The 71,860-nt window shown below is 49.0% G+C and overlaps 1 protein-coding gene and 1 long non-coding RNA gene across 4 annotated transcripts; both read left to right on the top strand.

The window, feature by feature from the left end:
- Nucleotides 1-48,349: 48,349 nt before the first annotated feature.
- LOC144177800 (SAM pointed domain-containing Ets transcription factor-like) lies at nt 48,350-69,629 on the top strand. Of its 3 annotated transcripts, none has more exons than XM_077705372.1 (5): nt 48,350-48,433; nt 49,622-50,279; nt 53,443-53,640; nt 56,602-56,814; nt 66,285-69,629. In XM_077705372.1, the coding sequence occupies exons 1-5, from the start codon at nt 48,389-48,391 to the stop codon at nt 66,671-66,673; spliced, it is 1,503 nt and encodes a 500-aa protein (XP_077561498.1). In that variant the 5' UTR covers nt 48,350-48,388; the 3' UTR covers nt 66,674-69,629. The 3 variants fall into 3 exon arrangements, with proteins under 3 accessions (XP_077561498.1, XP_077561500.1, XP_077561499.1); XM_077705373.1 differs by lacking the exon at nt 48,350-48,433 and adding an exon at nt 48,497-49,467; XM_077705374.1 differs by lacking the exon at nt 56,602-56,814.
- On the top strand, nt 61,415-63,611 carry LOC144177801 (uncharacterized). The gene is made up of 2 exons (XR_013323859.1): nt 61,415-61,727; nt 62,161-63,611. It is a non-coding gene; the product is annotated as an uncharacterized LOC144177801 (long non-coding RNA).
- Nucleotides 69,630-71,860: the final 2,231 nt, after the last annotated feature.

Below are 71,860 nucleotides of genomic sequence, written 5' to 3'. Positions count from 1 at the left end.
AAAATTCTTGCGGGAGGAGATTGCTAATACATTGTATTATTTGGTTACATGTACATCCATGCATCGGCGGAAGGTATTTCAGGACCCCTTTAATAAAAATGTCCCAGTCCTCCATATTTTGATACCACACGGTTGCCGCGGTTGCCCAGTGGCGAAGGCGTTGGCCTGTTGAGCCCGAGGACGCGGCTTCGATTCCCGGCCGCGGCGGCCACTTTTCTGATGGAGGCGAAAAGCAAAAATTCCCGTGTGTACGAAATTTCGGCGCACGTTAAAGATACCCAGGTGGTCAAAATCAATCCGGAGCACTCCACTACGGCGCGCCTCATCGCCTGCGTTGCGTCGGCGCGTCAAACCCTACAATCAATCAGCCCTTAAGCGATGTCTTCTCAGCAATAAATTTATGCATAGAGGTGAAGACTTCTTTAATTGGCCTTTAATTGTAAGTTGTTTTTTTTTTACATTGTATGGTGTACAGTGAAGCAAATCCGTCTACGGAGGGAATATGATTATAGAAAACGGCTATAACTCCTGTTTCATTGAAACTATTCCAAACTCAATCATATGACAATTAGCCGCTGAGCTACGGCTCTACCATTACGCGAAATATTTACGTGTCAATATACATACTTCACAGGCAGTTGTAAATTTTAGAAAGTTCCCGTCCGCTGTGAATAGATGGGCTTCTACGGGAGGGAAACGGACAGCCCACGTTTTTCCGCTGAAATAAAAGTCTAGTCCGTCCAAGTTTTCCTTCAGGTAATTAACTAGGAAGTATGCTCAATCGCAAATTGCTAATAAACGTGTATGGTGTCCACTCCTTTGACTGCACCCCGGTTAGAGCATATTGTCGCTCACGTTGAGGCTCGGCACCTCAGCTTCGTTGGTAATCCTTCTTCACGGAGCGGAAAGACACTGAATTTCTTTCAAAACGAACACTTTTTTATTGTGGCCGATGGCACCCTGTCAAAAATCTAATGCATTTCCTCAGAGACTGCTTGGCAGACCGAAAAGGTCTAATGAAAAATTAAAAAAAAAATGGCCGCGTACCTGCTCCTTTCGTTGCAAATGTCGTCACAAGACGATAGTTGACTGGCGCCGCTGGCAAGTGAATGCGTCCCTTCTCTTTCCCGCTCACCTCTCATGCTGTTCCTCTCCCGTCTCGTTCCTCCCAAAACAACACGCTAGAGGTCTGCTCAAGACAATTTAAAATTACCGCGTTCCCCTGCTCCAAGGCCTCGATGCCAGCGCTGCCGTATGGCGGAGACGCGCGTGAATCGAGGCGCCCTACAACGTTTATAGAACCACGTTGCCCTACTCCACGAGCGTTCGAAGCGTAACGCGAAACCTATCTAGTGGAACCTTTTGTTGCTGTTGCCATTTGATTTTTTAGAATTCCGCCAGGTGGCGCGGGCAACAGCAGGCGACGGTTTTCTGCAGTTGATGTAGCATTTTATTTGCTATCAAAAAAAAAAAGCAAGCGTCCGTCAATTTTGAATAAAGGAACACTCAAAATATCACTCATGTATTGATATTCCGCCTTATATTTGCGTAATCTCCTGTTCTTGTTCAACAGTGTTGACAAGTATGAACATAAACACCGCACTTAGACATTTAGATTTTGCTGTGAGTATATAATGCTATTGCGCAGCATATGTTTCACTTCGGCCGTCTAGCTGAATCGAGTGACAGACAGACAGACAGACAGACAGACACACAGACGCAGACCAAAATTTTCCCGTTCAAGTAACCCAAGAAAGACTATCGTTTTTTAAAAAGGTCCCAGGGCCTTCATATTTTGATATAAGACGCCGGCCTCAATTGCTCCTAAAAATGTCTTTCTAGCAATGCACTTGTGTTTAGAGGGGAATCCAACTTTCAAAATATCGATAAGCGTGGTTATTGTAAGGCAAGCTGGCTTTCCCACATTGCCCGTTCTGCAGAGAAGCATGGCCATCTGCGAAGAAATTATGATTACAGAAAACGGCTCTAACATTCCTGTTATCAAAAGTATCACGAAACAAATTACATGCCAATTACCCACATAGACGACTGACTTTACACGCGTGGTACGGAGCTTCTATTGTTGTAAAACGGTCAGTTGAAAATCGCAAAAAAAGGAACGGTTCTCAGTAAGACAATACATGCATCGATCATGAAGGAGGAGTATAATAGTATATATCTCATAAATCACGTATCGGTGTACGTCTAGATTGTTCGTAAATGCGTTGTTTAATGCGTAAAAAAGTTTCGCTTTCGGGCTTTTCTCAACTTTCGTTAGAAAAGGATGCTAGATGTGTTATAATTACCGTTTTGCGATTGATTATTTTCGTTTCTTTAGGAAGAGGTGTAATCGCAGAACAAAATTGTGTTTGACAGTTCATTCACGCTAGCTGTGTATTTGGGTCACTGAAACCTGCAAAGGGGTCGGCGAATCAATGCACCAGCCAGAATTAGGTTCTCATGCATGACGCCGCCTAAAATCCATTCAGGTCACAGATCATACACATTACAAGCAGATAATACAGCTTAAAATTGACAAACGAAAAGAGGCTTGCCTGTAAAAAGAAAGGTTAGTTGTATTAACCGAAATGGCAGACAACTTTCGTTATTCATAAAGAAGCTAGCGCGCACTAGCGAAGCCCAAATAATGTCTGATTGACTGTCTGATTTTTAACCTTCTGATGGCGGTCTAATCTTAAGCCTTCGCAAGCAACCAACCAGTGCTAGAGGTACGAATACGACGGGCATTAAAGGCAAACAAGTAGTGGTATAGCTACTCTAAATAGCAGGAGCAGATCTCCGTATTTAAAGGGCCGATAAAGCGCCCGTTCTTTCTTTCTTTTTTTTTTTTTTCGTGGAATACGCCAGTAAAATAATGGATTTTTTGACAGTATCGCGTACGGGCGCGTCTTGTAATTGGTTGAATATGCTGCACAGAGGACCAAACAGACAAGGAAACATCGGCGAAATGCGGAAGTAAGGGTCTTAGTACCACAGAACTAAAACAGCAGGTGCGCTAGCTCCAGGTAGACACCTCAGGTAACACATTGCAGAAGGACACAGTCTCAGCGGTAAACTTGATGACAGTGCAGTGGGGGCATCTTTTGGCTTTCACATACGAAATGCACATACAGTAACCCCTCGTTAACTCAATGTCGTAAAGTTCGCTGAAAATTTCGAGATAAGCGGATTGTCAAGTTAAGCGGAATGCCGAAAATTTGTGGATAGGTCAAGGAAGTAAGACCCACTGCTGGTAGGAAATGCTGAACTCCACAGGGCAGCTTTCGTGATCAAGGCAAAACAATTCGCAGGAAAAGCGAACTTTATTATTGTGGAAGAAAGAACTGCGTGATTCTCGACAGATTGGTGTTTGTATTTCGCACAGAAAGGCGTTCACAAGCTTCTCAACGTATCGCATCAATTGTAGGTTGCCACCACTGCATTCTAATTTGTTGCGAAGTAGGCGCAGCATGCTTCTTGTTTCTGCCATTGTAAACACTTCTCGGGGCTCCTCATCGCCCGCATTATCAGCTCGTCGTCCGCAGCATTCCGTTAACGAGGGCATCAGCCTCGTACAGGGCGTACTGCGCGTAAATTTGCCGTCCAGAGACCGCTTTCGGCGCGTAGTGGAAGCTAGGGGTTCGAACAGAGACCTTATCAGCTGCCTGCAGCGAACTTTGCCTTGTGTCCTCTCTGCCAACATTTCTAGATATCCGTGGTCACCCCAAAAAGCGTTCGAGATTAAGGGGGACAAATATACATATCACCTATGGGAGGGGTAAATGCGCGGCGAAAAACAGTTTTGACTTAACCGATATTTCGAGATAACCGAGTTCGAATTACCGAGGGATTACTGCATGTTATTTTTATAATCATGAATGTATTCGGTGCTGTATAAAACTGTCTCGGCTGTGGCCTGGGGTTGGCGCACCACTTTTACAACACACATGGGCAAAACTGTAGCGGGGAGAAATGATTACTGTCAACGTGAGCACAGCCTCCTCAAGTATTGTTCTATAGACCGTGTGAAGTTTTTCAGGATAGATAAGGTTAGTTAGCCTAATGCAAAAATTAGGCCTTATCTTGTACTTTAATGCGAATTATTCTGTCTCTTCTGCTTCTCCTTCAAACGTGCAACACGCACGAGTAATTTAAGCATTTCTGTCTTTAAAAAAAACAAACGACCGCAGCGATGGCTCACAGGTACAGCATTCGCCTCGTATGCGGTAGGTACCGGGTTCGATACCGCATACCACCGGGCCCCCACCGGTTTCTTTAATGGGTACAGGCGTCCCTGGTCGAGTGCGGGCCCTATTTGCGTGGTTCTAACGCGGCCCTAATTGTACCCTAGGCAATAGCTTGCTTGGCGGGACTCAAAAACGGTGTATCGCAAAAACCCTGAGAAGACGTTCAAAACTTTGGAGTGGTCACTACGCGCGGTCGGGGCAGCATGATCGGTTCACTGTCCACTCTAGAACAAAAGCCTTCCAACGTCCCCTCTACCACGCCTCGTTAGTATTCTCCTTGCTCTTGCCGCACCCGCCTTCTCCCTCTACAATAAAAGCAATTCTTACAATCAATCCTGATTAATTGCGCCTCGACGACAGGGGCCAGGACTTCGGGAAAAAAGGTTCGGGTCTTCCATAACAAGCTGAAGGTTAGAACAAGGGCAGAATGGCCACCCACACCAAAGTTATAGACCCTTGAAGACTCAGTGAACGCGTGCTCGATCTTGGTTCAAAAGCCCCGCATCCACGTGCGGCAAGCATGCACAGCGCTCGCGTCTCACATCTCGCGGGGAGTATGGAAACCTTCTGACACGGACCACGGCCCCCTTTGGTGGTGGACCAAGCGCGGCGTCAGCTGGTTGCTGAAGAGACTCCAGAGGACACAAGACTCTCCCCGGTCGCCGGAGAAGCGCGCTTCACTCGTGGCGATCAACGACGCGTCATGCTCCCATTCTCGGCCGAGCGAAATCAACGCACGCGCGTGCGCGAGTGGTTGACGCACGCTATTCAGCTTTCGCCCGTGCCGTCGCATGGTTTGCTGCGTCCCCCCTCCAGTCGTATTTATCTACTCTCGCCTCTATCACTCGGTTTCGATGTTCACGCGCCGATTCTTTCTTTCTTTCGGTCGCAGCGAAGATTTTGAATGTGGCGCGACACAGCCCGACCCACTCGGTTTCTTACTCCGAAGTGAGAGGGCGCTTGAGGAGAAAGCCGCTTTTGTGTGCCGTGCGCCACTGCTGCGGTGTTGTTGCGCCGCAGAGATGCGCTTGGGCTGGCCGCGTTCTTCTATCTGGCGTTCCATTCATGCCTCCACTTCGCGGCATCTCTATCTTGCTTCATGTCTCGCGTTGTTTTCGCCGGTGTCATTGCGCGGGCCTCTTTGTGCGTCTCTCTTGTTTGCTTCCACCTTTGATGGAATGCCTCGAAGGTCGCATCGCTACGCCGGGGAAGGCTGTTATTTGGGGCGAAACTCCCCTGTCACAGTGCGCGCTGGGCTAAGCACGCGTGCCGAGTAATGCACGACCGCGGGGACATTGCTCTTCTTGCTGCTGCGTGCACGGCACGAAATGCCGACTGAGAAAGTGTGCGGGACCCATTGGAGCTGCAGCGTTCGACGCATCCTGGAGGAGGGCGCTGAATGGGAGACAAAGTGCACACTTTGTATGGTTTTTTTTAAAAATGGCAGCGTCACTGGTACAGCTAATTGTGTCTTGGACAAGTGTTTCATAGAATTGTGCCGCGCACAATTGACAGCGGAACAATGCTCCGTAAGCGTAGACCATGATTACTGAACAGCAGAGCGTCGTAAAAAAATTGGCCGCGTATCTGCTCCTTTCGTTGCAAATGTCGTCAAAAGACGATAGTCTTTATCGACTTTTGCCAAGTAAATGCCTCCCTTCGCTTTCCCGCTCACCTCTCATGTTGTTCCTCTTACGTCGCGCTCCTCCCAAGGTAAAGACGCCACAGGTTTTTTTTTAAATCATTTTAAATTTCCCGCGTTCCACTGCTCCAAACCGGGTGTCTCGATGCCAACGCTGCCGTACGGTGAAGACGCGCGTGGATCGAGGCGGCCTACTTCAACGTTTATAGAACCGCGTTTCACTACTCCACGTGCGTTGCAAGCAGAACGTGGAACCTATCTAGTGGAACCTTTCGTAACTGTTGCCGGTTGATTTCTTAAAATGGCGCCAGAAGCTATAGTGGCTCGGGCGACAGCAGGCGACCGCGGATGGAATTTTTTTTCTGCAGTTGATGAAGTATTTAATTTCGCAAAAGCCAAGAATGTATGATTTTTTATAAAGGAGCACTGCAAATATCACTTCTGTATTAATTTGTTGTCTTATATTTGCGTAATGTCTTGTTCTTCTTCGACAATGTTGACAAGTATGAACATTACACCGGACTTAGACGGGTAGATTTAGCTGTGACTATGTAAGACTATTGCGCAGGCATTGTTTTACTTTGGCCGGGTGGCTGAATCGAGTCACAGACAGACAGACGGACAGACATACATACAGACAGACAGACAGACAGACATACAGACAGACCAACATTTCTGGGTTTAAGTAGCCCAAGAAAGACTATCGTCTTTAAAATTCCCCTGGGCGTGTAAGTCTGCTTACGGGCTTTGCAGCCTGGCGATACTATTAAAGAGACCCTGAAAAACTTTCGGTAAACGTTTTCACTATTTTGTTCGCGTTTGGAAGCACTGCGAAAGCTACAGTTATCGCCAGCATGGAGCGGCACTGCGTGATTTGCTCGTCGCACCTTCCGTTTCTGCTTTGTTTTTGTGGCTTTATTTTTAACGTTGCTATCGAAAAGCGTTCATTGTTGCAAGTGAAGGAAAACCGGCCAACGGCCGCTACATGCCCTTAGTGACGTAATTAGGGCCGTCGAAGAACGGCAAAACCAGGAAAGAGAAATTTTTTTTGATCGAGTTCTTAAGCTATCTGATGGGCATAGAGCACTCATTTTTGGCTGAGGTAATTTGCGACCTCCTAATCTAAGTACTGGGTGTGCTAGGTGACTACGTTCTGCTAGCATTTCAGATCAAAAAAAAAATCTGAAAAAGTTTTGCAGGTCCCTTTAACAACTTTTTTGCGTATTTGCGTCTCCGTCATCGATGTCGTTTCTTTGTTTTTGGCGCGAATCACTTCGACCGACTTCTTTTCCGTTACACCACGTTTGCGCTCATTCTTCAATTTTATTTCTTTGTCTTACGGTGCAAATTACGTCAGCAAGCAGAGGGGCACGTGCCACAGCTTCCTTAAAACCACGGTTCCGCGTGGTTGTTGCACACCTGTTCTACTCACGGGTCATTACGTTCACGTGTGAGGCAGGCGGCACACACTGTTCTTCTACTTTTCCATACCGAAATCATACTTGCGAACTTCGTGAAACCGCAACATTAGCCGCTCAGAGCTGCTGCTGCTGCATATTTCTGGCCAGTCCGCCAATGGGCCACGACGAAAGGAACAACACGACACCAACTCTTGCTCTGCCGCTAGCAGCGGGCAGATATAGCACAATAGTAGTGAATCGGGCTGGTGCTGGGGAGACAAGGTTTAAAATCCCATCGAAATGATGATCGAATTACACAAGGGTTCTTCTAAGGCGGAAGCTTTCTTAGTTGGACCGATGGCGCCCTGTCACAAAATGTATGCGTTTCCCCATGGACCGGTTGGTCGACCTAAAAGCTCTGATAAGATCTCTGTTCACACGGGGCGTGCGTGAAACTGGGTTTCCATTGTGTGAAAGCGGTTGCTTGAAAATCGCGAAAAAGGAACGGTTCCAGATCTGAAACACACGCATCGATCATGAAGAAGAAGTACAATAGTATACCTTCATCTCATAAACCACGTATCGGTATACATTTAGATCGTTCGTAGATGCGTTTACTTGGTGCGCGAAAAATCATCGCATGGGGTCGTTCTTCGCTTACGATTTGGGTCTTTGAAGTTTGACGATCGATTGAGGTCCCTTTCACCGAAAGCTGGGCACACAATTAGCCAATGTTTTGAAGCCTTTTTGACGCAGTTTTGATGTGAGTAAGCCTTCGGGCTTCTCCCAACTTTCATTAGGATGGAATGGTAAAGTTATTTTTATTTATGGTTCAAAACGGCGGCCATTTCCTTGACCGGACAACAACAACACTGCTGGCCAGTGACTGCTGCGAAGACCAGATCGGTCTGATTCAGCGGGCACGCAAAGCAGCAGAGGCCGTTGAAGCCCTAGACCAAGTGTACCACCCCTGTTCACCCAGTCGTGAACTGTAGCACGGAGCACAAGACGCCGGTGAAGTGTCGCCGAACCACTAACAAAAGACAAATAAACGTTTTCCCGGTCCAGTCCAGCCGCAGAATGCTGACTTATGGCTGTCACCTTAGAAGGTTGAGAACATTTTACCATTCCAGTGTTGCGGGTTTTTACGGCATCTTGCTGCTGACCTGGTGACTGAGGAATTACATATGCCTCTAAACGTTTCCACTGGCCTGCTAGTGCTCCTCAAATCACTCAAATGAATCACTCGCTATGTTTTCTCACTTCCGCTTTTTTGGAGCTACTTCTAACAGCTCAGTACAAGAGCCGCTCACATGAACAAATCACTCGTATCGCTTGTAAATTTTGGGTTTACTCACCCACTTAAAGATCTATTATCTCCATCTATGAGCCCCTCCTTGTATATTTAACCGTTATTTGCAGCACTAGTTCTTGGATCCCTTCAGACCTTTCCCATTTCTTGCAGTGATGTCGCGGCACTATCGCTCGCTGAAAACTACTAGTGAAGCGTTCGCGCGTTACGTGGTTGTAGAATAAAAAGGCACGGTGATATAATTTGGGTTGCTGATGTCGAATGAAAGATATCGATACTGAACTGGCTGCGCCTTGGTCTAGCAATATGAAGAAGCATATGAAGCATTTTACAAAAACTTACTCCCGTATTCAAATCCCTTGGACAACGTTGAAAACACGATCTTAACGAACTGTGTGAGAAAGCCTCGTAAAAAATCTCTCATGCCAACTACCGCATGAGTGCAGATAATCATGCGTACGGGGGAAGATGCAACACTATAAAACAACTTAGCACGCCACTTTTCCAGTGTGCCGTGAGCCACAAAATTCCTAGCAATAAATACCAAGCCCCCTGACGTCTGTTTGGGAGACGATGCTGTCCTAGGACGTTCGCGGAGCCTGCGCACCTAAAGAACGGTAAAAGCCGCCTTTTTCTAAATTGTCAGACATTGAGCACTATCATAAACTATGTGTGCTGGAGAGTGTAATAAATCGTGACAAGCCTTGCTCTAATTGACCTTTTACCAGTAGCGCTATTCGCATGCGCTACTCTCGCTCCCAGTGACCGATACACCATTATGGGGGCCAAATGTAAACAAAACGGTGCCACATTGAATTATCCAGTTGCTAGCGCCGAGCCAGCCAAATGCTGCTCCGTTTTCCGGACTGTGCTACCTATCTATATTTCTACCTTTCCCTGTTTTCATCATTTTCATAATTCTTTTTACCTAGGAGTTTTCGGTTTAACGTTGTTCGCTTTCGTCTTTGTAGCTGTCGTTTATTTTGTGCTTTCGCTTGCATCTTTTATGGTGCAGTTTATTGCGTACTGGTTTATCGCGGTGTCATTGTCGAGAGGATACGCACGTGCGTAGCGTTTCCGAAGGGGCGCCTGCTGCGGGATGTCCGAGTTACTCTTGTGCGGCAGTAGACTGCGCGAATCGCTTGAGCTGCGGTTGTGGTTTGATATTTTTGAGAAAGTTTCACCCCCGCCGCATCTGCTGCTGGCATGAAGAACCAGCTTCCGTGGGGTCGTAATGACGCTCCAACTGCCCAGCGGCGATGGCTGGTAGACCTTTAAAGTCGGTGTGCCGCTCTCACTTAGCTTAAAACACCCGAAACGGCCAACAGGTGGGCGCTATGGCTACCATCGAGAAATTTCTCTGCCACCGAAACCATGCGTGGCGCCTGTCGGACGGCTCCCTCAACTTCGCCGGGCACGCGGAAAACAAAGGGGGTGCGTTCTTCATAATCCCCTAAGTAAGCTTCGGGCGGCCCCCGCTAGGCGGCTACGCTACTGAAAAAAGGTTCATTGGAGCGTCGGGAATTTCGAGTGTTGCAGAAAACAAAAACGAAAACGAGAAACAATATTCCGTGAGTAATTTTGAGTGTTACAGAAAGAAACGAACAAGAAACAATGGGCGCCGACCACAAAAAAGATCTGTCGTTATTCGGATGTAGTCGTTATCATATCCGTTCCATTCTGTTGTCTTCGCTCCTATGAGCTGCGGCTCGCAAGCAGCTCGTTAAGGTATATACTTATTAAGCTAGGCTCGGGACACAACAAGGTCCCTCTACGTACAATGTGTAGTCGGTACTTACTCTATGGTTTGTAGCTGCTATAGGCTTGTCTGGCAAGAGAAGTTGCACTATACCAATGATAAGTCGATGAATGCCTCACTCCTCTGACGCCTTTACATCGGTGCCTGTAGCGGGACTTCTCCAAGAATTCGTGGTCCTCATTTGTACAAAGACAATCCGTAAAGGCTTTTCAGTATACTCTAGATCAGGCGACTGTGACATTGCAAGTCCCCACCAATCTCCGGTCGAGTTCATCTCACCACCAATCTCCGGTCGCCACAAAACATCATCATCATCACCATCACCATCACCATTATCGCCGTCGTCATCATCATCATCATCATCATCGTCGTCGTCGTCGTCACAAATTATAAACCATCTATCACTATCCCGGAAACGGCCTTCATTTCATCATCCACGAGACTGAAATCCTGCTCCAAACGACAGACTGCGCCTGATGAGGGGGCGGTAAAGTGAATTGACAAGTCCCTCGTTAGGAGAGGATCCCTGTCCTGCGGAGGGACAGGTCATCCAGTGTTGTAATGGTCCTACTTAGTGGCCTGTCATCCGCTGGATGTTGCACGTACAAAAATGTTTAATTGTTGGTGACGGTCGGCCAGCACAAGGCAGGAGTCACGCAGTGGGAAGGCAGAGCGAAGCAACTTCTGAGGTTGCAGCGAGCTGTCAGAATCTGACTCTCACTCGCTGCACGCTGAGTACTGCCATATCGTCCTCTTCACCATAAGCTTCTTTCGCCGCATACGTGCGCGGGTGTATTGCGGCATTCACCATAGGTACACATCCACGCGGCGCGTAGCGGGTCCTCTCCTGCAACATACTCGTATGGGGGTCATGCAGCGGCTGCCTGTGCGAACATTTCACCCTGAAAATGGTACATGACACCACTCCACTAGACAATTTCACTACAATTTCACTAGAGGGCAATTTCACTAGACGACAATTTCACTAGAGGAGGGTCCGCGTTTGCTTGTGAGCCACTTGCCATCGTAGTCTGTGTGCTTAAGAATTGTTTCGTAATAGATTGCCCTGAGCTTTCTGTGTGTCCTGACCAGCATGTTCAGGGGTATCTTTACGTTGAAACTTGAAACAACTTTTATAGATCGGTATCCACGAACCTATTTCTTCTTTAGTTAGTTTCGTAGAAAAAAGAAACAGACTGGAATCTTACCCACCGTGGTGGCTCAGTGGCTAAGGCGTTGCGCTGCTGAGCACGAGGTCGCGGGTTCAATTCCCGGCCGCGGCGGCCGCTTGTCTGATGGAGGCGAAAAGCAAAATCGCCCGTGTGAACGAGATTTCGGTGCACGGTAAGATTTCCAGGTGGTCAAAATTAATCCGGAGCCCTACTACGCCGCGCCTCATCGCCTGCGTTGCGTCGGCGCGTTAAACCCTACAAACAACAAAGGCTGGAATCTTGCAAGATTCGCTGCGATGGCTCAGTGACTAAGGTGTTGGCGTGTATGCATGCGGCTGAGCCTGCCCAAGGATGCTGGTTCGATCCCTCCGCGGCCACTTTTTTTTTCTGGTAGAGGGGAGATACCAGAACTCCCGTTTGTGGAGATTCGGCGCAGGAAGATACGCACGTGGTCTTCATTATTCGCAGCCCTCCCCGAGGTCGCGCAACATAACCATTTGCCTCCTGAAACTCGAAGAGATCTAAGCATGGTACTTTTGCCTGCAAACAGAGATTAGCGGTGTATGCAAACATTAGCATTTGTATTCAAACGTAGTATAGAGAACAGCGGCACTTGAATAATGCTTGTTAAAGGCTTCCGAATGACGGGCCTGAGGACTTATTTTCCGTGGTAAACATCGCGTCTACTCCATAGAGAAGAAGGAAATGAGAGAGCTCCCATTTGCCGTAATGGCAGCGAGGAACTCAGAGCGAACACACGGCAGGCACTATTTTTTCCAAGGTTGCTCGGAGCCCTAACATCAACAAAACAATTGCCAAGACAACGCACGCCGAAGACAACTGCAACCGTCGACTGGTAATTTCAGACGCCATTGGGCGCTATCTAAGCCATTATACGTCTGCGACGTTTATTGCTGGCCCCGTTGGCGCCCATGCGGCATGAATGCGCTGCGACGGTTGTAAAACGACGGTGGCCTAAGGTAAAGAACTTGCTTACACACTATTAACACTTCCTGTGAGAATGTTCCAGGCAATCTCGCAGCGCCGTTCGGAGCGTGCGTCGCTGACGTGTTGATGTTGTGGGAAGGTACGTACGTACACTCTTAGAAGCCCCCATTTTGTCGTATTCACCACAATGCTCCATATTACCAATTGAAGTGGCCTATAGCGGGCCAATTCGACGAATGACGTGGCGGAGCATTCAATTCGATTGAAAGCGGGCTTGTGCGCTGGTATCATCATCATCATCATCATTTAGTCAACCCTTAAAGGAGCCATGAAGAGAAAATGCAAGTTGGTTTTATTCGAAAGATTTCGTGTTTTATAGTGCCCCCAGCGCTTGTCCGGATACAAACAGTGCTTTATTCACTGAGAAATTAAACAATTTAGGTTAAAATTTTGATTTTCCCGCTCAATCGTGCGTTTTCGTGGTCCCAAGTGACATCACTGAAACCGACCGCTCTGCAGACTAGAGTACCTTCATTCACGCATCCGCCGTACAGGGTAGAGACACGTATACGCTGGCGCCGCCATTTTCGGTTGCTCGCTCGCCGCCGAAGCAAGTCATTGTGTCAAAACCGCGCTAAAATTATCGCCGCAACGCGGTTTACTGAAGAAGTTTGAATCATATTGTCTGTTTCGCGTTGCTAGGTCTCGTGGGAAACGAAAAGAATAACGCGTTGAGCCCGTTGGCCCAATTGCGGCGGCACGGGACCGTTCAAAGGTTGTCTCCACCCTGTACAGCGGTGTTGGTTGTGTTGGTTTGTTACCGCGTTTCTTTACGTTCCGTAACCTAGATGGCGCCACCATACCGTGGTAAGCGTTTGGTTTGTTTTTGCCCGCATTTAAACCTGGCTTGTTTTTGTTCTGGGAGAAAATATTCGTTCTCTGAAACAGTGCTCGCTCGACAAATAGGGTCACGTAAGACACCGTTGCTTGCGTCAATCGGCCAGTGTCGTCTGAGACAACCCCAAGCCCCGTAGTGCTGTGCAGCGAAACCAAGCATGCTGTGCGCAGTACGAACAGCAGAACGCATCAGTACTTCTATGTTTACATGTGCTTTCGTAACTTCCACTGTTTGTCCCAGCATTCTTATTGCTTTGTAAAGAATGTACCCTAAATTTAAGCGCAACTCGCTCGTTCGTCTAGTTTGTAAGTTCTACCTAATTTGCGTCTGCTTCTGCCAGACTCCGCCAATCGCAGAGCTTAGCTCATGTGACGACATAGGTTCTGTTGCGGGAAATGAGCTGGTGGGTCGCATGACCATTCCCGTTTTTCCTAATTATGTAGCTTATTTGAGCGAAGTTTACGTTAAAAGTGGTGTCAGTATGATTCTAACGAGACAATCTTTTGAATGAACCAAACTTGTGTTTTCTCTTCATGGCTCCTTTAAGGGCCCCAATGGGGTATTACATAAGGTGGGGGGGGAGGGCTAGAATAGTCGTAGCACATAGTTCCACAAGAAGAAATACAGTTCTATACATGTACAGTTCATTAGAATTTTATACTACAAAATTAACAGAAAAACAGAGAAGGCAGCAGGGGGCAAATCGGGGCGATAATTTGAAATTAAAGGCTGATGTGAGTTAATAATTCTTTAAATATAGCCGGATTGCGTCCATAGACAACAGAATCTGGCAGCTTGTTCTATTGTGCAATGCAAAACGCATACCGTCTTATTGTGTAGGGCAAAACGACATTGACGCCTTGGGTGTTGTCCCTACGCACATGCACTTTTTTGGTCAAATTGTATGTTAGGCTTCGTCATTCGCCGAATTCGCACACTTAGCCTCGACATCCTCCTTCGTTTGGAGGAAGAAGTCTTGGCGCCTGCTACGCGTCCCTCTGCGAAGGCCATCTTAGCACTTGATTTAAAAGGCGCCTTCGGTAACGTTTTACATTCAGCTATTCTTTCCCGGCTCAACCAGACTGGATGTGGCCATCGCGCCTACTCCTACATTTCGGATTTCCTAACCGAACGCCTGGCTATCCTCAAACTTGGTGATCTTGTGTCGGATCCTATATATATAGTGCTTGGAGATCGAGACACGCCGCAAGGTTCCGTATTGTCCCCCCTTCTCTCCAATCTGGCCTTACTCGACTTGACCAAACAACTGGATGTCATCCCCAAGATACATCATGCTCTTTATACAGCGGACATCACCATATGGACAGATACTGACTCTATAAGAAATATTCAAGATGCTCTCCAAAAAGCCACGGACATCGTGCTCTCTTACTCATCGTCAGTGGGTCTTCAATGCGCACCTCAGAATTCAGAACTAATAATTGTGCGGAAAAAGCCACCAGCTCAAGATATAGAGTCCATCTGCTTACATTTGGGTGGCCAGGACATCAAGCACAGCTCTCCAATCAGAATTCTCGATCTCACTTTACAATCAAATACACGGAACGATCTGACCTTATCCAAACTATCCAAGACATTTATTCGAGTCACGCACATGCTCCGACGCACCTCTACCGCCATCGGGGCCTGAAAGAACAAGATATGATAAGACTGATCCGAGCAATTCTAATCTCTAGAGTAAAGTATAGATGTTTCTTTATACATCTGACTCACCAAAGGAGGGACTTCTTGCGTATGAGCGACTAACTCATGCGCAAGGCATTCAAACAAGAATTGGACCTACCTATGAACACCTAAACTCAGCGGCCTCTTCAACTTTGGCTTCATTACACAAAATCAGAATAATTGAAGACCACCTTGCCAGCCAACGTGTCCGGTTCACCCAAGCACCTGCTGGCATGGGTTTACTCAAACACCCACGACTCACGCACTGAGCATTTCCTGCTGTCCTTCTTGTACTCCCTGAGGTTTGAAGGTCTGCTATACGGGTTCACCCAAACCAGAGAACATGCATACTTATCTCCGTCCGCGGAGAACACAAGCGCAGAGTCAAGCCCACGAGAACATCCATGAAAACCCTTCGTAGCTCGTATCCAAGCCGGCAGCTTAAAGTTGCAACTGTCACCTCCAAATCAGCTCTTGTAACGTGCGCTTATCATCCACGCAAATTGCTGAGTAACTGGCGATTGCACTCGCACTCATTCACACCAAGAGCTCGGTCATCTTAACCGACTCCCAAGCTCCCTGTCGGAGCTTCTAGGGGGGAGGATGGCCCCAGCAACTTTCTGCCTCCTCACAACATCAGCCACAAAAAAACCTCGGCCAAGTCTGGACACTTGCCCACTGTACATTGACGGGCAATAATTTGCCCATCACCGAGCTTTTGCACTATCCTCCCATGCCCCAGAAGAACAAGCGGGCTCTACACCACTGGTCCCATTTCAAGACATAACACAGTACTATCGACTCGACAGACAATATTTTCCTCAACCTCACAGCAAACTGTCCAAGTCAGAAGAAACGACTCTTCGTCGTCGCATCCAAACGAATACCTTAGCCCATCCAATTCGCTTACGCCACATGTTACCCACTCAATTTCCCGCCCAATTCACTTTTTTACTGCCTGACACACTAGCCCAGATTTCACTATAGTGTGCACATAACCCCGACCTCCCACCCTTTGCTTCCCTCCTCCTCCTCCAAACCCGATTACCAGTGACCACGTCTATCAACTTCTGGTATCTAGGGCATCGATCACCAGGTCATCACTTAGATTCCCGGACTAGCCAAGCACTCCTACTTTATGGCTCATTAAAATTTCGTTAAACTAAACGATTAAACTAACCATTAAATTTTCGTTAAACTACTACTACTACTACTACTACTACTACTACTACTACTACTACTACTACTACTACTACTGCTCCTACTACTGCTACAACAACAACAACAACAACTACAACTACAACTACAACTACAACTACTACTACTACTACTACTACTACTACTACTACTACTACTACTACTACTACTACTACTACTACTTCTACTCGCTTCATTTCGGAGCGCTGTAGTTATGACGACCTGCTGGAACTTCTTAGAGTATACACTGGACGGAGGAAAAAAAAACATTAAAAATTAGCCAGGGTATTTCGCAAGGAGAATACAGGACGCCTCCACAGCACAATTATTATGGAAGAGTAGGCAGTATACAATACCGCACTTGTGGATGGTGAAGGTAATTGTGATGATAATGAGCTTAGAAAGAAGCAAACCGATAAGAACCATCTTTAACCGGTAGAATGTGAATGAAAGGCGGGGGAATGGGTTTACAAGGAAACGGCAGTCGGCTGCGAGCGAGGCCACTCGACGGGGCGTAGTGCTGGCGGCTCGTAAGTACGGCTGTCCACCCATTGGAGCGGGCTTGTCGAGGGCTTGCATATGTTTCCACACAGACCTGGGAGACTTCGGATCAGCCACTGTGTGGTTTGGAGGAGGTTATGCGGTGCGTCAAGAACACAGGCTTTCTTAGAATAAAATGACGCCGTCACACTGACGCCGCGGAGACCCATATCAGAAGTACAGCTGTGGTGGCGCTCCCGAGGATGAGTAGAGTCTGTTTTATGATGACATGTTAACAAGAACATTGAAAAATATTTTGTGCATCTTCATTTATTCTGGCTGAATTCTGTCACCCAAATTACACAATCCATCATTTTCCAATTTATCCAAAGGCTAGGACTTGACGTTACTTCTAAAGCACAGAAGAGCACCCGAGTTAGGATGGAAAAAAAAAAAAAAAAGATCAATGATAGACGACGATATAATGGTGGTGCTTTGAACGGCGGCACCTGGCAAATGACGGCCTACTCCAATATTTGCATTTTATACCCAAGTACCCGCACGAACATAACATAGCAGGTAAAAGCGCAAGAGCCAGCATCAAGTGGGGCTCTCTCCCTCTTCTTCAAGACATTCAAACAGCTTGGTTGCATTCGAAAAACCGCCCACCCAAATGGAACGGAACAGCCGAACGCAAGAAGGGGCATTAAAATATCGCACCGTTGGCTTCTCATAGGCCACAACAATCAACCGTTCAAGAAGCACGTCTACGTGATTGCGACCGTATCACATCGTATTGGTTTTACGAGCATATATCATTCATGCAGGAGGGGAACCAATGCGCTGGGAAGGCGCATCCCGCTAATACGGCCGACGGAAGTAGGAAACACCAACTGGAAGGGAGACTTTCCAGGGGGTGTTAGGGTTGGCTGGAACGGCCGGCGCATGGTATTTGCGATCCGCCACGAAGTGCGCAGCAACCTTCTGGGCGGGGAGCGAGCAGGTGTTTCGCTGCCCTCGGGAGCGATAGCAGCCTGGCTACACGCAAACGCTGGCGCATCGTATTAGCCCGGTGCGCTAGGAAATATCGTGCCATACTGCCGTATTTATGTAAACGATCTTAGAGGTGATGTTTATAAACAGGCACGGAAAATAGCCACTCTCCCAACATTCCCTCGACGTTATTGCACGAACACGCAATGACGATTCGCTAAAATACAAATTCAGAACTCCCTTGGGACTCTGATTAGTCCATTGCCACCCCCCCCCCCCCCCCCCCACCCCTCTTCCTTGTCCGGGAATGGGCGGCGTCCCAAATCAAGAAGCACTCGCGAGCCTTAAGGATCTTGGAGGAAGCCGCCTGGGGTTGCCGTCACTGACATGATAATGGACAAGTAGCGAAATCTATTGTGACCCCACTCCAATCTGACAAGGCAGCACGGTAGCACCATGGTCGACACAAAACGGAGAAACAAATAAAAAACGCCTTTTGGTGGGTCCTAGCTGCCAGAAATTTGAAATTTAGCCGTCATTATGGACACAGAATTCCATCCCCCAATTTCCTTTGACAGCATATATATTACTCGTGAGTAAATGCTGACGAACTTTGCGTGGAATTAACTTCCGACCAGGTGACCGTTAGTGAGAAAAATCAATGGACCTTTTTTCCAGTAGCAATCTGCGCATGAGCTCGCTGCCAATCCGCCATTCCGGGGGGCGCCTCGGGCGATATAAGAAAACAGGTGCGCCCTCAGCTTATTGCTTTCTACTACTGCACCTTTTTATCCCCGATTTTTCAACAGACGGCGGTGAATCCGTACAGCCGCAAACACACACACAAAGCTTACAAAGTAAAGGGGCAAACATAGAAGTTTCAAAAGCAAAAAAAAAAAAAAAAAAGCTGAAGGCACTTCGCCCACTGCAGGTGCGAAATGTGCGAGCTTTCCTGGTGACGAGTGGGTGGGAGGCGACGAGGAAGTTTTGTGCACGGGTTTTCCGACTGGAGGGCGTGCCGGAGCACCGTTTTTATAAAAAGTTCGCCATAACCACTGCTATAGGAGCGACCAGTACTGGAAAAAGGTCCATAGCAGGGATCCCTCTCTGTCTGTCTGTCTGTCTGTCTGTCTGTCTGTAGGCCCGTCTGCCTGTCTCTCTGTCTATGCTTATAAATGTCGTGCGACTATACGCTACAACAGGGTTACGACGGCTGAAGACTGCCGTTTATTACCTAGAAGTGTTTTATTGCCTTAAAGGAGCCATGAAGACAAAATACAAGTTGGGGTATTAGAACGACTGCTTAGTCCCGATAACAATGATACCAATATCATCGCAATCTTCGAACAAATAACGGAGATATTAAAGAAAACGTGTGAAACAGTCGCGACCCCCTCGCCAATTTCCCGCAACTTTTCTATGACGTCATGGAACCTTGTTTGTGCGATTGGCGGCCGCCTAACTGACCTGTCGCGACGACACATGACTGGAAGTCTGTAATGGGGCCTCTAGTTCCATTTGACCGCATCACTTGAATGCTAACGTGCAGTTAACGCACTGAAAATTATCAGCTCCCTCATCGGAACTAGCTGAGCTCGCAGCTCATCGATATGATGTAGCAGGTAATAGCATCCAACTGACTGTGTACGATCCTGCACATGCCTCCAAGCTAAAGGCTACCACTCATGTCCGCTTTATGCATCACTCCCAAGAGATCATCGTCCCTGTTGAAATCAAGGCATCTCCAAATCGTCCCAATACATCCCGCGGGGTTATCACAGTTGAAGCAGGTGATTCAAATGAAACAATTCTTCAGTGGCTTCGCTGCGAGCAGGCGGACATCTTGGCTGTCCAACGCATTGGAAAGACCAATCGAGCAGTCCTCACCTTCGATTCACCTACACTCCCTCGAGTGGTCAAATATTACATGGCCATCGTACGGGTTAGTCCATACGCCCCTAAGCGAATGGTCTGCTTCAACTGCCATAACATCGGACACATGTCTAAATACTGCCCCAAGCAACCAGTCTGTAGAAACTGCGGCCGCACCCACAATCAGGAAGAGCCTTGTGAACGTACGCTCTTCTGTGTGGCCTGTAAAGAAGATGGCCACTTGGCCCTAGACCCGAAGTGTGCCAGCAGAAAGGCGATCCCGCGACAGCACACTCAGCGCGTTCAGGACGGGGTTTCTTGGGCGGACTGCGTACGTGGACAATCTAAATCTGCTCCAGAAAGCGGGATGCAATCCCAAACTGTGAAGTCAGATGCGACCTCAGCCGCGACCTCTATTAATGAGGCTATTTTGGCACAGCTGGACAGCCTGCGCTCTGAACTCCGTCAGCTGCGAGAGGAGAACGCGCAACTCAAGGAGGAGATTGCCACGCTCCGTCAGGGTACTCCTCACCAGTCGCAGCTACAACGAAAGACTGATTCATCCAAGCTTCCTCCGAAATCAGCGCAACGTATGCGCCCGAACATTTCGACGACCCAGCGCCGTAGTCGCAGTGCTAGCAATAAACGAACCCCGACATCTCAACAGCATCCAAAGGAGAGTACGGATTTTATGCAAATCCTTAAGTTCATTCGCGCGGATCTTCAACACGAACGGCGTGAACGCCAAACGGATATAGAAAGGCTCCGTGCTCTTTCCGACAGTTACGCCTCGGAAACAAAGGCCATGCTGCAATTAATTACCAGTAAACTCCCGGGACTGCCCAACGAGGTTGAACCGCCCCCTAGAAAGGTCGCACCAAGAAACGCGCTGACTCAATGAAGCACTCCCTTAAGATACTACAGTGGAACTGCCGTAGTTTTACTCAAACCAGCTCCATACTTTCAAACCGCGCCCCTCACATTTCACCCTTCTTAATTCTACTTCAGGAAACGCGGGTCACTCCTCAAGTCTATGGCTTTACGACTTTTACAAAACCTTCAATTACGAGAAGGGGCCCAGGCCGTAGACCACAATGCACGCCCTCAATTATTGAACAAACGGCGGTCCTGGTCAGATCAGACCTGGGTTGTTACAAAATTTCTGTCCCTGGCCAAAATTCAGAACATCATGAGGCTGTCATCGTCCACCTTCGCCTCCCGGACGGCAAGCCACTGATTGCAGCCTCGGTTTATTACAGACCAGCAACTGGCTCTCAAAAATCTATTGCGTACAACTGGCTTCGGCACTTGGTATCTAAATATCCGGGAACACCGATAATTATCGGCGGGGATTTTAATGCCAAAAGTACGACCTGGGGTTACGCTCAAACAGATGGCCGTGGTGCCCGCCTCGAGGAAACCTCGGAAGACTGTAACCTCATTATCATCAATGATCCTATGCAACACACGCGGATTGGCCTACATCCCAAGCAACAGAACTCCTACCCGGACCTTACTTTAGCTTCGCCTGGCATTGTCAGGGACTGGAGCCCCTTTACAACAACGTGGGGCAGCGATCATTTTCCTATTCTCATCACTCTTAACGGAAAACGCTTCCGAACACGCCAGCGCCTATCCCGAATCAATTGGACAACCTACCGGCACATGTCCTCTTTGTCCACGCCTCAATCACTCGAACAGATCATTACTACTTTCCAGGAAGCCAAAGATCTGTCTGGTGAATACATTGACTGTGACGACAAAACCCCGGCTATGGACGCCCACATGGCGAACCTGTGGAAGAGAGCTCAAACTCTTACCACCCAGTACCTTGCTAGCGGGAAACGTCACCGTGATCTCCTCAAGATAAGAAAACAATACAAGCTAATTAGGGAATACCAACGCTCGCTCGCCAACGAACAATGGCACAGCCTCTGCGCAAGACTCGGCAAGGAACGCGGCCTCTCCAAGTTATGGCAGGTGTACCGTGGGATGTCCGGCAAGCGCAAGCATAAGTCTACGCTGTTCTCCACACTCACTCTAAAGGACACCCCTGAAGCTGTAGAACAGCAGCTCATAACTACGTTTTTCCCCACGCTTCCGTCACTCCTTATCCCCCTCTACTCAACATACCAGTATCGGAGCCTGTTGAGGAGCTAGATCTCCCCTTCACTTTTGCGGAGCTCCAGGCTGCCCTCCACCAAGGCAAACCACGTTCGGCGCCGGGCCATGATGGGCTAACTTGGCAGCACCTTTGCAACCTGGATGAAGCTACCCACCTAGTGCTTCTGGACGTTATCAATGACCTTTGGGCTACAGGGACCGTTCCGGACAACCTCAAGCTCACGCTCGTCCATCCCATTCCAAAGCCTAACAAAGACCCCTCCAACATGACTAACCTTCGGCCCATTTCCTTGACACCAACAATCTGCAAACTCATAGAGCGCCTCATAAATAATCGCATGAAACACTACATGGAATACGTCCGGCCATGGCTCCACCCATCACAAACTGGCTTCCGACCACACCTGGGTACCCACGACTGTTTATGGTTGCTGCGACGAGTGATCAATCGCACTTCCACAGCAGGCAACCCCGACTATGTCCTTGCCATTGACATGCGTAAAGCGTTTGATCGCGTGAGCCAAACTGCAATCAATCCTTACAGAATTGGCACAAGCATTCCCAAGCCAGCGAGCCCAAAACTGGATCCGGTCCTTTCTAGACAACCGCCCCATACGTCTGAGCGCCACGCACCCAGGATGGAGCCCCAAGACCTATTACCTGGACAGGGGCGTGCCTCAAGGCTCTATCCTTGGACCTGCGCTTTTCAATTTGGCAATGGCCCGTGTAGCACGGCAACTAGAAAAGGATTCTGCTGCACGCTTCGCGATCTATGCTGATGATCTTACTGTATGGACCGAAGCTGCAGACTACACATCAACTGAAGACATGATCACTGAGTTGCAGGCCTCAGCTCACAGCCTCACGTCGAACCTTCCAACGTTAGGGCTAGACTTGGCTCCTGAAAAAACAGAGTTTTTGGTGGTGCACGGATGGCATAAGATACCTCCTGATATGCACCACACCATCTATCTGTCTGACACACCAATTAGGTCTATGTGCGGCAAAATTAGACTGTTGGGTATCCCATTGGCCAGTCACAACAGCGCACAGTGCTGGATAAAGCAACTTCGATGTACCTGGAAGCCAATGCTTCATATAATCTCTAGAATGTCAAATAAGTACGGAGGGGCCCAACAAGCGGCTTACATTACCCTAGCACGAGCAGTGGCTCTAGGCCGCCTTCTCTACGGCGCCCCTGTATATACCCTCTCAAACAGTCACAAGAAGCAATTAGCAGTACTACACAGGGCCACGCTCCGAACAATAACTGGTTTGCCGCGACATACCCGTATAGATGCCCTCGAAAAGGCCGCTCCTCTGCCTCCTGTGGAAGCCTTGCTTTCTGAAGCTGCCCTCCAACACGAACAACGTCGATCTCTTACGGGTCAGGGAGCGGCGCTCGCAGCGTGGGATGCTCGAACCATGTTGCCACCACCACTGAGTCCGGCACCGCCTGCCCCCTGGGAAAGGCCACTTCTGACATCACCACATCAGCGACCTGGCATTCCCAAAGCAAGGAGGTGTCATCGCCAAAAAGCCCTTTGTCGCATCCTGGGGGCGAAGCTCCCAGATGAAACTGACATCTTTACTGATGCCAGCCTGGATCACCACCGAATGGGCCTCGCGTGGCATTGTCCAGCACGACCCGAATTTGATGGTTCCATTACGAAACATATACTTTATCCGTCTCCCACTGAAGCCGAACTGTGTGGCATTCTCCATTCACTGGATCATCTTGCCTACAACGTCTCTGCTCCACTACCTGCCCGCATTCGTATTCTCACTGACTCCAAAAATGCTATTGACGAGTTCAACAAGGCTTTCTCTGACCATCCTACTGTCCACCAGATTCAAGCTATGGTCAACATACTCGCTCAGAATGGCACTAAAACTCGCCTGGCATGGATACCGGGACACATGATGCAGGGACATGGCAACCAGACCGCGCACTCTGCGGCTAGGGAGAGCCTTCTCGTAACCCCTCCGCTGGATGACCAATCCCCTGCTGCTGTCTCGCCCACCTCCTTTCGCCTGCAGCTGGACCACGCTCGCCACGCCCGCCGATGCCGCCTAGCATCAAGCACTCCGCTTGGCTACCTACACGGCGTCCCTTCCCTACCACGCCCAGCCGAAATTTTCATTAATAAGACTCTTGCGAACGCTGCTGTCACTCCTCACATAATATACAAATGGATTCACCCTGGGACGTCACCACCCCCACGTTGTCCGCACTGTTCAGCGACTTCTATCGCGGACCTAAACCATTTAATCTGGCACTGCACTGCATTCTCAGACCATCGATATATTATCGAAAATGCACTCCCAAATGGTTCTTCACCAGCTAATCCCCCATACCATGACCCCCAATTCCTTGCCGCGCTAGGCACTTTTTCCCTTGAGAGCGGTCTGGCTCGAGTAGTGTGAGCCGGGGCCGGTCCCTCAAACTGGACAATGAGATCCTCAATGGACAATTAGATCCTCTACGGCCCTTGAAGATTCAAGTAGTGTTAATCCTCCCTCCCTGCTATTCCCATTTCCCCCCTCTGGCCAACCGGCCATCCCATCCCAATAAAGGACTTTACTACTACTATTTTATTGTTGGCCCGTATGACGTCATTCTTGCTCATAACACGTCACTGTGGCGCAAACTTTGAAAGTTTTTAAATACTTCTTGCTTTTTTTTCGTTAAAAAAGCATCTTTTGTTCCTGTAATGGAGCTGAGTGAGATACTGAATCCTAGTTCTTCAAATTAAACGATGTTGTATTTTCTCTTCATGGCTCCTTTAAATAATAACGATATAAGTTCATTTCGCACAGTACCCCGCGCACCTACTCGCCAGTTTGCCATGACACGCCTTAACTTGAACGTTCGAGTTAATAATTTAAATTTTATTCTACGGCGCGTTGTTCCGGCGCGCAGCATGGGCATGCTTGTCTAAGCTAATGACGTTTACGCCGCGCGATGTTCGTCTGATCTCCCCGCGTGTTTGCAAGCTGTGAGACGTGTGCGTTTGTAAACAATAGTCTTCGCTGGTATCGACCCTTGAGTCAGCGAAGCTTGAAATGACGATTCAAGCCACAGTTACGCAACGTCTATGAGAGGTCGCCCTCAGGGTGTAACCGTGTAATGTGGTGAACCACGCAGCATCACATGGCAAGCTTCAGACCAACAGCCCTCTTTCTTCATCTCTCTCCACTGCATTTGCTTACCGATAGCGCATTGTCCTGAGAATGGGGGTTACAATGCGAAGCGAACAGTGTAGATACCTGCTCCCTTTCCTTTGGAAAGGAGGGTTGTCTGGGCTCTTTTCCACCCGAACCCGTCACGCTGACGGGGAGCTATTTCGGTGCGCCGGTCCGTTACGTAAACTGCGCTCTATTACGATAATGGAGAGTTTTAGCAGTCCGTATGCTCCGGCCGTTCTGTTCGTTACGTTGCTACCGGGTTTACCGGGACCCGACTGCGCATGCGCGCGCACGTACCGGGTTCTTTCCGTGTAGTGAGGCGGAAAATGTGTTTTAGCACTCCGTAGCGTCGTACCGTTCGTTCCGTGTGACGGCTGATTAGCCGAGTTGTTGCAACAATTCACACGCTAAAAATACGTAAATAAACAACGCAGTTTCCCCTAAAGCATTGCAAATCTAAAATAAATCGCGCTCGGCCGGACGCATTGTGACGAGGCAGGGGTTGCGGCGGCGGCGACGGCACCAGAGCGAGTGCAGGTGACGACATGGTCGCGCGCCGTTCACGTGGAGGAATGGCCTTGGCCTTGCCCGATTGAAGCGCTAGACACATGTACGATTGGTACACGCGATTCGTATGCGAGTGATCGTTACGACTGTCACCACGACTAGTCGTACGCGTGAATTTGAGACACATGGCCCGATGCGGGTGTGCGATGCCTCGTTGGCGCCGCTCCGCCCACTGTTTTTGCTCCATGGTCAACTACGACGATCGCTGAGCTGAATTTGTAGATTCGACGCGTTTGTGAGCAAGAAATGGGTAAATCAGGCAATCGTGAAGCGTTTTCTGCATCGGAAACAGTCCGCGCACACGCCGGTCGCGCCTGCCAGCTCGGCACTGTCAGCGGCTCGAACCGGCGCAGACCACGGTAGCAACCGCTTGTCGCTGCTCTTCCGAATCAATCTGATCGCTAAAACGAAGTTCCACCTGCGAGAAAGTAGGTATTAGTGTGGTGAAAAATTGTGCTAGGGATTGTTCTCAGGGCTTATTTTAAAAGCGGCGATCAGATATCTGCCGCGATGCAAGCCTATGCTGACCGGCCATGGATGCCGCGGCGCGCGGTGCGCCGAGCAACCGAGAGATGGCGATACCTGCGGGGAAGCATCGAAACAGGCTACGCAGATGTCTCGGTCACCGATCGCTCAAACGGCAGTTGTAGCTCAAATAGAGTTTCACATGCGAGAAAGGGGATGATAGTGTGGTGAAAAGTTGTGTTACGGATTGTCATTCGCAGTTGCACAGATAGCGGCGATCAAATATTCGCCAGGACGCTAAGCCTAAAGTTCCCAACACCCGAGCCGACCGGAGCAACGCAAGCCGGTTGCGGGCTCCGGATACGGTAACACGGAAGCAGAGCGCCGGGAGAGACGCCGGCCGCGTACGGAACAAATGGCGCATGCGCAGTCGGGTCCGGTAAACCCGGTAGCAACGTAACGAACGGAACGGCCGGAGCATACGCACTGCTAAAACTCTCTAATGACTTAACTTTAAGCAGTTGAGCTTATGTACAAGCCGTAAGTTCTCCGTTGCAGCAAAAACGCCAAGAAAATGCCGAGCGCTCGTGAGCGCGAGCCTCGCGGCAGTGGCTTTGAAAAAAAAAAAAGAACTCCACCACTGTCGTAGCTCCCCCGCGTGTAATACTTGGCATGATGAACATGACGATATGACTACTACTAGCATAGTGCAAAGGGATGACGGAGCATGTAAATAAACAATTCCAAACTCGCACAAATGCGTGGCGATGTGTCCTTTGGTGCTCACGTATACAGAAATCCTGCAGCTTCGCTATGGTTCAAGCTTCGCGCTACTCAGGGCAAGCTTCGCCAGTTTTTGTTTAATGAAGAAAGATTCCCGTTGATCTTCTCACCTGCCGCAATGGAAGGTAAGGGTTGTCTCTGGGACAAACGTAAAGGTTGGAAGGGACGGCGCGTGAACAATTATCCGCCGTTTGCGACCTGTGTACTGGGTTCCCCACTGGTGAGAGCTACACGCAGGCCTTCACTCCGAACAAACTTTGCATTTTTGGGCAGGGCCACAGAGAGAGAGAGAGAGAGAGAGAGAGAGAGACGTTTAGTAGGTAAAAAAAGCAGGTGTAGCACTTGTCCTAAGGTTGGTGCCTTCCTTCCAGGGCCCCAGACTCTTCTGCTTCTCTCAGGCCTCGAAGAATTAAGTCCTTCTGAATCCCAAAGTCGTAGCTGGCCAGAGCTGCCTCCCATAGCGCGGCGGTGTTTGTGGTGGTGTTTCCTGAAGGGCAGATGATAGGGCAGGGCCATGTTGCATGAAATAAGTTGGAAGGGTTTCCGCATTTATTGCATGCGTCTGTGTGTGTTTGACGGAACATTTTGGATAGCCGGGATTTGTTAGGGTAAGTGTTTGTCTCGAGTTACCTCAGTGTTTGAGCTTCGGCGCCAGAAAGGTTCTTCTCTGGGTTGAGGAAAAGGGCTCGTTCACCTCTCTGGACAGTGAGTAATTCGCCAAAGCCACTTGGGAGGGGCTGCAGAAGGCTAGGACTGTTAGCCGCACGGCTTGTAAGATCTCGCGCAGCCTGGTCGGCCCTCTCGTTTCCCTCCAGCTCATCGTGTCCTGGAATCCACAGGGACACAGTGTGCCATGCGTTCCTAGCGGTTTTTAGCTGGCGTTGCAGCTGCCTCTGAACGTCGCAGAATTGTTGCGTCATCACCCTGAAAAACGTAATGAAAAAAACGTAATGGAAAAACGTAATGGAAAACGCGAGGAAAAAATTCCAAATTAAATTCATCGTCTGGGCCAATCGCGTCGGGCGGGCTATCGGGCATCCGAATGTTATGCTTGCAAATAGTTTGCAAGGAAGTTGCCACTTGTGTAAAGCGGTAGTACCAGGCGATTCCCCGTGCATGTCAGTATAACAACAGGTGTAACACATGTTGAGTGGGATAGGGCCCGCTCATCACATTGCGTTTCGTCATACGCCGCTTAGTAATAGGCCGGTTCGGGACAGCGGAACATTCGTCATATGCCCGTTCGACGAATGAGAAAGTTCGTCATAGGTGCAGAAAAAAAAATTTCCACGTGTTTTTTTTTTTTTTTTTTTTTGAGGCACATATGGGCCTCAATAAAGTAGGTGAGGGTGGTTAACGGCTCAAACAAATGGAAGCGAGGAAGGATGCAGCTCAGTGAGGAAAACAACTTGAAAGGGGGTCCAGAAAGAATAACCTGCGCCCCTCTCGTTATTGTTGCGGTCGCCTTATATGTCCTCGAACCCCACACGTGTACGGAAATAAATAGTATCATATGTTTTATCACTGCACGCTACCCAGAAAGGATTCTGAGAATCACATGGTTTCAACTTTACCATGTTTTCTTTTCTTTTTTCCTCCTTTCGGCTGTAAATCCGGGGCACGTCAGCAATGACTGCCATGGCCAGAGGGCAATGTGGATCGAAACAAGTAGAGAGAAAAGTGAGGCAGGAACGTAACTCACACGCAAAAAAAAAAAAAAAACATCTACGAAGAGATGCGAGGAAGAACCCGCACCCCCATTTCATTGCTACGGCAAGCTTGTGCGTCCTTTAGCGTTGCCTTGAGCCCCACACCAGGACAGAAAGATATGGTAAGAATCTTTTGAACACTCAGTGCTACTTATAAAGGCCCAGAACATCCCATGATTTCAGACAAAATGTTCTCTGCTTTACCTTTCGGGTGTCTTCAGCAGTGAATTCTTATCCGATCGGATAACAACGTTAACAAGGATATGTCAACGTTGTTCGAGCCTAAAATCCTTTCCCTCTTTCGCACATCGTTTACTTCTTCAGGTATAGACGCCAGGAATATTGCCTTTGCTTATAAATTTTTTAACCGTGTAATCACGATCGGTTTCGTTGTCATGCGTTAGGTGTTTGTTGCAAATGTTGAATCTAGTTATTTAATAATGGAGGATGCAAATTAGTTATAATTACAAGATTTTTTGCACAGAAAACATTACGCAGCATATAGAAGGGTTATCACCGCTTATACAATTAACAAGAAATACGCCGTTGACTCTGTTTGTTCGCCTCTGTGACGAACCTTACTCAGTGACAAACTGGGCTATGACGAATGATCCTATGTGACCGAACGGCCTATTACGAACAGGCCTATGACGAAACGCCATGTGACGAACGGGCCTACACCCCACATGTTGAATAAACCATAAAGCGCCTACTTTGCTACACATCCACATTCGCCAGATTAGATATTGTTTGGGGTAAACACTGAAAAGTTTTTGTGGACATTTGTAACGGTTATGCAAAGAGAGAGAATTACTTTATTGAGGTAAGCAAGCCAGGTGCCCTATGGGGTTGGGGCAGAAAGGTAGGGCAAAGAGCAGTTCAGTAGATGTTCACTTCTCAAACAAAGTCCTCTGTTCAGGCAAAGGCTGGCTGTTCACAGTTCACTCAATGTTTCACAAGTCACACAAAGTTCATTCGAACAGATGCAGCATGCACATGTATGGTGTCCACTAGATGAGTCGTAAGACTTCTACGCCAGTTTGAAGAGACCATTCTGAAGAGCGCATGAATTAATAATTTCGAGGGTTGGTGGGTCTTCGCGTGCACAACGCATGTGCAGGATTCAGGGTAAGGCCAATCGCTAAGAGCTGTGCACGGCGTCTACCGAAGGCGGGAGAGAGTCAGGCGACATGAAACCGATTTGGTGAATATCGCTAGCACAGTGTGGGCTAGGCGGAGCTCGGAAACTGCAGGGACTGTCTATTTAATGTCAGGGGTGTAGGCTTTAGGAAAGACTTCGTTCGCGCGATTATTTAGGTTGTCTACATTATATTCCGCTGTTGTAAACACACGCACGCACACACACACACACACGCACACACACACACACACACACACACACACACACACACACACACACACACACACAAACACACACACACACACACGCGCGCGTGTGTGTGTGTGTGTGCGCGCGCGAGGCACGCACACACGAGCGCTCGGCATTTTGGTTTTTCACATTGCCGGATGGTCGCCGCGAGGGACCCGCTGACGTGCGCTCGGCATTTTCTTGGCGTTTTGAACTGCGGACACGCAAAATAACGATTTGATAAACAGCTTAGCTGTTAAGAAAATGTTTTAGTTGTTTGAACTCTCTTAGGGGTGAAATTTTTAAATGATCTAGCCATATTGGGCTCCTGCAGAATGCTCGTGAGGCACTCCCTAAATTTCGAACCTCTACGACCGGCAGTTTGGCTGAGCGTTCATATAACCTATACGCCTTTTTACTCTGATAAGCTAGGGCGTAATATATAAATTTCCTCTCGCCTTTCCTCTCGTATATATAAATTTCCTCTCGCTAGGGCAAAATTTCTAGACTTTTTGTGAGCATTTATATGGTTCCCAATTAGCGGAAAAAATCCGATTTGATACATTAACACACGGCTTTATCCCAAGTAGCCCCGCACGGACTAGTTAGTATGAAACCGTGAAAGTACATTTTATACATTTCTACTAGCAAAAACAAGCTGATACATCAACTGGCAAGCGAGATAACCAGGAATATATGTGGAAACACTATTATCCCCTTTTGCTCCGCTAGGAGTTTAATTTCGAATAATCCAGCCTCATGGAGCCTTACCCCATGATGGAAATGTGTACTCTTCCTTTGTCACCCATACGCTGCCCATTGGGAAGCAGCAAAACGACTTCATCTCTTTATTAGGCCTCCTCTTCCCCCGTTTCCTCTCCCTCCCTCCCTCCCTCCCTCCCTCCCTCCCTCCCTCCCTCCCTCCCTCCCTCCCTCCCCCTATCTCTATCTCTCTTTCTCTCCCTCCCTCTCTCTGTCTTGTTTCTCTCTCTCTCTCACACACACATACTCACACTCACACATACACACACGCTCACACACTGTAGCATTCCTTAAACCGGACTCGGCTGTTAGGGCAGTAAATTTTCAAATTTTATATTTGCTTGTACGCCTGTCATTAAACACTGCTGGCCTGAACACGTGGACGCGGATTTGATTCCCGGCCGTGGCGTCCGCTTTTCTGATGCAGGCGAAAAGCAAAAATACCCGTGTGTACGAGATTTCGGCGCCCGTTAAAGATCCGCAGGTGGTCAAAATTAATCCGGAGCCATCCACTACGGCGCGCCTCATCACCTGCGTTGCGTCGGCGACTTAAACCTTACAGCCACAATCGAAACACTGCTGGCTTTCATTACGTTGACGAACACGACGGCCACAATTATGATGTACGGCGGCTCTGTATCAGCGAAGTTGCCGATGACCAATGAGTGGTGCTAGAGTTAGGAAACGCCTTTCCGCGTATACCTCTTCCCGTGAACAGCTCACGACGGGGGACAAAAGGGCGGGCGACCTCTCTTGTTGTCAATCCAGTGCTTTCATCAGAAGTGCCGCCCCAGATTACCAGACTGTCGTCCGATAGAGCGCTCCGGAAGAGTGCAATCACAGGCGCATCTGCGGCGCCAGCCGCTTCGTCAATTGCGCACGTTGCCTGCGCTTATCTCTCTGCTCGTTTATTGCGTGTGCTCGTCCGTTCCCGTGAATCTCTTCGAATGACGTTTAGGTATCTTAGATATCTGAGATAGTTCTGCCGCACCTCAGTATTTATTTTATTAAGGATAAAAACGGAATGAAATTATGCTATTCTATATCAAGTTTAAATTGGTGTCTTACTCGCCGGAGATGTACAACTGAGCTTGAAGCGCGTTGTATATAAGGGCTAGGATTATAGAAGGGCGGCGGATATATAATCTGCGCCGAAATCTCCACACGTGGGCGTTTTCGCTTTTCGCATCAATCAGCAAAACTGTGGGCGAGGCCAGGGGATTGAACTCGCGATGTCGCGCTCAGCAGCACGACCCTTTAGCCACTAAACCATTCGGCAGGTTAATGATTTATTTGACCAGTTAACCGAGAACCCTGGGGAGGCGTCGCAGTTAGTCGTTTTCACGGAAGGTTGTCTCCATTGTAAACCTCGCCTCAGGAAAAAAAGAATATCGTGGGCTAATTATTTTTGCAAAAAATTGGTAAGGTGATCCGATGGAATGTGTCGTGCATGTACTGTTCACAGACAAACGAACGCGCGAGCTCTTTTAATGCATGCTCTTTTGACTAATCTGAAGGGCAGACGACACTTTAGTACACCCTCTTCAGGGCAGTGGTCACTCCCTAAAGAAGACAATGGCTACTCTGAGCGTGCACGTACTGTGGACGTCCACTTATCCGCCACTGTCTCGATCAAGATGGTGGTCCCTCTTTTAGTTCTGGGGGGAATAGGAGCGCTATCGCAACTTCACTCGTCATTCTGCTCCTTGTGTCGGTGAAATGCCGGCATGATGATCAAGATAATGATTGGAATGTCCTGACGTATAGTTCATACCACAAGCTGCATGCAGCACTGCGGAGGCTACATTGCTGTCAGTAGCCTCCGCGAAGGAAAGCGAAAAGAGGCGCCGAGGCCTTGCGGTTCCACCTACCGAGAGCGGAGACTGTAAGGTCCTTTCAAAACCCCCTTCACGGTGAATTAGGCGCCCCTCAGTGGGCGCTCTATTGGCAACAATGTAGCCTCCACAGTGCTGCATGCAGCTTGTGGTATGAACTATAGTTACTAACGTAATGGTAAACTTTTGTTTGGAGTCGGAGGTTTATCTCATTCGATAATTAAAATGAGCACGATGGCGGACATTCCTGACACCGATACACACCACACCCTAAGAAGGAAATGAAGGGGATGGCTAAAAACATTCTAATCCTTTCCTTGGAAACAAGTGGGGTGCTGCAGCCGGCCTGTCTTAAGCTGCAATCATTGATAACTTAGTGACGCAAATTGAAGAAATCAGGCGTGCTTGCGCGCCCATAACGAGCCAGAATCAAATCGTTCAGTTTTTTCAAAATTTACGATTACCTAATGCCCTCAAGACCAAACATCAGTTATACTAGCTATGCACATATTCATCATCATCATTCCTTACTTTCCCCAAAATGTCCCTTTCAAGATATCATCATGGTGTAGGGGGGGGGGGTCAAGTCAGCGAGGGAGATAATAAAACATGGTGCACGTTTTCACAATGATATATGCAGTATTTGTACACAAAAACCGCTTGCAGGTCAACACTGCAGAAAAATAAGGCAAATGATGATGGTATACGCGGTCACATAACAATGAATGACTGAAAACGCGTTTATTGAAAAAAGGGAAGTCCCCTTGACATGGCCCGAGCTCTCGGTCAGACGTCGAAAATGAAATAGGAAGTAAGGAGGGGGGAGAACAGCGAAAGAAATGCAGCTAAAAGCAGTCCTCAACGGCTTCTTCTCTGATGACGACCAGCAGAGGGTCAAGCAGAAAAAGTTCGAAAAAGTTGCCTGCAAGTTCGAACTGTGGGCCACATTTAATTCTTTTTTGTGTAAAAGTTCTATGCACTTCGTCTATCGCCTCTGAATAGGACCAGAACCTTCACTTATTTTTCCCTAGACCTCTTAATTACCCACAAGTTCGAAACTTCTAACCGAGTTTTCTCTGCCATTACATCTATCCATTCAAAGTTTAAACTACGGGCAGTACTTAAATCGCACCATTCGCAGTTAAGCGGCTTTGAAGTGCTTAAATTAGTATTTTCCCGTAATCCTGCAATAGACCTACGGACTTTTATAACCTTTGCCGGCGCGTCACTAATACCGTTCCTCAAGTTTCCTGCAAATTTCAAGCTCTCCCCAGCCTTAAGTTTTCTCAGAGCGCCGGGTCACATGCATTCTGCGTATTACGTTAAACTCATTAAAAAGGGCGAAGCGCTTGTTTAGAAACTGTCTGCGAAGAGCCTAATTAGCCTACTGTTATCAAATTTTCACTGCACATCATTTTTCACGCAATCCCTATTACCTCGAAATTTAAACTTGGTGCATCGTTTCGTTCTGCCAAAGTAGAAGAAAACACGCGTGCAGCGCTTTCCAGCTATTTTAGTCTCATTAAAGTTTCGCTGCAAAAACCCTTCAAGCAGAACCAAGGGTACTCGAGTAAAAGGTTTACATTTCGGAAACAGTGTGCCCCTTGTTTTTGATTGCACTGTTGGATAACATACGAATTTAAGGATTCGGTGATTCCTGCTACGGAGGCCCATAATTACTGGCAAATCAGTGCAACATCCCATTAATGCCCGTGTAAAGAACCCCCTCTCCATCTTTTGTTTACCTTTTTCACCTCTCACCTGCAAAGACAACGCCAATGTGTGGGCGTTTAAGTGAAGCCTACATTCGTATACATTCACGCAGCCCGCAACGGTTCTTTGGTTATTGTATCACCCTGCTCGGTTCTACGTTACTTGCGATTGTGCGTCCGTCCCCACGTTGCCTGCCCCGGGCGGCATTGCACGCCATTCGCGAGAACGTTAACGTCTATTTCAGTTGCGCAAACCAGAGATAGATGCATGGGTGTGGTGGGGGGAGATACGGAGGGGGCGCACTTTGGAATAAAGCGTGGGTGTTCGTGCTAGTCTGACCTGTGTTGTGAAGGGTTCTCGTGAACCCGCTGTGGAATGAGATAAGGCTGCAGACCCTGCGACTGGGTTGGGCAGGCAGTTCGCTCAGAGATAGCTCAAGAGAAGGGATCAGAATGCAAGGTGCGCCAGCCAGGGGGCGTTATCTCCGTCGTTGACCTGCTTTTTTTTTTTTACCTGTATCTCATCGTGCACATTTCATAATTTTGCGAGAGATGAGTCGGGGCCGTCCGTTTTCGCCCTGCGTGGGGGACGGGGCTTCTAAAAGTTAACAGGGTTACCAGCGCACGCAGGCGTGGACACGGAAGAAAGAAACGACAGGACAAGGCGCTGATCACGGAAAAAAGAAACGACAAGACAAGGCCCTGATCAGCGCCTTGTCCTGTCGTTTCTTTCTTCCGTGACCTCGTCTGCGTGCGCTGGCAACCGAGTTAATATGCATCACCAACTAGCCCACCAAGCCAGCCTCGTGAACTTCTAAACGTTCTTTGCCATTACCACAAAAATCAAATACGGCTTGTACCATCAATATTTTCATCGTATTCACGGCCACACACTACAACTATAATTTCAACTTTAAAGGGATCCTCACTTTATGAAAGTTTTTAGTAATAATGACCCAAAAAATATACTTAGACGCCTCAGGCATCGGAGTATATTTGTTGACTTGTGGTTCGTGTACACAATTTATGCTAAATTATAGTACGCTGTTATCATGCAGCGCTTGTATGACAAAGCGCAAAGCGGAACTGCTTCATTTCCGCTTTTCACGAAAGGTTTTATAGGCACCCTTGAGAATGAGAAGATATGAAGTTGAATAAACTGCATCGTTTTTACTGTATAATAGGGAATGCTAATTGATGTGCTCTATCGAGGTGGATGCTAGGATACCTGGTGCTTAACGCATGCCATCAGTTTTTACAGGCACGCGTGCAAGATCTCCATGTGATTCCCCACTCGAACAAGATTTCAACTTCGAGAAACCGGTGTCGCCGTCATTTGAGGCAAACGCATCACAGTAAATCGAGCGAGTCTTCTGGATGGTCCATACTAAAGTCGACGTTCCCAAGTGCAAAATGCACGTGAAAAACGAGATAAAAGGTAACAAAAAGGATACAGAAAGGAACCAATAGGCGATACCATTTTCTCCAGCAAAATTTTCTTCATTTAAAAATTAGACCTGCCTTTACAGTGAGCCAAAATGACGGTGCGCTTGCTTGCACGAGCATTAGCACACGACGAGGGCGTTTAAAAAAGTCCGGAAAATTGTTTGATGAACCTTTCTCTTATTCGAGTAATGGTTTAACCACAATTATTCTTAAGCAGTTATTTGGTTGAACTCACGCCAACCAAAAGAACCGAGCTTGAGTTATCGGGGATATATAAATCCCGTATTGAATTAGTGCACCCCAAGAGGAAACACGTGGTGTTAACATGCGCTCACGCTGCATAAGATAAAAATGATTTGTTTTTCTTTTAGTATGAGCGCAAGGTCATGTTAAGTTTGAGCAAAGAAAATATGAAAATGCGAATGCTCCTTTGCAGGCGACACATTTTCAGCCTCCAACCTATGGATCAAGAAGCCGCGAGGATTATTTGGGCGTGTCTCAACAGTGGCGAAAAGCGATCTCTCTCCTTTCGAGAGATTTCACGCACCTGAAGCGAACGAGGGGGTGAGGGGGGAGGGGCTAAGAAAGGTGTGAGCAATTGAGTTCTGACATCTCGAACACCCGATCTCGTATCAGTTAATTGATAGGTTGATCGATCAAAGGCGGCCGATTGACGGAGTTCAAATCTTTGCCTACGCCCACCACTAACATTCCTGTTTCTTTTTGCCCTCGTAGAGCTATAATCTCAACGTCCTTGAAATGCTGAGTGCAGGTGCACCTAGTCGATGGGATATTGGTCTGGAGACTATCGAGTCACGCCGGCGCTGTTGTGGTAGCCATTTATTTGCACGGCGCAATCGCTGAAAGACTTATGCTCTTTTTTTGCGTGTGTCTGGAAGGAATCTGCAGACGCCAGGTTGTTATCATGTTCGTTTTATCAGCTTCACTCGTCGCATACGGTTTAAGCATCTATAAAACTCTTTCCACCCTAAATCTATTTCTAAAGCATGGCAAATCAGCTAAAGTAATCCCCAGACATATTCCTACTTAAGTTTACACCAGAAATATAGAGCAGAAAGGGTGCGTACAAGCAGTAGTAACCTCTCAGTGGAGTTGCCGTTGTTGTCTAAGTAATTCACGTTTCTTGCAGCTTTGCCGGCAGATCGAGAGCGAATGCACTGCCAGAAGCTTATGGGTAGCACGCAGCACTCACTTCCACCCAGGCTTTATAGTTTGACTGATTGCGAGCATACAGGTCTTTGAAGAGGGTTCTCTAATGCCGGAAATCTTGTTTTCATCTTTAATGCCACAACTGAAATATGCAGAGGGTTTATAAGGTCTGTCTAAGCCAACAAAGGTTTGCTGGCTACAGCCCTTGAGTGCTGATCGGCGAATCAACACACAATGGCAAGAAAACGCACACATATGGCGGGAAAAAGACACCGTTGTTGAAGATGTGTCACGAAACATTAAATTTACACTCGCAACAAGCAAGAAACAACAATTTATCATCCCTTCCTGAAGAAAGTTGAGAGAAGTGCTACAGCTAGAAGTGCGTCCAATTTTCGCTGAAAGTGCGTCCAGTCGATCATCCAACCTTCAAAGAACCAAATCGTGAACAAAGAACGTATCCATGCAACAATTTTTAGCGACGAAGTAGACGCATCTACGGACGATCTAAACGTATACCGATAACGTGGTTTATGAGATAAAGTTATACTACTGTACTCCTTCTTCATGATTGTATTGTCTGTGGTACCGGGGTTCTTGCACCCGGCCGCGGTTCCCCAGAAAGACACTGAGCCCCCTCGATCACACCTTTACTTGGAGTCCCGCTCCGCCAAGGTCCACTGCTCAGCCGATCCGGCTGCACACACGTAGCCCAGCCCAGTCCGCCATGTTCCATCCTATCTCATCTCGCGCCACCAACGACCAGCCGATGCCTCCAGGGCAACCGGCAGGACACGGGTCAACACGAACTCGTCCGAAGCACCCGACGCCGTCTTGTAAACACTGAGATCGCTCAGGAAGTCCGCCACGGTCTTGGGGTCATCGTAGCCCGTGAACCGTGGCACCGCAATGCTTGGCTGGAACGATGGCCCATGCTCGGACCACCGCCTTCTAGCCCGAGACCCGCCAGCCGGTTCGTGAGGTTCTCGCAGAGGTCCATGATCGGGCGGAGCACGCCGACGAGCCCAGTGGCGTCCGAGATAGGATGGAACATGGCGGACTGGGCTGGGCTACGTGTGTGCAGCCGGATCGGCTGAGCAGTGGACCTTGGCGGAGCGGGACTCCAAGTAAAGGTGTGATCGAGGGGGCTCAGTGTCTTTCTGGGGAACCGCGGCCGGGTGCAAGAACCCCGGTACCACATTTGGCGCCCTGAACGTGGGGCCGGCCGTGGTTCCTGGGAAGGGCATTGTGGTCTTCTTCCTTGTTTTGGTGTTCCGCGGTGGGCATTTTGCGGGGCGAATTACGTTGGCGTTTTTGAGCGGCTCTCGGGATTTTTCGGTAGCCCTCCTCGTGATTTGAGGCGCCTTTGTAGTGGCTTCTGTTGTTTATAACCATTTTTTCTTCCCGTGTTCGCTTCGCGGCGCGCGAGAGCATTTCTTCCCAGGGACATGCCTGGCCGTGGAGCTTCTACCCGTCGGCGCCCCTTGGTTGCTCCGCGTGAGCCCGCAGGGGATGCGGACGCCACTGGGCTCGTGGGCGTGCTCCGCCCGATCATGGACCTCGGCGAGAACCTCACGAACCGGCTGGCGGGTCTCGGGCTAGAAGGCGGTGGGTCCGAGCATGGGCCATCGTTCCAGCCAAGCATTGCGGTGCCACGGTTCACGGGCTACGATGACCCCAAGACCGTGGCGGACTTCCTGAGCGATCTCAGTGTTTACAAGACGGCGTCGGGTGCTTCGGACGAGTTCGTGTTGACCCGTGTCCTGCCGGTTGCCCTGGAGGCATCGGCTGGTCGTTGGTGGCGCGAGATGAGATAGGATGGAACATGGCGGACTGGGCTGGGCTACGTGTGTGCAGCCGGATCGGCTGAGCAGTGGACCTTGGCGGAGCGGGACTCCAAGTAAAGGTGTGATCGAGGGGGCTCAGTGTCTTTCTGGGGAACCGCGGCCGGGTGCAAGAACCCCGGTACCACATGTCTTATCTAGAACCGTTCCTTTTAATCTATGTCCAAGTAACCGTTTTGACAGAAGGGAAGCCCGGTTTCACGCACGCGTCGTGTGTCCAGAGATCTTATCAGAGCTTTTCGGTCGGCCAACCGGTCTATGGGGAAACGCATTAGTTTGTTGACAGAACGTTATCGATCCCACAAAGAAAGCTTTCGTTTTAATACCTCCAGTTTAGTCTCATCCTCTTTTTACATTTACCACGGCACAGACTGAGATCTGCTTTATATCGAACAAAGGTATGCGCCAAGAAATCAATGAATAACTGAGCCCCACCTCTCTTTCCGTTTCAATTTTCAGACAACATGATCGCCACATAAACATTACACAATTTGAAAATGAAGCTATGAGACAGATGGTGAAATATTCAACCGAATGCACATAATTTCTTCTTCCGACATAGCCGAGATTGTGCCCTTCGTAAATTGTTTAACATTTTCAAAATGTTTACCGAACGCCATGCCTCACGACATGCAAACGTACCCCTTGCTAAAAGCAAAGCACAGAATGAGCTTGATCGCCCCACAGCGCACTTTTTTCTGCACTTAATATGCGACGTGATGAATCTTTACGGAGAATTCGTTTGGCTGAGCTTGTTTAAGCGATTTGTTTTTAAAATGAACAGTAGAGCAAGTGTATGGAAATATAAAAGTGTAAACCTTCTACATTTTTTGTAAACGTCTGTAAAACTTTTGTTACACAGTTGTTGTTGTACTTAAAGCAAACACAAGAAAAAAGGCTGCATCACCACTGGAAGCGCGGTAAACTCTTCAGTCAAAGGGCGGTGGCTCCTTGACACTGCTCAAAGGCACGGTATGTGCATCGTCAACACTGGAGAGCCAACCTTTTTCCAGGGCAAGATATCCAGCGCGCTTGACGTCATGGTCGTCTCGTCGCAACTTATTGCTAGGACGAGCTGGACAGCGGATATTGAAGGGCATGGCAGCGACCACTTGCCGACCTACATGGCCTTGCCGGTATTTGCCCACAGCGTGTAATTCGCTACTCAAACTGGGAAGGATTCACAACTTGGATGGAGGAGTGTGCGGACTTAGTGAGCTCATATGAGTCCTTCGTGGAAACAATGTCAAGAGCTCCAAAGTCTAGCACCAAGATGTTGAGGTTGCCGCATAAGTACAGCACTGCTGACTCAGAGTTCGAGAGGCTTCGAGCAGTGCATCGACGAGCAGAAAGACGAGCCCGTTGGACGCTAGCCCCTGAGGATATCCGAGCTTCCAGGCGTGCTCAGAGGGCAGTCCAGAGGCATATGGCCGAGCTTGCCAAACGCGAATGGGAGTCCTTCTGCTTGAAGCTGGACCCGAGGAAGCCGCTTACCAGAATATGGCGCCTGGTTCGGAGCCTGCGGCCCCCACCAACTCAACTGCACCCATTTAACTCCATAACACTCGGTACAAACACGACTTATGTACACGTTGCGAACGCCTTCTGTATGAAAATTGCCATGGCGCCGACACCTGTGCTACCATCATCTTCACCAGCGAGTGAGGATTCCCCAGAGTTGTCATCTCCAATGGACGTGCCATTCTCAATGACTGAACTGCTGGCTTCACTGGCCTCCATCAAAAAATCCACGTGCCCAGGTCCGGTCGGAGTCACTTATACAACCCTGTCCCATTTAGGTGAAAAGGGGAAAAGCTGCCTCCTAAACGTTTTTAATCGCTCGTGGGAGACTGACCGTTTAGAGCCAAAATGGAAACACGCTCGCATTGCGCCAGTTCTCAAGCCAGGGAAAATTCCAACTGCCATCGAGTCCTAACGTCCCATAGCCCTCGTGACCTGTGTAGGCAAGCTGATGTAGAAGATGGTGTTTTATCGCTTGGACTGGGATCTGACAATCAGAAATGCATACCCACCACAGATGTCCCGCAAAGGTCGCAGCAGCATTGATAATGCCATCGAACTTGCAACCAGCCTCAAACAAGCCCAGTATAGGCGAAAGATTATCATTGCCGTGTTCCTGGACATCAAATCAGCCTATTACTGCGTAGCGCATGAAGCTATTCGCTCTGCTATGAAATCTTCAGGTATCAGAGGCCGCATGTATGCATGGTTATCAGACTACCTTTCCGATAGGTACATCTACATGTCAGCAGACAGCGGTGACTCAGCACTATATAGAGTGACCCGAGGTGTTCCTCAGGGCGGGGTGATAAGCCCCACGCTGTTGAACATCTCAATAGGCCTGGAGAAATGCTTGACGCAGTCGTTCGAAATATCCCTGTACGTGGACGATATCTGCATATGGAGCTCTGGCTGTAACAGGCGTGTGCTACGGTCGCGACTGCAGCGAACAATCGACTCCATTGCAGCGTCCTTGGCAGCACGAGGACTGGAAATCTCGGCAAGCAAATGTGCTGCGTTGGCTTTTACGAAGCGGGACCTCACGCACTACGGGCTCACTGTTGGAGGCAATGTCATCCCATACGTTTCCAACCATAGCTTTCTGGGGGTGACATTTGACAGGTCGCTCACCTGGTCACCTCATGTCCGCCATCTCAAAGAGAAGCTCTCATCAATCGTCCGCATATTCCGTATGCTCTCCAGTAACTCCGGCGGTTGCTCTGTTAACTTTGTCATTCGGCTGTACGAAGCGTTCTGCGTTGACTTCATACGCTTCAGCATCCCCGTATTGGTCCCTCTTTCTAGGCTCTAGAGTCCATACAAGGGCAGATCTTGAGGACCTGCATTGGTGTAACTACCTTGACTGTGGGAACATTCGTGGAGTGCCGACGCCTGTCACCCTTGGCTCTCGGCACGCAGGAGCTTGTTCGCGTGCCACTGCGGATTGTGGCAAGGCAATGTGATCACCCTTTAGCGCCAAGTTCGGTCCCTGCAGTGCGTGACTTTTTTCCGCATCATTATCAGCGCCAGCTCTTCCTCTGCATCCGCCCTGGATGTTCCCAACCATGAAAATAGTGACCACTGTTGCGGGAATTTCATGCAAGGAGCATATTCCGCCTGCCGCACTGCGGTTTTTTGCCCTTGAATATATCCACCACACATACGGAGTACACACACATCTGTACACCGACGGATCGGTGTCATCCACATCATCCACTGTCGCGGTGTGGATACCTTCATCTCACACCACCCTCACTGCCATTCTCAGCCACAAAACCTCATCTACGGCTACCGAACCCGCAGCTCTGCGGCTAACTTTGACTCATATCACCGAGCAGCCTGCACGCGTGTGGGCCATCTTCACGAACTCTCGGGCTGCACTGCAATGTTTGGCGTCTTTGCCGAAACATCAGCTTGTGCTTGATGTACATGCTTTGCATCTTCGATCTCAGCAGGCGCGTCATAAAATAACACTCCAATGGCTTCCTGCCCATTGCGGAATAACTGGAAATATGAAGGCGGACGCTACACCATTCATAGCGCCTAACCAACGCGGACCACAAGTACCGGTACCATTTTCTCGGAAAGATGTTTCAGCACTTGCATCCAGAGTAGCATGGAGCGTGCAGCGATCGATTTGGACAGACGCATCCCATCATTACGCGCCCCTCTACTCTACCGACCCACATTTTAACTTTAGCATGCCACCTGGAATATTGAAGCATGATAAAGCAGTACTCCACCGTATGCGGTTGAACGTCGCATACACGCGATACTACTGTTACAAAATCAACCAGTACACCTCGCCACTGTGCGCGGAGTGTGATGTGCGTGAAGATCTGAAACACGTAATATGTGACTGTGCGCGATTTAGTACGCAGAGAGTGTGTCTTGCAGTGTCTCTGGGCCGGCCGCTCTCTGCAGGACTAGAACTGTGGGATGTATTAGGTCCCTGGAATTCTTCCAAACGTGCCGGTCGTGCTACAAAAGCTTTATTGACCTATCTGAAAGCCACAAGCCTTGATCAGGCTTTGTAAATAGTTAAAATCATTTGTGTTCCTCTTCATCATTACAATTATCATTGTCACCGCATTCATCTGGCGTAGCAAGCCAGGCGGCTTAGCTCGGCTGACATCGCCAGACTCATTAAATATTGTTATCTCTCTCTCTCTCAGTTGTGATTTCGGTAGCGAATTTTACCTTCGCGAACCCGCGCAGTATAGATTTCTGCTAATTAACGGGATATCCTTATTTAGTACTGTCCGCGTGTAAGACAGCCCACTAGCGAAAGGAGCATATTATTAGATCATAGCACCAATCACCTTTTGTTTTCTTGTCTGAATAAAATTGGCCTAATTTCAACTTCTCGTGTTCTGTTACTCTTGTTCAAAATACGGAGAAGCACTCTACAGGTGGCATCATACACCAAAACCACGTAATTATTCTCCTTATTGTTTATTTTCCCCCGACGCTTTCTGCCCGCTTTTCTCGAGGTCCATTTTTGCCGGGCTCTGTGCGAATAAAGTATAAAAGACCGAGGCTTGAACATACTCGGGGCCCCCAAAGGGACAGAAAATCATACGCGTGACTTTCTGGACACACAAGTAACGCCAGAGTCTCTGTAACGCTATAGACGGTAGCATTCGCTATATTTCAAGGTGCACTCTGAAAAATCGCCGCAGGTGGGTTTCCCTACAAAAAATAAAAATAAAAATAAAAATATCTGCGCTGTTGTCACAGCTCAGGGGGGGGGGGGGGGGGTACACACAGGCCCCTAGCACGGGAGAATTCGCGGTACTATTTCATCATGACCCTCCGTGCATCACTGGTACCGCCCACCGTACATAATAGGCTTCCAATGGGGCAGTTTCCACTGTTATTGCTTCACGCTGATACGATGTCGTAACAAGTAGACACCGCGGACCACTTGATACCGGCGACCTGCAATGCTGTTGGAAGAACGCCTTATCTGGAACGATAAAACTGCCCACGAAAGGGTGGGGCAAAAAAAACACCCGCGCACGTGAAAGCTGAATGCATCGTGTGGCGTGCGGGCCGGTTTGTGAACATGAAGAACAGAACGCGTTTGTCAGCGCTATGAGGGCTCGCAGGGCGATGACGATACATTGTAAGGTAATCCCGTGGTTTCGCTTCCCTACAATGCACTCGCGTGACCAATCCGCGCTGCCACGTGCTTAGCATCTGGCTCACAAATATGGTATGCGCTGTGGCAGGGCACAATACCGGAAGTCACGCGTGCATTGCGTGCACGATGCCACAGCGCAGACAGAACTTCTCGAGCTAAATCGTATGCTCGGCATCGTCATTCGCAAAAATTTCATCGCCGGCGGGGCAGATTGGTCAATATAAGGCATTGTGGTGAAGTTGAACCAAAGGATTGTCGTAGAATGTTTTTCGTAAACGTTCGTCCCGTGCCATCATCCCCTGAGTTCCTGAGCACCGTGCGCGCTACCAGGAGTGAGCACATCCACTAGGCCTAACCCAGAAACACATCACCACCACCACCACCACCACCACCATCATCATCATCATCACCACATTATCATCGTCGTCGTCTCATCATCATCATGATCATCATCAGCCTACTCAGGTCTACTGCAGGACGAAGGACTCTTTCATTAAACTCCAACCACTCCTGTCCAGCGCTGCTCGAGTCCAAAGTTTGCCCATGAATTTTTTTATTCCATCCCTACATCGGCTTAATGGCCTTCCCCTTCTTCTAGTCCTATCTCTTGGTATCCACTCTGTTACTCTAATTGTCCGCCGGTTGTCGGTTCGTCTCACCACATGGCCAGCCATGGCCAGTTGTCAGAATCTCTGGGTCCGGGCAGAAACACTAACGGCTCACAAATCTCGGTCAGCCGACATCTAGCCACAGTGATCATGCATACATACGTGCACCATATAAACGAGCTGCAAGGAAGGAGGAAGGAAGGATAATACAGTGCATGAAAGTCAGGGACGTTAACCAGGTGCAGTCCGGTTGGCTACCCTACGCACGGGAAGTGGGGAAGGAGGGATTTAAAGAGAAAGAAATGGTAATGAAAAGACAGGGAATAGGGCTTGAGGAGCAAGAAGAGAAAAATTAAAGATAACTACGAAAACAAAACAATAGGCGACAATAAAGCCTAAACTGAAACGGTAAACCAACCAAATGACAAATGAACAATGGTGCACAGTGTCTCTACAATCGTTCAGACAGGCCTGTGTCCTTCGAAGTAATGCTTTTGTGGCCTTTTCGGACTGTGATGGGCAACGCCTGTGACACAAAACAGTTTGCGCAGTTAATGGCTGGTTGTCGAGTTCCCGGAGAGCGGTTGGCAGGTGCAGTCTCTGCGTTGCGAACCGGGCACAGTGACATCGGCTAACCAGACACCAAATATGTGGATAGCATTCTACTGTTAAACATGCCCATACTGGGAATGCCCCAGAGCACGCAAATCAAGCACCGCTACAGTCCTCCACCCCCATCCCTCCCTGGGAGATCTGGCTCGTTGGCAGGGCATGAAAAGAATTGGTGAGAGGACCTTAAGCTGAACGTCGAAGCAAATCGCGGTAACTCAGAACAAAGGATCCAAGGAAACAAAGTTTTACAGAGTAGCTGGATAGGGTTAGTGTTTCGCGCATTTCTACAGTTAACCTGTATAAGGCTAGGTTTTTGTGTAATTTTCTCACATTTTTCTGCGTCATGACCAAGAACACCTTGCGGCATAGCCAACTTTTTCTCGAATGATAGGCACAAAGCGCTGTAATTCTCGTTTTACCAAAGCCGCCTCCCCAAAATTACACGACAGTTGGTCGATAATACGACTCTGTCGTTACTCCCAGTTTCATTTCAATGTCTATAAACAGAGACATTGTTGTAAGAGTTCCAGAGTCTTTGTTCGCTGTCAATATGTGGCCATCTTCAGGAGGAGTATGGTTAAAGAAAAACGGCTCAACTCTTGCTTTATCAAAACATTCCCACCAAGAACTAGAACACAGTTGGCTGATTACGATTCTACATTTACGCGAAATTTTATTTACTTTTTATCTGTCATAATTATTTCACAGTGAAATTTTACACGTCACAGAAATCCCGTCTGCTGTAAACATCTACCTGCAGCGGGAGTACGGTTACGGAAAGCGACTGTAACTCATGTTTCATCGAAACTCTCCACCCTCCTCCAACAAAAAAATAACTGTAATACCCCAGCTACACTAGGGTCAGAATGTCATTTGAACCAAATGTCATTTGAGTCAAATGAGGTGCTTCGAATGCCATTCAGAATCCGCCGTGCTACACTACAATTTCAATGGCATTTGAAAGCTTTAGCATTCGCTCGCCGTGCTGCATGGCGCTGCTGCTGTCGAGTTCTGTTTTTACACAATAATGCAACAATCAAATTTAGCAGCAGTCTTTCGTATTAAAATAATATGAAATTACCAATAATGTAAACTTTGACACAGTTTTCGCTTAATTCTGAATCCCAATCGAGGTTTTTGTGCGGTCTGGCCACACTGGTTCGTTGCTTACTCGCACTGGTGCTGAGAGTACAGAATTATTATATCTTGATATCACGATTTAAGTGAACGAGAAGTAAACAAAGTTTCACAATTAAGAATATTTTGCTCGTTTTAAGCACGTTAGTAATGTATTTGTTTATGCTGACTTGGAACGCTTTGCACGAGAGTGCTAGAAATGGCATTTGAAGTCCCAAATGTCTCCCTCGGTGCTCATTTGGCTCGAATGTCATTTGAGCCGAATGGAATTTCAAAACCTAGTGTAGCAGCACAACTTGGCATTTGAGTCAAATGACATTTGGTTCAAATGACATTCGGATGCTAGTGTAGCAGGAGTATAAGACAATTGGCCGCTAAGAAGCCCCTATCATTTCACCGAGTTTAATTTTCCCGTCGTGTGTCGTAATTATTTAGCTTCTCGGGAAATTGCAAACGTTTCAGTACCCCCTTTGCTGCCAATAGATGGGCACCTAGAGGTGGTATATGTTTATACAAAACAGCTGTAACTCTTGTTTTATCAAAGCTGCACGAAAATTCGCCACTAAGAAGTCTCTCTCATTCCTCCGAATTTCATGTACTTGCCATGCTTATAGCTTGTTAACACTGGAGTTGTAAACGTTAAAGAATCCTTGCGAGCTGTACACAAGGGCATATATCATATGCGAGGGGAGGATGGGTACAGAAAACAGCTGCAACTTGTTTTATCAAAACTTACACAGGAGAGTGGGGTAATTTACCAAGTGCAAGGTATGGCTGTTTTATATGGAACACGATGATGATGTCTGGATTTTTTATGGTGCAAGGCCGACTGAGGGCAAAGAGCGCCAAAACGAAATACGATCGGAGTTGCTTGCAATGGAGGCGGGAAGGTGTTCCTGTCGCTGTCTTCGGCAAAAATGAATTGAAACGTAAATGGGTCCAGGATTTGGGGACTGTACGAAGCGAAAGGAAATGTAAGTGGGTGCCAAAAAAATGTCAGTTTTAATGTCGCGATTACTGGGGCACATTTTGTGAAAAAGGCTTAAACGTGCATTTTTTCTTTTCTTTTTTTTTGCGAATGGTTAAATTTGGAAGGCTAAGATTTGCTTTCATCGATGACACGCTAGCTGTTCGAGAGTAATTGGAAAAGATGAAACGAGAGGGACGGTTCTGAATAGATCGGTAAGAAAGAAATCGATGATAAAATGCGGATCTCAGATAGCAGAAGCGTATAATTTCAAGGAAACAGGAGGTAATGAAAAGTTACAAGGCAAGTAGTCAATCCTGCGGTCAGCATTGTTAGTTGCATAGGCTGTGTGCGTTTGCCATGTGAGGTTGCTACTGATGCGAATTCCAAGTTATTTGTACGTGTCAACTGTTGTAAGCGGAGTAATGCTGATTACATGCGGACGAGACCAGCACTGTGGCGACTGAGGGAAATTCTCATTAGTTTGCACGTAGTTAAGTTAACCTGCATAGACCAAACGAAACACCATTCTGAAAGATTCTCCAGGTCTGCAAGCAGTCGTTAGGATTAGATTGCTGACGGTAGATAACGCAGTCGTCTGCAAAAAAGCCGGATTGAGAAACAAACATGATTAGAGAGGTCGTAAATTTATATGATAAAAAGCAACAGTACAAGCACAGAACCTTTTGGTACGCCAGAAGTAACTAGGGAAGTGGGAAAATAGCAATCAATAGCTGTAACATATTGGGACGGTTCGTTAAAACACATTCAATTTGCTTAATCTACATATGTCATAATTACGTCACAGTTAAGTTGTAAGCGTTGCAGAATTCCCGCATGCTGTCAATACATGGACTTCTACTTGAGGGGTATGGTTACAGAAAGCGGCTGTGACTTCTTTTTTAGGGTCTTTCAGGATAAGGATCCGTAATTTCTGTGCTTCCTTTTATCGGTACAAAGAGGTCTCGCGTGATCATCACTCGCGTGAACTTTCTCCCGACACGGCGGTCATCGTTCAGCACGAGGACCACTCGCAGCCTTGCACCCCACGTCCACCGCTCGAGTGCTCGTCGCAGTCGGAGCGTCGGAGCCGAACAGGGCGGCAGCTCGCCGATGTGAAACGCGCCAGGCGCCCTCTCGCTGTTCCATTCGAGCGCGCGCGCGCGCTCGTCGTTGCAGCAGCGGTCGTTGGGTGGCGCAGCCAGCGCGCTTGACGTCACGCCGTGTCGGAGTCACGTGCGTGCGCCGCCCCATATAAAACTTGCGCGGCCGGTCGGCGCCAAAGTTCTGGTGCGTGATGTGCGCGTGAGGTAGCGATGTTAAAATCTCTCGTTTCCCCGCACTACCCTGCCGTGGAACCTGTGAGTAGACGCATTACACTTACGCCGACTATAGCCCGCCCACACACCTGCGGCACGCTGGCTTGTGATCCACATTTAACGTGCCATGTTTTCTTTTTCTGTAGTGTATATATTCACTTAGCAAGGAGAAAACTTGATTGTTATTGCTCCCCTGCTGATTAATTAAGCTGGTTATTTGGTATGAACTTAAGTCATTTTTACCTCCTTGCGCAGATTGACCCCTAAGTGACGAGACAGGTCGCTTTTGGTGTAGCTCTTAAAATGAAATTGGCCTTTTTGGAGCAAGGCAGCGTGCATTATTGGAACCCTACTTTCCTGTTTAATTTTTAAACATTTAGAGAAATTTGAGCATGGATTCCTCTTGATTTTCTGTGTATATTATCTCACTAGTGTCGTAAAAAAGCTTGCCATTGAGTCTGTTTATTATTCCCGCCGAAACCGCGTGACACGTGTGTCCTGCGGCATCAGACGTGATCGCTCCCACCGGCGTGACAGCGACGGCAGAAGACCACCAGTCGTACCGTCGGCCGGTTCGGCAGCGGTGGACCCCCTGGAGGCATTTCTCATACACCGTCTCGAACGCGTTTATTTGCGCCTGTTTGTTTTCCATCGTCCCTCGCATGGAATGAGCGGAGCCCTCTTTTACGCCCTCCTTTGGTTTTAGTCTTTTTCCTCCTCCTTGCAACCGCCAGCCTCGTGCCGAGAGTGGCAGCAACAGCTTAGCAAGCATCACACGACGAGGGTCGCGCCAACCGGTTTGGCGAGGAGATACCCACAGTGGCGGCGTTACAGCTCGAAAGGGCCTACCTGCGCGCCCGGCGAGCGGTGGCCTTCTCCTAATGGCGAATTCGTCTCGCGCGCACACCCATCCCCTCGCGTAGCTGGCCAGACCGCCGTCCACCGCACCAGCCCCATCTTGCTCGCTGGGCCGACCGCCAGGACAGCCTACGCCCGATGCTGCGTTGAACTCTGAGGCGCTTCAAGCAGGCCTGTCCGTTTAGCTCGTGCGCAGGGCGTCTCCCATGAACAGCCCGGTAAGAAGCTTGCTTCGACTAGTATATCGACCGTGACGGACACCATCGTTTCCTTTCCTCAAAGCGTCATGAGTCCTAATGTCTGCCCTTTGGTGGTTAGCTTGAGTTGGCTCTGTTCCTCCCTAACCGTCTGTCCCCTTTTCTCTGCACGCAGCGTCACCAACTGGTCCCAAGCCCCAGCCACTCCGTGGGCGCCGCCAGTCCCGTCTCGATGACCGACACGTGGGGCATGAACGAGCTGGGCGTCTGGTTCGACGAGAACACCGTCATGGCCACCTCCGCACCTCAGTGTAGGATCAAACAGGAGCCCCAGTCGGCCCCTTCCTCGCCGCAGTCGTCCTGCATGATGAACCAAAACAGCGGCGGCGGCGGCATGCTCGACTACCCGTCGCTGCTTGAGGAACTGGTGAATGTGACTAAGAACTGTGTGGCCCAGCCGCAGCGCTCGGTGCCGACTCCAGTGGCGGCCCCGGCGCCCGCTCCAAATGCTGCCACCTTGGTGGCGCAGCCGGGCAGCCCCAGCATGTACGACGAACCGTGCGCGGGATTAGTGCGATGCCACGGTGGGGCCCATGCCGCCGCGGCAGCCATGTACGCGGCCGGCGGCGGTGGGACCCCGAAGTGCCGGCCACCGCCGCCGTCGTACGACCAGCGGCTCGTGATCAAAACTGAGGACTGTGTTGAGAGCGACGCTGCTGCGGATTGTTGCACCTCGCTGTCGGCGGACAAGCTCGACCAGATTCGGCTGCTCGCCATGCAGCAGGCGGCTAAGGACATCGACGTCGCCTGCCAGATCCTCAACATCTCACCGAGTGAGTGTCCTTTTTCAAATCCTTCGCCGTTTCGTCCCTATTCATATCGGTGTGCTCAAAGACTCGACGTGCGTTTGGGCGAGCACTGTACGCCCCGCAAATTGCATGCGTGGTAGCGGCTGTTCAGGATGCTAATGCTGACGAACATGAAACGGAGGACAAGGTGCTTCGTTACGGTCGGGAAGAGGGAGCGGCACGTACCGCTTACTGCAGTTGAACCTGGTCATGCTAAAGTCCGTCCGCACGCAAAGCGCTTAGAAGTGATCGGGCAGTATTATTAGCTTGTAAAGGATGACGGTCGGATGAAATAAGAATTATGGAAATTCTACGAACTAACCGATGCTTCGAACTATCCTGCGTTGTTTAAGGCTGCCGTTTTTTATTCAAATTATTGGGCGCTACGTTAGCCACACATATTATCCACAGCTTTTTACTTACCATGACTGCAAAACCTTCCCATGGTCTAGATGACGAGATAAGTACGAACAAGCGCTGTCGAAAAACAAAATGTACTTTGTCTACGAAGTCTCACGCGAAAGCAGCTTTCGTATGAAACTGTCCTTGTCAATAGTTTGATTTCATTTGTTTATGGCAGTTTATAATGGTACAACGCATAGAATTATCACTTACAGAAAGGGTTCTTAAGTGAAGCTTTGCAGTGGGACGTTACGGAACAAGTCAATAAGCACGTGGTGGCTACTTGGGATGTTGTGTTCAGACTATTTCAAAAGTACATTTTGACAAAAACAGGAGGTCGTTGATTTCCTAAACAGTACAAAAGCTGTTGGTTCTGTATCGCCACCACGCTAATATTATTCTCAGTCTCCCTCACATGTAGAAACAAATTTCCTCTTGTAACAGGATTCACACGGTCACAAACATGCAGCCAACCTTTCTGTTTAAAAATTGTCTGCCGTGTAAATCATTCGCTGCCACTCAAGAATCCTCTGACTGGTGGCAACACGGAACTGAGGTCTCTTGCTACAGCTTTTTCAAGCAACTAGTGCATGTTGAAAACAGTCTCTGAGGGCAGGATGCACACACGGAGCAATGCCCACACCTCATGTCGAGGCGTGGTGTACGACTAGTTAGGGCCAATCGATCATACGTGTTATGCACGTACACGGTTTCTCCACAGCAAGTCACAGCTTGCATAGGCTAGGCTTCGGGGGAAAAGAAAGAAACCTTATGCGCGAAATCAATCTTCAGTGTCTTCCTCGTGGACCGCGATGGGGCCACGTCCTCCCGGAATTAAAAAAAAAAATGGTAGCCTCGAAGTCTCCACGCTGTACAAGTTGAACGGTACAGGAAAAAATACATTGCAAACACTTTAAGCGAGTCATTTAATTTCGCCACTATCTTCGTACCTGCAATTACATCGTGAATGGTAAACGACCTACTTCTCGCATCATGTCTCAGGAAAGAATAGTAAACGCTCACTGGTCTAAGTAAGGTTGTCTCCCAAGTAGCTGGAATGCCATCAAGTTTGTTTTGCCTACCGCTTATTGCGAGTATAGTTTAGGTTTCAATGGCAGCTGCAGCTTCTGGTCGGAACAGTCTTTTCGCAATTTGGACCTGATTTAGAGCGAGGAACTGAGCGAACTTAGCGAAGGATGCTGGCTAGAAGCTCTGTCAGCACACTCAACGTCACTCCCAACTAAACAAACGAAATACCACACAAAATCTCGACAAAGTTTGTGGTCGATGAAAACAAGCATGTGGGGCCAGGGAGAAGTCTTTGCGTAATTTCTAGTGAGTAGGCTTCACCTGACTTGTGAACCTCTTAATCCCATTAAATGCCTGTCACCAATCTACTGGCCCCTACACTTTCGCAGAAATGTTTATGCAATATGCGGGGCAGTACTTGGGCTGCCGTATCATTTCTGTTCGGTTCCCTAATCTTGCCGTCCAAGAGGACACAATCTACTGGCCCCTACACTTTCGCAGAAATGTTTATGCAATATGTGGGGCAGTACTTAGGCTGCCGTATCATTTCTGTTCGGTTCCGTAATCTTGCCGTCCAAGAGGACAGCACCGCAGTCGATTGAATGCCGGCTTGGTGTTGATGGTTCATGTAGGACCGCTACGGGCTCTCTGGTGAATGCCGCATTAATGCCGATCGTATTTGTTCATATTTGATTTGATTGATTATGGGGTTTAACGCGCTGACGCCGCACAGGCGATGGGGCGCGCCGTAGTGGGGGGCTCCTGAGAAATTTTCACCACGTGATGATCTTTAGCGTTTGCCGAAATCTCGAACACACAAGTGTATTTTCTTTTCGGCTCCATCAGAAAGCAGCCGCCGCGGCCGGGACTCGAACCCGGTATTTCATCATATTTAATGTCGTTTCTGATTTCACTTCTCGTTACACGGGTCTGCTTCGTAATTTAATGTTCCAGGCTCCGTTTTTGTTCCTTCAGTTATCATTCGCGGGCAGACTACTTCCGATGATTCACATTTTCAAGGTGCCACGTCACAATCCAGATAGCCCGTTCGCTTCTAGGAACCACTGTGTAGCTTTCTTGCAACTGTTATTTATAGCAGCATAAATGAAATTTAGGTTGAGACACTTAATAACAGGAAGGATGACAGGAGTTTCCCGAGTGGTTAACCCTAAAGGGGGGGGGGGGGGGGGGGAGGTTACATTTACATTCAAACGGGACCGAAAAAAGGGGGCCACCAGGGACATACTAGAGCAGGATCCTCCAACCACACTTTGGAAGATGAGCTGAACCAGAAAGACTGGGTGAGGACGTCCAATTAATGACAGCAAACCTAAGCCTCGAGCCGACACCTTTGAATGTAGTAGCCATTGTGATGCTACCATATACAGTCGCTATCGGAAGACCATGCACAGAGTTGAATCTTGGAGTGTGAAACGCCATTTGAAGCTACAGTATATCTCGGTTACGAATGCCGAGGTGCGCAGGAAGCTAGAAAACCGATGGCTGTACCTGTTCCAAGTCCATCAGATGCGTTGCCGTAATATATAGGGCTTTAGGACGAAATGGCCATGTACGCAAATAAGCCTGTGTATACGCTACCACTACGAGAGAAAAACTGCATTCTCATCGGCTTCAGAAGGTATACTTACACGTTGTTTCCCTCTCTCTCTCCCTCTTTCTTTTCCTCTTCCTGTTCCTCCCGCCGTGCTCTCCCCAGACCCGTACCAGTGGAGCGTCGCCAACGTCCACTCGTGGTTGGTGTGGACCCAGCAGCAGTACGGCTGTCCGTCGTTCAGAACCGACTACTTCAACATGAACGGCGCCACCCTGTGCTCGCTCAGCGAGGACGACTTCCGTCTCCGGGCGCCAGGGTCCGGCGACATCTTCAGCGCGCAGTTGGAAATCTGGAAGTCCGGTGAGTGTCTCTCTTTGATAGAAGCCGAATGAATAATGGCATCAAAGAGCACGATAACCTCGCGTTCCGACGGATTGCTCTGATATGGCATGACGTGCATTGTCTGTGGTCACTGGGCCGTCCATGCCACTGAAGACAACGTGCATAGTTACCTTCTATGTTGTCCGAAAGTCTAAGTCGCCGTCTCTGGGTGAATTTAAACGCAGCTGTGTAAGTCAAGTGCTGTGGTACGCACTCCATGCGTCGCCGTTCGCGCGGAGGAAGCCTCCCACGTGATTTTCTCGGCAGGAAATCGGAAAAAGAGGGGTCTTAGCCTTGAATTAAAGCGGTTGTAGGCTACACGTCTGTTCGCGGGTTGTTATTCTCCAAGTCATCTGCTGGAAAGCGATAATTTGATTTCCAACAGTTGAAATACTTAGAACAATGAGACGAAAGACGTAGTGCTAAAGTTTCCCGACGACATACTATCATTAAATTGTCTTCAGAACCATGAATCGCGCTTGCGTTATTAGTACAGCAGACTGCCGTGGCCGTGGGGGGAAAGTAGCGCTGTACGCAAGGAGAACAGTAGTGGGCAAGGGATGAGAGAACTTTAGGTCCCCCCCCCCCCCCAAAAAAAAAAAATAAGAAAAATGGAATGGTATGCGCAAGCCACTTTATGTTAACCGTTATTTGGGAGGTCACTGCGCGCTTTCTTGCAAGGAGGCATCACTGTCACCGCCATATCAGCGGGTAAACAAGCAGCGCGCGTACCTGTGACGCACGGGAAGAGCCTTTTATGGCGCATAAGCTCTCGGCTCCGTGACGTCAGCATGGCCTCTTTTGTGTAACGGTCTTCCATAAAACGAGAAACGGCCGCTCGACAAGAAAGCTGAAAGACGTCATTCCATTACGTTTAATCTAACAGCGACTAAACAGGCATACACAGGCCACATAGTTAAGAGAATGCAGCAGGTTAATGCGGTGGATTATATAAACAAGCTTATGCAAAGCCTTCAGCTCCGGTGCTCACAACAAACAGAAAGGAGACTTACACAACTCCTACTAGCTCAATCACAGTGCGTTTTTTTTTCTATTCGACGGTACTCGCTCGCTAATGCAGTCAGTCGCATGAAGATTATTACGCCTCCCAATCGCATGCTGTAACCGCGCAAACGCTGAGTTCTGGCGAACTCTATGAAGCATTTTCTAAAGAAAAGTGAGTGCAAGGGGCACACGATAAGATTCGATCACTGCGCGCCGAATTACGACACCGAACGTTTTCAACACGTGCTCGCGGAGAATTGCTATCTGTGCACTTCTGTAACTGCTTCGCATGCGTCCTGGCAGATGGACTTTGAAGTCGCTCCCTTTCTTTCTCTCAATCTTTCGGTCCTTCTTTTCTATCTTTTTACCAGTCAACTTCGGAGTACTTGATCAGTTCTATTTTGAGTGGGACTGCATGGGATGAAAAGTGCGACGGAAGCCCGTCTGCTCCCGTAGACTCGCTATGTGGAGAAACTTCGCCGATACATTTTTCAAACCAGAATTTGTTGTACTTCTCGGAGGTTGTACGTAGCGCAGACTTTGGTAACGGCAACTAATAGTTGCGCCATGCGCTGGCTCAGGAGTAAAACGCGGCTGTGATGCACTCCAGCAAAACTGTGGAATGCGCGGAAAATGTCGCTCTACCCACGCGCAGTGTTCAAAATGGCGAAAATGTTGAAGCCGCAGCTGCGGTGCTTAAAGGAGCCATGAAGAGAAAACACAAGTTTGGTTCATTCAAAAGATTGTGTCGTTAGAATCATACTGACACCACTTTTAACGTAAACTTCGCTCAAATAAGCTACATAATTAGGAAAAACGGGAATGGTCATGCGACCCACCAGCTCATTTCCCGCAACAGAACCTGTGATGTCACATGGGCTAAGCTCTGCGATTGGCGGAGGCAGGCAGAAGCAGACGCAAATTAGGTAGAGCTTACAAACTAGACGAACGAGCGATTTGCGCTTAAATTTAGGGCACATTCTTTACAAAGCAATAAGAATGATGGGACAAACAGTGGAAGTTACGAAAGCACATGTAAACATAGAAGTGCTGATGCGTTCTGCTGTTCGTACTGCGAACAGCATGCTTTGGTTTAGCTGCACAGCACTACGGGGCTTGGGGTTGTCTCAGACGACACTGGCCGATTGACGCAAGCAACGGTGTCTTACGTGACCCCATTTGTCGAGCGAGCACTGTTTCAGGGAACGAAAATTTTCTCCCAGAACAAAAACAAGCCAGGTTTAAATGCGGGCAAAAACAAACCAAACGCTTGCCACGGTATGGTGGCGCCATCTAGGTTACGGAACGTAAAGAAACGCGGGAACAAACCAACACCGCTGTACAGGGTGGAGACAACCTTTGAACGGTCCCGTGCCGCCGCAATTGGGCCAACGGGCTCAATGCGTTATTCTTTTCGTTTCCCACGAGACCTAGCAACGCGAAACAGACAATATGATTCAAACTTCTTCAGTAAACCGCGTTGCGGCGATAATTTTAGCGCGGTTTTGACACAATGACTTGCTTCGGGGGCGAGTGAGCAACCGAACATGGCGGCGCCAGCGTTACGTGCCTCTACCCTGTACGGCGGATGCGTGAATGAAGGTACTCTAGCCTGCAGAGCGGTCGGTTCCCGTGATGTCACTTGGGACCACGAAAACGCACGATTGAGCGGGAAAGTCAAAATTTTAACCTAAATTGTTTAATTTCTCAGTGAATAAAGCACCGTTTGTATCCGGACAAGCGCTGGGGGCACTATAAAACACGAAATCTTTCGAATAAAACCAACTTGCATTTTCTCTTCATGGCTCCTTTAAAATCCACAACTTGGTAACCACTTCGGTCGCTGTTGTCACTCGTATACCACGCGTGCCAAGGGGAAAGTAGGCCTAATTTGACTAACGCCACCGTCTCTTTCTCCCCTGTTGCTCCGTACAGCCGCTCATCTGCGGACGTCCGAACAAAATCATCAGCAGTCTGGAAATGGGCGCTCTTCCGCGCACTTCTGCCCCGAGGACAGCGTCCTCGACCTGGCCAGTCTCCTGGGCCAGACCATCTCCGGCAGCGGGGCGGCGCCCGACGCTTCCCCTCCGCGCACCTCCCCCTTGAGCCACCACAGCGACAGCCACAGCGACGCCACCCACAGCGATGGTGAGCAGTTGCACTGGAATTTCAAAGAGCCCAGACGGGGTGCTCCGACTCGCGACTGCGCATGTGCAGTACCCGCTGCTAGGCCTGGCGGCACATTCGACAGCAAAGTGGTGGCTGGGCCGTCACAACTATAGTTATTCTGTAGTACATAGACATAATAGGAGCAGTAAATAACCATGGCCATCGGGACGGCATTTGCCACCAACCTGCTAATGGGGAGGCCTTTATACAACATTGTCTTCAAGCTATGGTTACTAACTTGGACAGACATGTTCCATGACAAAGGCGAATAGTTGCGTCAGCTGTCGTGGGACAGCCAGTCAGCGTCAACATCAAGTTAGTGCTTGGTAGATTTTTTTTTTCTTGCTGTTATTCATTTGGTGTTCTGAAGTTTGTATCTCCCAATGTCCGTGTTTTTACACATTCCCTCGGCTTGTGCAGCTTAGGGGACAAAATCTGAACGTGCTGGTGCTCTCGTTCAACGGCCTCCTCTCGACGAATATCGAATTCCGCACTCATCTAGAGGAAAGTTGCTAGTTTTCTCTTTCGTAAAAAAACTCAAGGTCTAATGGGACGGTTGTCCGCGAGGATGAATCGACTGCACCCAACATTGCACATCGCGGCGGGGAGCTCATAAGGGCGGCTTCTGTCAACGACATGGCCATCATCGCCGCCGAACGGCTGTCGGGCCATGAGTCATAAGATAGCCAAGCGCGGCAAAGCGAACGTACAATTGGCCAACGTCGGGACGTGACGCTTTTCCGCCGTAGTTGTTACAGCTTTGCCGCAATAACGGCAGAGCAACAAAGAAATGAAGGAAGAACGACAAAATAAAGGAAAAACAAAGAGGCGAACCCGTTGGCGGCTGCGACAGCGGCCGTTCGCGTTTCCGCTGCTGATACGAGCGCTGATTGCAGGCTCACTGTCGCCTGCTGCGTAGGCTGCGTAACCTGCCGCTACCGAGCTCTGCTTTCTCAGACGCGCGTGATTCCCTTTTGCGGGCGTTTCGGTCGCTTTCTTGAGGCCTTCCAAATTACACATTCAACACCCCCTCAAAACACGGGCTACCAGTCACGCCGGTCTCGCCATCGTTTCTTTTCTCTCCCGCTGCCCCCTCCCAACAAAGAACGCCTGCAGACCCAAGCTCGCGCCCGTAAACTCGGCAGACAGTGGGCGATAGCCGCTCTCGAGAAGGGAGGAAAGAGGGGGGATGAGGTAACGCAAGCTCCGCAGCAGTTCGATCAGGGGGGGAAGGGAGACAGGTGGAGTTGGTGTAAGACGGCGCACTGAGAGCTGAGTGCCGGGGGGAGAGGGAGCTATTGGCCGTCAAAAGTATCCTGCGCGCGAAAGCAAACACGCGCAGTTCAGAGAGGCACGAAAATTTCCCAATTTGGAGCCGGCGAGCTTTTGGATCTGCTGCCGCATCCAGCGGCAAGCTGAAAAGAAGAGAAAGAGCCGCTCGGCAAGTAGAAGAAGGGGAGGGTCTGTCTTCTTCCCCCCTGGTGGAGGGAACCGCCGGCATCGGCTTCTCCAGAAGCCTAACCTGACTCGGGTCAGAGCTGCCGCCGGCGCGCACCGGCTACCACCTCGGTCGTCTTCCCGAACGGCAACCTGTTCTTCCACTGCCCGCCCATCGGCCGTGGAAGGGGGGAGGGAAAACTGGCTCGAACCGAACGCGGCGGTTCTGCTGCCAGGTTCTCTGCACGGAGGGGCCCGGCACTGGAATGCGGCCGTTCTGCCGGCGATTGGGCCTGGAATCTTTATAGCCACCGCGGCCAGCCTCGCCGATGGGCGTCGGCTGCTCCTCTCGCTCGGCTGCCTGCTTCCACTTTTGCTCCCCCCCTGCTTCCTCGGCGCGTCTCTGCCGCGCTTGCGAGGATGGGGCAGGGCGTGGTGGATTACTCCGGGGCTACTCGAGCCCCCTCGCCGCCTACCTGTGGGGTGTTGGCGGCCCGGCGGGGGGAGGAAGAAAAGTTTCATTTCGGAGCGCGCTCGCGCGAGCACTCAGTCGCCGCCGCCGCAGCATCTTCATTTGTTTGTCTCTTACCTCCTCCTCCTCCGCATCTTGTGCTGCTCGTTGAGTCAGTCGCAGGGGCAACGGTCTGGCCGGCCGGTCCCATCCCGGCTCTGCTGCTCTTGCTTTGATTCCTGCCCCCTCCTCGTTTCGTTTATCGCCGCCTCTCTTCTGGCACGGGACAGGCCGAGCCGAATTGATCGCCGGCTTTCGGCGCACCTGCCCGTCGTTCCGATGCTGGTGGCGCTTCTTCCCTCCTCTTCTTCTTGGGGCCTCCGAAACAAGCGGGAGCGGACTTTCATTATCTCTTCTGCCTCGCTGCGCTTGGAAACGAACGCATGCATATAGGCTTCTCCTCCCCCCCCCCCCCCCCCCCCTTTCTGCTTCCCAACTTGGCACGGCTTTGGGGGGATAGTTACTGCACCCGGTCGTTTCTCGCCAGCTTCTTGTTATTTTCACTTCTTTCTTCTCGCGTTTATTTTCAACTTTTTCAAGAGCTTCTCTGCACCGTAGAGGCATTCCGAACAACCAAGCCAAGCTTAGAGGACATCGGCATCGTGTCAGACTTCGAAGTTTTTTTGTTTTTTTCCCACTACTCTTTCGGCGCACTTACGACGACGTATTGCTTTTGGGGACGCTTTCGTTGTCATGTGGGTCGGGCGGCAGGACCAGACGTGGTCGTGCTTTTCGAGAGGATTAGCCGTGTCGGTTCTTTGCCTTCAGGCGATGCATCCAGCATTCCAGCTACTGCCGCTGTTGTAATGTCCGACAACGGAATCTCGAAGTCTGGGAGCACAGGCCATCGGGTTGCGGTTTGCCAAGTTTCTTATTGTCCCTTACAGGTGGACTGAAAAATATCAAAGGCGATAGGCTTGGCCGCACTTTGTTAATCACCGAAATTCTCGAGCGCTCAGTTCACATTTAAACGGTTGTTGTTTCGCGCAAACTATCGCAAGCTGCCACTTTCAAGTTTCGAAAACGCAGCTTTCCGTAAAGAATTGCACAACTTGCAGCACCCATCGACTTCCACGCACTAAAATACGTTATATCAAGCTGAGAGGCATGGGGTTCAAGCCCCTTTCAATCATAACTAGAGACCGGAACTTTAGGCAAAATGCCTATTTTTTATTCCAGTCCGTATCGAGCCTATTTAACATATAAGCATGAACTAAAGGAAGGGGAACATTTTAAGCAATAGTTGATTGTGCCTATACGTGCCTATTTTGAGGTTCGTGCCTATACAAGCTTTTAAGCGCCTATAAATGCCTTTTTTGTGCTGTCGAGTACAGACTTTGCCTCAATCAGTCGTATATCTCGATGGAAAAAAAGGAAATCTATTGTTGGACTGATGGGAATGCATGAGCATCTTGTCTCTCTCCATTGCTAACTTGAGGCCTCGCCCGATGCTCATTCCTTTCTCTTCAGACATCCGCCACGCAGAGTTTCTTTCACCCCACTCAGTAAAGCGTATAACCACAAAAATATCATCATCTTCTTCCTACACTATGCCAACCATGCTTAGCGTTCTAATAATCTCAGCGGTCTCGTTTTCTCGCTCTAGCAGCGGCTTTGGCTGCCTGTCTTTCCTTTTGTAGTCTGCCAGTATCGCCATTAGCCGCAGTATTTTTCATTTCTTCCTCGTTTGCCACCCTAAACTGGCTGCGTGCTCGATAATTATACAACGCGGGCAATCAGTGGCAGGAGTCACAGAGACCCGCCGAGACTCCCCGTGACTGACGGGCACGTCTGCAGAGGCAGCTGCCGCTCAGTCGCACTCCTGTTAAAGTATTCTTAGCACCGTCGCTCTCGTCACTCACGCAGCCGGCGATCTCTAAGCGCTATCTCACTTTACCGTTTTTGGGTTTATGTCGCTGGCTGTTTGACAGAGTGACGCGTAGCGACGGAAATATTACCCGAAATGCCCTATATATTGTTCGCGCAATAATACAGTGCTAACAGTGGCATAAATTGTTTTGTCACAGACAGGAGAACACGTGTTTTGAGGAATGGTCTCGTCGAATTTAGTCTGCAAGGCATGCAAGGTGAAAATAAAGAGTACGCGTTGTCCCCCAACCAGTCGGCGTGCAGCGAGTATAGAAAACAGTATGTTTGTGAATGGGGGTATGAAGTAATGAAAATGACGAGGCGCGCTGGCGTTGGAAATGGGTTCGCACTGGCTTGTTTGGAAGAAAACAAGAGAGCAATTGAAAACGTTGTATTTAGCATTTTTAAGGGTTTTTATTGAATGCTAGCGGCATAAAAAGATTCTTGCGGGTTCCGTCGGCGCGTCGTCTGCTAGCGCCCCCAACGATAGCGCGCAAGCGCCAGCCTGCGAGGGAGCCGGCCAATGGAAGCCCTACCTCTCAAGGCCAGGACGGTACTGCGGGAAAGCACAGCTACTCTCTCGGCAAGATGCGCAACATTGACTTTCACGCCTTTCCTTCTGCTTAAAAAATTGCAAATAAATCTGAACCCTTTCCCACTTATTTACCTCGGACGGGATTTCGAAAAGCCTTTCTAAACAATGCAAAACAATTACAAATTGCTCGCGAATCCCTCCCCCCCCCCCCCAAAAAAAAAAAAAAAAAAAGGTCGGATTTGTTTGGTGTCGAGAATATTGCAGCGCAGATTGCACGCGGGCGAGGCTAGAGCGTGCCCTAGAGAGGCAGCGCGAGGCTAGCTTGTGGCAAGATTAAGAGAAAACCTATTGACCCTATCACTACAGCCAGCACGTCAGCGTAGTTGGCGTTTCTGCTCTCTCCGTAATCCGTCCGAAGCCTGCCGACGAATGCCGAAGATTAAGACGCCGAAAAGTGTCCTTATCCGGCAATGGACCAGTGGATCGCAGTGCTACACCGTCGACGGAGAAACAGTATTCTGCCAACCCTGCGGAAAGCAGGTGAGAATACAATACTTTCCACTTGATCTTAATTAACGATATCATGCACTTGACGTGAACACTGGACCAACCGTAAACGTGACGCCTCCAACAGTGCTTACGCTAAATTTATTCTGAATGCTCAGAACTTGCCAATAATGTGCGTTTTAAGAACTTTTTACGGTAACTGCTATTCATTGTTGTGCAATGTTTGCAACCTAATTCGGGAACTGGCTTCCTTATTGAAAATTTCCGGCACAGTGTTGGTCGGATTGTTGTATAAGCATCATGATTTTAAAAACGGTTACCTGCTATTGCGCAGCTGGCCAACTTCGCCATTCCTTGAGCTATTGTCAGGTTTACAACTCTACATGACTAAAAGCAAAAGTACACTAGCAACGTTTCACGTGCCTTACGCAATATCTTAGTTTTCGTTACTGTTTTCTTCGCGCAGGTACCCTGTGAAAAAAAGTTCCACTTGCAGCAGCATGAAAGAACAGCACTGCATCAAGCCAATGCTCTGCGCAACCAGCCGTCGACATCAAGACAATCGTTCCTGGCTGAAAGTATTGCTCAAGGAAAAAAAAGTGAATTCAGCGCTGACCTGTGCGAAGCATTAGTCGCTGCTAACATCCCTTGGGCGAAAATCGAAAACAAGACTTTCAAGAATTTCTTGCAAAAGTACTGCAAACAAAAGGTACCATCAGAGTCGACTCTTCGCAAGGAGTACCTGCGACCACTGTACGAGAAGACGCTACAAGAAATTAGAAGAGAAATCGGTGAATTCCACATTTGGATTTCTGTGGACGAGACGACAGATGTCACCGGACGAGTACTCGGTCACTTTGTAGTCGGAAAGCTTGACGCAGAAGAGAAAACAACACCCTTCCTGGTTTGCTCAAAAGAGCTAGAAAAAACTAGCGGAGAGACCATCGCCCGCTTCGTGAACTCGTCATTGAAGCTTCTGTACCCCTCCGGAGCCCACGACGACCGAGTACTGCTGCTCTACACAGATGCAGCAGCTTATATGCTTAAGGCTGGTGCACTTCTCAAGGTTTTTTACCCAGAACTATTGCACGTCACTTGTCTTGCTCACGGGATTCATCGGGTGTGTGAAGAGCTACGAAAGTCGTTCAGTTCGGTCAACGAACTGATAGCTGTAGGGAAGGCGGTGTTCCTCAAGGCTCCTTCCCGCGTTCGTGCTTTCAGGGAGCAGCTGCCGGGTGTACCTCTTCCACCGGAGCCTGTTGTTACCCGCTGGGGAACTTGGCTGACGGCAGTGGAATACTACAACCAACACTTAAACGGTGTCAAGGCTGTTGTAAGCAGCTTTGCTGAAGATGAGAGTGTCGCCGTGAGAAGGGCCCAGAAGGTTCTACATGATGTTACACTTGCATGTGACTTGGCCTATTTGTGTGCCCATTTCACGTTCTTGGCAACAACAATACAGAAACTTGAAAGTTCGGGCACAACGCTGACTGAAAATATTCAGCTGATTTTGGACGCACAGGAAAGGTTCGCTAGTGCTCCCAGGGGACCGGTTGCTGACAGAGCTATAGAGAAGCTTAAGTCTGTGTTGGACAGAAATCCCGGATTTTCGACGCTGACGGAACTGTCTGAGGTTTTGAGCGGCGGACATACCGCGATTCCAGATGGAATCAAAACATCCAACGTGCCAAAGTACAAGTACGCTCCGCTAACCTCAGTGGATGTGGAGCGTTCTTTCTCTGCGTACAAGACGATATTGACTGACAGAAGGCACAACTTCAAGCCCGAAAACCTGGAGATGGTGCTTGTTTGCCACTGCTTCCACAGCCTTTCGCACAGTGTTGCGTCACCCTAGATATCTTGAAATCGTCACCCTTGAGTGTTTTATGAAGAAAATAAAATTGCATTTTCAAAATACCGATGTTTGTAGCCTGTGTTTATTCTAAACCGAAAAATTGCACTGAAATACGCCGCCTGAGTAAATATTATTCGAGCCTATATATGCCTATATGGTAGTACTTAGTGCCTATATATGCCTAAATTTCAATTTTGAGCGCCTTCAATAGGCGCCTAAAACCCGTTTTTTTAGTGCCTAAACTTCCGGTCTCTAATCATAACCGTTAGAGTATTGAATCTACGCCGCGTAGGGCGCGTTTTGAAAGGTGAAACCGCCGCAGTCGCATTGTCCCCACAACGGCTCATTGCCTTTGCTTCGGGAGTCTGTGAGAAGCTTTCTTCCTTCACGAAAACGTGGTCATTGCGGCGAAAACAAGCAATCATGCACAAAGCGCGGACACTGGATGGTGTAGACGCCGCGGCGTCACCGGAAAAGGGACGGACTTGAGTGCCTGATGGGCCCCGCGGGTCGTTCCTCGCGCGCACGCTCCGTCGCCCGGGGCAGTGGACCTTGGACGGTAGCACACCTGCCTCCGTACACGGCTCTCGGACCGTTTTCTCGCGTGCGGCGGGGCAGTTGCGTTCGGCCGACGTGGCTACCGAGGTAGAAAAAAACAAAAACCTTTGATAGTGTACGGAGCCATTCACGACGAACAGTAGCGAACGTATGCGTTGGCGATTCTGGTGTGCTTGTCGGACTCTTTAGAAAAAGTGCAAACCGCCGCTTTGCTCGTCCTAAGGGTGGCTTCCAACGTCTTGCTGTAGCTCATCGAAAAGGAAACTCCGGAAAGGAGATTTTCGTAAGAACTAGTTTTTGTCGGTTTTGTCGCGCATTGTAGACCTTTGGAGCCTACAAGTCGTATGCGTTAAACGAACACTCATTAGTTTGTAATAAATACTTTTTAATATTTGTTGCCATCTGATTTAAGCATTCTTTTTACTAGTGCCTCCGTCTGATTTTTTTTTTAAGTAGCCATACGTGATAGTCGATTCAAAAGCTTGTCTTCCCCTCGCCAATGTAACGGTTTTGCTCACTTGATGCTATGAGAGCGTAACGACGTTCATTCGGACATCTAATTTTCGAATGAACGTCACTTTCAACATCATCACGAAAGGCTAGGAATCTCCTGCGTCTCAATGTTTACGCTGAAGCAGTTTCGGGGGACATAGTAGGCGTAGGAAATATTTTCCCCGCTCCAGTACTTATTTCTTTTTCGTTACCTTTGTCGACGATTATGGTCTGAATATCGCTTGTCTTTGCGGTTTAAACCAGCCGAACACAATTTTATGTTCGGTAATTGCTGTGTTTGGCTTGAGTGTTTTCCTTTGTGTGTGCTTAGTATTTCTTCATTGCCATAGGAAAACATTTACTGAGGGAAGCTGTAATACAGGTGCAAGCTTGCCATACCATCTACTGGAGTTCACAAGATTTAGGTTCACAGTTTAGGGTTTGCGTCTGCCCGTAATTCTGATTTCAACCAGTACAGAAAACAGAAGACACTAGAGAGGAAAATAAGCAAGCGAATGATAAAACCCCGTTGATTTTTGAGGAGGAATGACTGCCCATCCGTAATTATCGTGCTGAGCGCTTTGAGGGGAGACTGCTAAGAAAAGTGCTGCGATTCGTCTTTCAACGCCTCCCGTGTGCACTCTGCTTACGTGCGCTGAATGAGCGAACTCGTCGACGTGCCGCGGACAGGAGCGCTAAAGGTCGTTATAGCCGTCATCTCGCGCGGCAGCAATAACGACACGCATGGCCTGAGTTCTGGCACGATTGCATTTCCCGAACGCAAGGTGGGAATCGCGGAATCCTCGGAAAACCCTCGCGGAATATCTCCTGGACGTTGGCGGTCCGTCGCCTTCTTTTCCTTATCGCGCGTGGCTCCTCTTTATGGCTGCTTATCTGTACACCCCGCACGCACAGTTGTTTTCATTCCGACTACTCTACGCGTTGCGCTTCACAGCGCAAGGCCCTGTAGATTGCGCCGTTATCGTAGCGTACGAGGCAGAATGCAACGTCTGGCAAGAGCTGAGTCTGCTTTATTGCAGTTCGGCTGAGAGGCGCTGAACTGTGGCGATTCAAGAGAGAGGAGGGACTCTAGCGACACCTCGATGAACTAGGCGGAGGAAGAGACGTCCGTTAGCGTTTTCAGCTGCATGTCCACCGTACATCGTTTCTTTTTTGTCTTGAGTGTGGTGGGCTGAAACATCCTGAGGCCTGAAAGGATTAGGAACGTGGCATGGGACATGTGTGAAGGCTAAGTGTAGGGTTGGTTTTTATAGCTCAGAATACCTACTGGAGGAGGGATCACTACCACTGCGTCCCCCTCTTTCCCTCGCTCCGCTCGATTTGCCTCCGATTCCGCCGTCTTAAACCTCATTAATAACCGTACTTTACTTACTTACTTGGTGGTACGTTACGTACTTTTACTTGCTGACTTGGATGTACATTACTTCGTTGTAGGCTCATGGTGAAAGGAAGCGCTAAGAAACGACGACAACCAGGAGAAACAAATACAGCGGGACTCTGTCCCGTTGTCGTTGTCGTTTTTTCTTGGCGCTTTCTTTCACCACGAACCCTTACCAAGTCGCCCAGCTTTCTTTGTTACTTCGTTGCAGGCGTCTACATATTCTTCACATTAAATATTCGTTGTCGCTAATTTGGCGCTCTTTCCCCTTCTCTCTCTCTCTCAGACGACGCCAGCGACGCCAGCAGCGACATTGCCGAGCGCTGCCTGGCCGTCGGCATCCCGGTGGGCGCCAGCGCCGCCAGCCCGGCCGCCGCGGCAAGTCGCGCGCCCTCCTCGTCGCACATCCACCTGTGGCAGTTCCTCAAGGAGCTTCTGTCGCAGCCCCAGCTGTACGGCAGCTGCATCCGCTGGCTGGACCGCAGCCGGGGCGTCTTCAAGATCGAGGACTCGGTGCGCGTCGCCCGGCTCTGGGGCAAGCGCAAGAACCGGCCGGCCATGAACTACGACAAGCTAAGCCGCTCCATCCGCCAGTACTACAAGAAGGGCATCATGAAGAAGACGGAACGCTCGCAGCGGCTCGTCTACCAGTTCTGCGCGCCCTACAGCTGCTGATGATCCCGGTTCCCTGTAAGGGCGGCCCGCGCCCGCCCGAGGCTTGCTCAGCTGGCTCTGGGCCTCGGCCGGGACCGTGCGGGCCGCCTGGGTTCCCCCCACAAAAGAAGACGCACACAGTCTGCGTCGGTTGTTCCCTTTACGTCGTCGTCGCTTGTCACTTCCTGCTCCGCGCTTGTGTAGTAACCGTCGCTTCCGGGCTATCTTTTTCCGGCTACCTCCTGGCTTCGCGCTTACCTGCTGGCTGCGGCGTGGTGCGCCTGTGGAGCACGCGTCTGGTGCCCTAACTGCGGAGAGCGCGCTGAGCGGCAAGATCTAAATTGTACGGAATTCGTTTATGCAACGCCTGTACAAACGCTAATACGAATGCAGAAAATTTGAATATGCAAAAAAAAAAAAAAAGAGAAGGAACAAAAAAAAGTCGTTTTCGGCCATTCAGTCTGTCCTCGACAAATTATAATTCAATAATGTTGTACTTAAATTGTTGAATAAGAGTCACAAAGGCTTCTTGTGACACGGTCTTGTTCAAGCGGGAAAAGAAAAACATTTCTCGCCGTGAAAATGAACATCAGAGCGATTACGCCCTCTCGCGCGCTCTCCGCGATCGTAGGAAGTTTTGTTTGTGTACATAAAAAATCCAAAACTGAGCGTTAAGAAAGCCTCCGCTTTGTTGGCCATTTGCCTTCCTATCTGTGCTTTCGCGCTTTTGTGCTGCCTCTTGTTTCCCTGTGCCGTTCTGCTCCCGCGCCTCCCGGCTGGTCCGGAATATCGCGGGGGCCTTCTTGCCTCCGAGCGTGCATGCTGAGGTCTTCCTGCGCCGGCCAACGGCATTGACTGCTTGCGCGCGGACAATGTCTCCTCTCTCTCCTGTTTTTTTTTTTTTTTGTCTGTCGTACGCTGCTACTTTTATGGTGTAATCCTTCGTTTGACCGTGTTCTTTTTTTATTTGTCTATTATTTATTCGTTTGCGGCCAAGTGCCCTCGGTGCGGACTTGTTGTTTTTTTGTAGAGAACTCATGTGTTTTCGTGACACCGGTTCTTTTGAAGGATCTCGATTTTTGCAAACAGAAATGAACAAAGAAGCAGCAAGACGCGGTGATACTTTTTTCCCCCTAGAAACGCGTATCCGCCGACGTCTCTCTCAGTAGATGATGGGAGATGAAAATGTTGCCTTCGTTTTTATTACTTAATTTTACTTCGTGTGATGTTACATTCGTCGTTTTCGAGCATCTATTTATTTGCACCATCAGTCGTCAGAGATCTTATCTCCGCTTACGGCGCTGAACCCGCCGCCTTAACTTCAGCGTTCGCCTCCACCGCTCTGCCCCTTTCGCAATGTCGAAAAGACAGGAAAAAAAGGGGTGGAAAGAAAATAAGGAACGCTCCAAGCCGCCCGCCCCCGTATACCCCCTTTTATTTTACCCCGCTTCACAGCCGGCGCGCGCAGACCTCATCATGACCGCCGCATTTTTTTTTTTTCGTATTTGTGTCGAGCTCTGCCCCCATTAAACCATACTTTCATGTACTCAGTCTTTCGCCAACGCCGCGAGTGGACCCGGGAGAACGGTGAAGCGTGGGTGTCGAGTCGCGTGGCAGGAGTTACCTGCCGTGGATGCGCGCTCCAACCCTCCAGTTCCCCCCGCGGTCCCTCCGACCGGGTTTTTGATGGGTCGTCACGCCTCTCTGTACGACGCCCGAGCCGCGACCGCGCCCTATGTGGGGATGCGGTCGCGGCCGGGTGCGAACCCGGGGCGGCCCTTCCAAAATCCAGGCGCTGAGGCGAAAGTGAATCCCGCATATCCGTGATATGGCGGGTAGTATGTTCTACGAACAACCCCTCCCCCCACCCCGCCCCCCTTTTTAATATATATTATAAATTTATCGTACTGTATCGTCGTCAAGCCGTTTTGTGGCAACAAAAGGAAAAAAAGAGGTTGGGTTCGCGAAGGTGTTTGCATTGTGATTTGTTCTCTTTTGTGCCTGTTTTGCGCTGTTTCGGTTGTTGTATACCACCAGTGAGAGCTTTCGCTCTAGTTTATGAAGTGCCGTGTGGAAGCGATGTGTGCAGGGAGTCCTAGCGAAACCTCGGGCAAGAAAATGTGCCTTTTTTTTTGTATTCGCGGCACGCGTTATGCCAGCGCCGCATATAGAAGTCCCGAAAATCCGAGAGGTTTAAGTTATAAAGGTCACACACAGATTTTGCCTGTGATGACGTCATTTGGAATGTAATGAACGTAACCAGGCGAAAACATAACTTGATTGAGTCCCCACGGACACGTCCCGAATGTAGAATAGTTTGTCGCCACGGCATTCGTTCAAATGGCGTGCCACTTTCGTGTCCTCCCACCAGTATAGCTGCTGCTATTTTTGTTACACGCCAGGGTTTTGCGAATCCAACTCCGGAGGGACTTTCTAGCGACATCGCATGTTCGTTGTTTCACTCTTGACCATGTACGAGCCTTCTTCGAAGTATCTCTGTCTTCAATGTACAAAGACTGTTCGGTTTTGTTCCCGAGTTGTGCCTTTCGATCGCTGTGCCTTCATGCATGTGTAGTAACTTCGGGTCGCGTTCGCTTGCGGCGTTCACCGCGTCTCTGTTTGCCTTGACGCCGTTGTCAACGCGAACCGGAAGACAGCTTCTGTTGATGTTTTGCATCTTGTCGCGCTCTCGCCCGCCCGTATAGCGATATACGAAACGAGCGATGTCTTCTTCTCATGGTTGGGTGATGCTGTCTTGCGAAAACCTTTGTCCTCCCTCTTGCCGAAAAAAAAAAAAAGTGTCTTCAGTGATTGCAGTGCTGTGCATATGCATTGACTCTACTTTGTTTTTAAATCTTGTTTTCTACTCTCCTTTTTGTTTCTTCACTCGAAGCATTGTTCACATCCCCAGTGAAAGCATTTCTTGCTTGTATTAGAGGTTGTGTTTTGAGTTCAAATAAACTCCCCTGTTCACGAACTTGCGGTGTGTTTTCGAAGTGAGTTTAGCGAAAGAGCATGGCGTCCTCCTGCTTGAAAGAGCAGCGAGCCACGGCTTCTAGAGAAACGTTCGTTAGAGAATCGCTCACACGCTTTGAGTTTGCCCGCTTGGTCTTGACGAACGCTTCTTACAGACAATAATAGTACCCACAGTGCTTTAGCATTTGCTCCTGATCTTCAAGAGAAACTGAGACAATCAACAGGGTCGTGTTCAGCGATATGCTGCTGAAACGACTTTACAGTTATACATCAGAACCACGAAAGCTCTCACGAAGTCGGAAACGATTAAAAAAAGAAACGTAAATGCTGATCAGCAGACCATACCTTGCCCTACAAATGGAGGCGCGTGAAAGCCAATTATAAGACTGTTACCCGCTAAAGTTGAAAAGATACTTGTCAGAAGTACTTTTCAACCTTCCAACAACACACCTCTTAACATTCTGTAAACAGCTTAATTGTAGTATTCCCGAGTGACAAAAACAGCTTCGGCATGAACTTGAATCAAGGTCAGACGTACGACTAAAGATGGTCCAACCTTTGCCAAAAAAAAAAAAAAAGTTTCATTAAGCTTGGGGATTGACAATCGCCTTACGCATTGAGTTACCCGGCATTGAGCCATTGTGCAAGACCAACGCAACGCTTGAAATGACGAGGGCTGGGGTTTGACAGGCGACTGGCCGGAAGTAGGATTGTGACGAATCAGCCCTCTCTCAAATCCCACTACATGTTAGGACCGAGCAGACGTGGAAAAGTTCAGCAAGCCTTATCTTCCCGTTAAACGACTATACCGTCACTGCCACTTTTAACTAGGACGCCATGGTTTTCCTCCTTCGAACAAACATGTTAACAAGTAATGAAATAGCTCCTCAATCTTACCCAAGGATGAGGCTTTTGCCCAGAACCATGACTAGTGTTTTTTCGTACAAAGGATAACCACTGTGCTTTAGAGTTTGATATACCGATGTTACAGTCCCCAAGAATCTCGGACATACATTTGAATCATGGAGAACAACCGAAGTTGTCACGTGTTCGCATTTCCAACGAAGTCCCGTAATGATATGCTCGAATTTCAAAGAAACCAGCCCTGGGGAGTCGCTAACTTAAACGAGTCGAACATGACAGACAATCGCCTAACGCCTAAACCTTCTGCAACCTCTGCAGTATAGTGTCAGGCCACAGCCTCTTTCTCTTTCACCTTTATTCAGCACCACGCCTTTGGACAAACATCTTCCAAACAATGTTAAAGCTGGGCACTTTCAGTGAAATTCCTCCTTCTGTTTCCTTCTTACCCTCCCCTAAACATGGCCATCTGATATCGCCTATCTCAATAAATGATATTCAATTCAGTTCATAAGCCTCTCTGTGTCCACGGGTGGCTTAAGTAGTGATCTATTGTGGGACACCTTCGAAGGACCTCGGAGCATCTTTGGAACTAATATCGCGGCTCGGTCTTGATATGTTGAAATTTCTGTTTCCCTCACCTTCTCCCTCCCTCCCTCCCTCCCTCCCTCCCTCCCTCCCTCCCTCTCGCTCATATGTATGTATCAGCGGCACCAAGCACTTTCTCCTCCCAAACCCGCAACATTCCAGGGACCTTTCGTTGATTGAAGTGACGTGCGCTTAAAAGCGACACTCGACCGAAGATGCTTCCGTGTAGAATGCTCCGAGGACGAGTGGCGGCGGCCGAAAGGACAACTTCCCAGCAAGAAGTTCCCAGCGTCTTCTCTCGCTGGCTTTTCTATACCGGGCCATGTACTGTCGCGCCTCTTTAATGAGTCGAGTTCCCACCAGATAAAAAGGTTCGCGTCACCGACAGCAGTTTACGGGGGGAAAGGAGGACTCAAGGAACGTTGCAGAGGGTTTTCAACTTTACAAAAGTGTAAATGTTGCGGACGTTTTACGCTTTCTTTCACAAAAAGCCCTTGCGTGGAAGCATACGACGCTTGCGAGCTTGCGAAGAAAAGAAGTAATAAAGTGACAGACAGCGACAGAGAGAGGAGATGACGGACAGCAGTAAACAAAGTGTCTCGCCAAAGTATGCGGTGAACGATAGTTGGGTCGATAAAACAAAACAAAAGCCATGCTCAGTGTTAGAAGTTTGTTTACGTACTACCGCCCTCCGTCCTTTGTCCACCCTCTTTCACGTTCCTTGCCATGCACCTGTTTCGTAACTCAATCAATAATGCCTCTTAGAACTGTTATGCTGAGTCG

The sequence above is a fragment of the Haemaphysalis longicornis genome, unplaced genomic scaffold (assembly GCF_048455015.1).
Source record: "Haemaphysalis longicornis isolate Haplotype H1 unplaced genomic scaffold, Haemaphysalis longicornis Haplotype H1 scaffold_31, whole genome shotgun sequence".
NCBI classification, from domain to species: domain Eukaryota; kingdom Metazoa; phylum Arthropoda; class Arachnida; order Ixodida; family Ixodidae; genus Haemaphysalis; species Haemaphysalis longicornis.
Note: the sequence above shows the minus strand (reverse complement) of the source record. Positions and strands in the feature narration are given on the sequence as shown.

Bases quoted from the DNA above. Each gene is read 5' to 3' on its own strand.
- LOC144177800 (XM_077705372.1), top strand. From the start codon at position 48,389: ATGTTAAAATCTCTCGTTTCCCCGCACTACCCTGCCGTGGAACCT. The intron at 48,434-49,621 runs GTGAGTAGACGC...CTCTGCACGCAG, and splicing joins ACTACCCTGCCGTGGAACCT to CGTCACCAACTGGTCCCAAG. The intron at 56,815-66,284 runs GTGAGCAGTTGC...TCTCTCTCTCAG, and splicing joins CGACGCCACCCACAGCGATG to ACGACGCCAGCGACGCCAGC.